At 35.5% G+C, this 57750-nt stretch overlaps 5 protein-coding genes across 6 annotated transcripts; all 5 read right to left on the bottom strand.

The window, feature by feature from the left end:
- Positions 1 to 3307: 3307 nt before the first annotated feature.
- On the bottom strand, positions 3308 to 8131 carry LOC138308509 (C3a anaphylatoxin chemotactic receptor-like). The gene is made up of 2 exons (XM_069249519.1): positions 7523 to 8131; positions 3308 to 4761 (listed from the first exon to the last, which is right to left on the bottom strand). The coding sequence occupies exons 1-2, from the start codon at positions 7639 to 7641 to the stop codon at positions 3558 to 3560; spliced, it is 1323 nt and encodes a 440-aa protein (XP_069105620.1). The 5' UTR covers positions 7642 to 8131; the 3' UTR covers positions 3308 to 3557.
- A 19480-nt stretch (positions 8132 to 27611) lies between these two features.
- Positions 27612 to 29107, bottom strand: LOC138309646 (uncharacterized). Its single transcript, XM_069250863.1, has 2 exons — positions 28193 to 29107; positions 27612 to 28007 (listed from the first exon to the last, which is right to left on the bottom strand). Exons 1-2 carry the CDS (start codon positions 29105 to 29107, stop codon positions 27612 to 27614), a joined length of 1311 nt encoding a protein of 436 aa, XP_069106964.1.
- Positions 29108 to 30008: 901 nt separating this feature from the next.
- LOC138309644 (uncharacterized) lies at positions 30009 to 31067 on the bottom strand. The gene has a single exon (XM_069250861.1). It carries the CDS (start codon positions 31065 to 31067, stop codon positions 30009 to 30011), a length of 1059 nt encoding a protein of 352 aa, XP_069106962.1.
- A 3369-nt stretch (positions 31068 to 34436) lies between these two features.
- On the bottom strand, positions 34437 to 37761 carry LOC138308402 (C3a anaphylatoxin chemotactic receptor-like). The gene is made up of 2 exons (XM_069249382.1): positions 37170 to 37761; positions 34437 to 35972 (listed from the first exon to the last, which is right to left on the bottom strand). Exon 2 carries the CDS (start codon positions 35958 to 35960, stop codon positions 34581 to 34583), a length of 1380 nt encoding a protein of 459 aa, XP_069105483.1. The 5' UTR covers positions 35961 to 35972; positions 37170 to 37761; the 3' UTR covers positions 34437 to 34580.
- A 6330-nt stretch (positions 37762 to 44091) lies between these two features.
- LOC138308401 (G-protein coupled receptor 84-like) lies at positions 44092 to 48328 on the bottom strand. Of its 2 annotated transcripts, XM_069249381.1 has the most exons (3): positions 48233 to 48328; positions 45294 to 46647; positions 44092 to 44517 (listed from the first exon to the last, which is right to left on the bottom strand). In XM_069249381.1, exons 2-3 carry the CDS (start codon positions 46627 to 46629, stop codon positions 44480 to 44482), a joined length of 1374 nt encoding a protein of 457 aa, XP_069105482.1. In that variant the 5' UTR covers positions 46630 to 46647; positions 48233 to 48328; the 3' UTR covers positions 44092 to 44479. The 2 variants fall into 2 exon arrangements, with proteins under 2 accessions (XP_069105482.1, XP_069105481.1); XM_069249380.1 differs by having other exon boundaries at positions 44092 to 46647.
- Positions 48329 to 57750: the final 9422 nt, after the last annotated feature.

Genomic DNA, 57750 nt, shown 5'->3' with positions numbered 1-57750 from the left:
AAAGGATTTAGCATCAGGCAATGACCATGGTTGTTGTCTTCCTACAGAACAACGCGGTGGAGCAAAAAACATATGTTACACAGCACGAATATACTGCAGTCTCCCAAAACACGCACCACGCACTTAACACAACACACCACATCATTGGGAGGCCATAAATGACCACGGCTACGTTAAAACACATTATGTTTTCAAAGTAAATTATCATGTAAAGTAAAATTGCCTAGTGAATTTGCAACCCGTATTTGGTTCTATTCTTACTATGCATAATGAAAAGATATTAACCAAACTTTGCAGCAAGAATAGGACCGAATACGGGTCGCAAATTCTCTCTTTTTACTTTTTACTTTTTACAGAAAACATGTAGGTGGCACAAAAATATTTAGATCGTATGAAGGGGAATAACTCTAATATAAATATTTCTTTTAATGTATGAATGCGACAGATTGTGTTTTGGAGTTTAAGATGCTCCACCGCTGACAAATGGTATTTTTTACTATTAAAAACAGGAGCAGACGATTTAGTATTTTTCTTTTGTTACAAAAGTTACTTACGTTACACCATTACCACCATTGAAAATTTTGAGCATCTTATTTTACTTCAAGTTAAAAATATGAAAAATAATTAATTGCATCCCGAAAAAATTCCGTACCACTATATCCTATATGGAATGAACTACTGAATGCGCATGCACCAAAGGCAAAATAAATTATTTTATATTATCTTTTGTGTTAATTATACTATTATATACACGATTAAACACCAATTATTGTTCAAATGATGAATATCATTTATGCTCTGTCGGCGGTGGAGCATCTTTAAAGTTCCAATTTAGTATTAGTTGGTTAGTTGATAAGGCTTAACGTATTATTAACCGGTAAGGTAATTTAAAGATGAAGTTACAACACTAAACAAATGTGAGATTCCCTAAATCTATAAGTCTAAAAAAGAAGGTCATTTGATAGGTAATTGCAATGTTACAACTCGCATTGCACAATCAATAAATGAGAAAGCTCCGCGTTATAGTCATCATTTTAATATTTTTCCTTTTGTTTTCAAACATCCTCGATATTCCAGGGGTTACCATCGCTGTCATTATAATATTCATTTAAGCAATAAACAGTTACCAAATTGTAGTATATAGTCAATATGAATACAATTTATGTGACAGATAAATTGAATGTCGCCTGTTAGTGTGACATGATTATTTACCTGTCACCCAAATTTTATTCATATTGACTATATACTACAATTTGGTAATTGTTTATTGCTTATATTTACATTAAACTATTTTTTGAAGAAACGTCGCTAATAATGCGTTTAAATTTGCCCCTCGTCACATCGCAGCAGGTACAAAAACCGGAACAGCGGATATTTTCCAGATATGATATAGTTCATCGTGGTATCATAAATAAAATAATCAAAAATACATTTTATACCACATTAAACTTTATTTTTAGCAATAATACGTAATTATCTACAAAATAACATAAACTTTTCAAAATATCTAAACATTTTATCTCTTGATTTGACAGTTAATATCGCGCAATGTAGATACCCTACCATAGTAGTGATGTGGTTCCGAATCAGCGCTTGGGGAAGGACGCTGCTGAGGTGATTTAGCTGATGATGGAATTCTATACGGCGAGAGACAAAGTGGACAAAGTGATTTATTTAAACAACATATTTTGACGTTGTATAATGGGATTTTTTTGTGCCACTAGAAAGGCAAGATGCAATCTAATTTAAATCTGACTTTTCTATAATAGTTTTGTAGGATTGAGTGTGCCTGGTTTCGCTTTTATGAACTCTGTATGTTTCTATCAGTCAGATATCTGTCGTTTTTAATCAAAGAGTTCTTGTGATAAAGTTGGTTCTCATAGCACTGTCGTCGTTTTTCTTCGGTCTAGCCTATAGCTAGCTTCGGCATAATACCATGCCAAGCGCCTTCCCCAAGTCGTTCGCAGTGATGTAGAGTCTACTGTAAGGTAATTTAATTTCTGTTCTCGGAAGATAGGTACATGTATTACACTCCGGAATCAGTATTGCTGAGTACATTTTTATGTTGTGTAAAGCTCAAACGATGTGTTTGTTCCTAAATTAATTTGAACATTCCATCAGTTTAAGCTGAGTTTATCTCGAAATTACACTGTGTAATTCAACTTCAAACAGTCTAAAGCTTTCCAGGTACCTTGAAAAGCTCTTACTAAAGCCCCATGCTGTATTTTTCCTTGTGTTGCCCGACTGTCTCCGATCAAAGTGGTTTTTAATTTACTCCGGTGTTCCGGACACAGTAGCAGACGACGTTCTAAGACGCTGGACGACGTTTTTATGACGTTTGTAGTTAATTTGGTATTTGGAAAGCGTCCAAATATTAATTACTACAATTTTAAATGTTTGTGTCTTGATTTTCATTTCATTTTCATTAATGCCAACATTTTTAATTTAAAGTTTAATTATTTAGAATACAAATCCTATGTGATGATAGGCTACTAGTTTTGTTTATTGTTTACTGACGGGCATGTTTGTTTACATTGTTTGTATTCCTACACAGAGACCTCATCACTGTAAATTGCAGACATACTCTCATATACTACAATTTGGTATACTAGTGGTATATAGGCGAATGCAACATGGAATGTACATATAGTACAATTGAATGTTATGTGTGCGACAACAGATGAGACAGGTAGTTGGCCCTCTGATGTGCAGTGGAAAAGATTTTATTATCTTTTTTAAAAGAAGCTTTTAAGAAGACATGTCTCATGATTTGCACGCATATTCATATATCATAACCACTAAGACATAACACACAGCATTTTGCACAGATTCGTATTTTTACTGAACTCCCATGCGTCATTTGGAGACTGCATCGATCATAATCACGTTCTTATATTAACTTTGTTGTTAAATGTATGAAAGTGCATCTCTTGCGACAATAACAACACCGTGAAAGTTTTATGCATGCAAATCGCGAAATTAAATACTTACTAATTAAATCTTTACTAATCAAATACGTGGATTAAAAAATATCCACGTTTACAGCATGCCAAACATTACGAATATGAACATTTTATCGGGCTCTTGTTTCCTTTATCATGTATGTAACTTGAAATATTTTTTTAAGTATCATACTAGAATTTTTAGATACACGTTGTATAAAAAAAATGCCACAAGACATTGCAGTTTAAAGACATATTATTTGTATCAAATATCGTAGTGGTAACAAACTACTGTTGTGGAAAGCATACTTACATATAGTCACAAAGAAATTATTGACGATTAGCAAAAAAACTTAACAAGAAAGAAAATTTACTTCGCATTTTATTTTATCATATAAAATTTCATATTTTTCAGAACAGTACACGTATCCCAATGCAAAGTTTATCACAGAATGTTGCTAGTCGATCTGTTAATTCCATGTATCTTTACCTAAAAACATCCGTACGATTTATAACATTGCATTTGATGCAATGTCAAAGTTCCCACATCATTGTCAAATTATTTGATATATACAGTATCAGGAAAATTCCATAATGACAAAAAGCATCAATATTTTAATAAGATTGTCTCGGGCTATATGACGTTTTGCTCCTGGAAAACAATAGACGTCGTACCCCTGTGATAGCTTCCTCGCGAAAAGGTTTGCTCACAAAACAATATAGAATGGGATTGATAGCACTGTTTAGAAAGTAACTCCGCAGGAATAGATGTTGTAATGCCCTTTCTAATGCTGTGGGTGTTGGTGCATTGATCTGAAATGTTCGCAGAAACGCCAATATTAGATAAGGCACGAATGATACTATGAAAACAAGAGTGACAAGAAAAAGCATAGTGTTGGTTCTAGTTGCATTATACTGAGCAGACGACGTGCTGTCCTGTCGGAAAGTGTTTCGTCTTCCAAGTTCATAGCTCTGCCTCTTTTCTGACTGTGTCTTCCCTGCTCTGTTTTCAGCATGACGAAAGGAATGGTGACTGATCACAACCGCTTTTCCAGCGCACGAATACAGTACCACTAAAATGACGTCACTCAGGACATGCCCGACCGATAGAACTATTAATATGATCTCTTGCGTAATAACATCCACCCCGTCCGCAGGTAAACACGTTTTCCCATGAATCACCTTTTTTTGCGTACCCGTCACAACGGCTTTGAGTGGCACTGTTTTTGTACCATAAAATACTCCAAACGGAATTCCAGTTATACACCCGAATATAACTGCGAAGCAAACAATTTTATATGCAGTTGTCAATGCCATTCCCTTATTCTTAAGCGGATATCGAATTTTCCTATATCTATCAATGGCTATGCTGAGCAATACGACCGTAGTGGAATGATTACAAAATGACGTCACAAAACGGCTAAGCTTGCATATTTCTGGATGGTCAAATCTCCAGAAATTCCTCAACAGGAATAGCTCTGTTGATATCGATAGGGAACAGTTTGCCAGATCGATCACGGCTAATGTGAGAATAAAAGTCTGGGCAACTGTACGTTTGCTTTTGAAGCCGTACACATAGACAACCAAACCGTTTCCTGGAATTCCAACAGAAAGTAGTACGCATGCGTAAATAAATGACGGAAGGAGATACAACGAAAAATACCCATCGTTGTATTTGTCCAATATTGGGCCAGATGATATAACGGTTTCTATCCCGGAGACATACTCAGATAAATTGTTTGTACTATTTGATGAGGATACCTCAGTTGTAGTACTGTACACGTTTGATAACGTTGTATTCTGCATCCCTTCAAATAACCTGCAAAACAAAAACAAAACAGACAAATAGAATGCTTTGAAATCGTTTTTTGGTTTATCAGGTTCAAATGTCCAGGGGTAATATAAATGTATCATATGAGCAATATGTAGCGGCGTGTGACTGCCCGTAGGTTTGGAGTGGCTGCGGTATATTCGCGTGTGTCTCCTTGCGAGAGTGGAACCCTTTCCATTTATATAGTTCTGTTTATATAACTTATACTGCAAACACAACTTTTTCGCGGGAAAATTATTTTAGTATATTTCGCGAATGGATTGGTCAATATTGAGTGAAAAAAATATCAAAACTGATATTTTCACTCGGGTGATAAATACTACATACATTTTTATCATGAAACCTTAAATTTCACTCTAAATAATGGAAGGAAGCATTTTACATGTAAAAAGCGAATTTTTTTCGCGGTAAAATTGTTGAAAATAATATTAGGTTGCCGTGAAAATTAGTTTACAGTAGAAGCTCCACCGATTACATATATTAATGAGACAGTATTGTATATGGTTGGTGTTGCACAAATGCCGTTCATAGTATGAAACAAAACTCCTATCCTATGGATATGGGTACATATAAACACAGGGACCTGGCACGAAAATTTTTAACCAATAGTATACATATATATATTATAGTATCAAGGGTATGAACTCGGCGGTCGAAAAAAACGGACCTATTTTTTTTTAAAACCGTGATTATTTTAATAAATTGGTTCTATACAACATTGACGGATATCTTACATTAAAGAGAAATAATTTATCTTTCCATTCTGGAAAATTATGAGATCCAAAAATATAAATATATAAAAGTTTATTTTAAACTTGTATACGATCCAAACGAAAGTCATAAGTTACCGCCTCCAACGCTTAGAATGACTATTTTCGCATGTCTGGAAATAAATGTTGTTTCCCGCAATGGAGCGAGCTTTTCAGTGAAAGCTCTCTGGCTAAGAATCAACTGCTTATGCGACGTGAATAAGGAGAACATTGAAATTTAAAAATGTTGTGAACTGCTGAGAATATGATATGGAGACGAATTCGAGCTATGACAACAAATATGATTGATGAATGATCTACCAAAACCACATAACCTCACTGATCTTCGTCTCTATAAGGTGATAAAAATGGCGCGGTATGCATATTCAAACACTGTGGATATTGAACTTATAATTATAAATTTCTGTTGAACTCAGAACCTTTTTGGTGTGTAGACGTCGAAGACGGAAAGTTAATAACTTTTTTTATTAAATATGTCTAATATCAAACTATTACATTTGTTTCTAATTCCAAGAAAGCGACGTATAAAATATCTTCTTGTTAATATGACCTGAAATGATGTCAATTTCATATGAATAAACTTTTTTTTTAAATGTTCATGTGAAATTCAGATCATTTTTAATTAATATCAGGTCAAAACATTGACCATGAATTGACGTTTTTCCAAAAGCAACTTGAACTCAAAAGAAACTGGCCTGAATATTTCATGCTGTGTTATATAATTGTAGGGGCTACTAAGCCTTACATTATACCAGCCCATAAAGGAACACAAACAACATACACATCTACTAAAAAGAGATGCACACAAAATATCAACTTGATAACATGTAAACACCGGAAAATCACACTTCAGTAAGCCTCTTACCAGACCGCTAATTGTACTTTAGGGGTATATAACTATTTGAGTCAGTGCATGGACACGATTGAATAAGGCCTTTATTTATAGAAATATTTCATATTTTTCGAAGATTTGCCTTTTTTAGGAATTTCATGACAACTTAACAAACACTCTAATAAGTGTTACAATGTGAGCAGGAAGTTTTCCTTGACAGTAGAAATAGACTGTACACTTCAAATTTATATTGATTTATTCATCGTTACCATTATAGGTCAGAACACTATAACTATACTATGTCCTATATGGGATCTAGAGATCATAAAATAAGATAGCCTTAAGTTTTTACCTGTAACCAGTTTTGTCCGAGACACGGCTGTTATAGCAGTACATTATTTTTAATAATCCCACCGACCATCTGACCTGGTACGGGTTAACATGATAGTTCACCTTAGCAATCCACCATGCGACCCCGAAATCCCAACCAGCGTACAATGTACCAGATCATATTTAGTATTTAGTGTAAAGAGAGTGGGACGACTGGTTTATCAATATAAAGTGAGTGGTGGGATATTTTCGCCGTATGCTGCAATGAATTACAATCTCTTAAACCTGGCCTAGTATAAACTTTACAATGGTAGACAACACCGATATACCGCTGACACCCATACTCAGTTTTTCGAGTGCTGTGGTCAAATGGTCAAGTTGTCGTACAGATATATGTATGCGTGCATATGAATACATCATTACATGAAACAAACTTGAAATAAATAACAAAAAAAGCAAGTTCTGACGCAGCACTAAAACTTTCAGAAAAAGTCATAATGATATTTAATAAGTCATAAATTTATCTCGTTATTTACGTACATGTAGCACAAACAATTCATTCGTATGTCACTCAACATCATGGCGAATTATTTGTATGACGTACAACTCATATAATCATATTATATGCAAATATTAACATCTTTGAATTATTTATGTCTTAACCTAGATTAGATTTGTATAAACCTACTTAAATGCATCTACTCTGCATCTACACAATTTCAAATAGCAAAACTTTGGGTGATTATCATTGTTCATCAAAAGTATATTCATCACGAGATATAAAATATTACGTTTCGTTGTGTTACAAAGTACTTGCCTGTTTATGAAGACCAAGTAAGTAATATCTGTTCCCGATGAAGTGGGTCCCTGCACGCTTACATTTCCTCTGCTGTTTACTGGTACATAACCCAGACTATCATATGGCCTTAGCGGCATACACTAAATAATGGTGTGGCGTAACCCATACCTACCGGGTCACAATCATAGTAGTTAGTCCCACAAACGTGATGACGCCATTATGATAATTATATTTCAATAATAACGCCAGCATTAGGAATGTCCATCCACGAACATATGTAATATAATGATGCTTACGGGACTAATATGTTAATCAATAGATCTCAATTTGACTAACGAAACCGTCCATATTGCCTTAACGTACATGTAACTCTGACTGTTGTGCCCGTTTATAGACACTAGGGGAAATGAGAATATCATGGAAATGTTTCTGTACAGAAGTTTACATCTGTCTTTACACGTTAGGTCTACTGTGGGTCATTGTTGTCCTTATTACGTCTCTGCCCGTAGGCGTTCGCAAGTCCGTGAAATAAAGTCTCTAGTGAAGAGTAATCCTTAATCTTTATTTAGACATCCAAACCAACCAACCAACAACGGCTACTGCATACTACAAACAAACCATAATTGGTATGTTTGCTGATTCGCATTGACTTTCTGTTATGAGCTAAGAACGACTTCCCCTATATGCATTGTGTTGAGTGTGGACAAAAAAAAACCTTTCAAATTTTTGAGGCGATCTGTCCCTTTATTAAGACATACAAAACGAACACGATTACATAATAGGATACGAATAGTAATAGTATATTATTCGTGTTTTGATCTCTGTTCGTTTTTTTTAAATTATTTTTTATAACAGACGGACACTTTCCCTTTTTATAGTGCGATATCACTGAAACATACCATCAAAAACACCAAACAACACATCCGACCTTGTCACTTTATACTGACTACTAGTGAACCAGTCGTCCCACTCTCTTTATATCGAGTGTTTATTACATCTATAAATATAATCAATAATAAAGTAAGATATGCAAATTAACATATATTGAACCTTTTAAAAATACCGACAGGTAGACCATCTTTTCTGTGCTGCCACTCATTCTCTGAATTGAAGATTTCTTGTTTCATCTAACCAATAGATAAATATGGATGTATCGTTATAACAGGCACTTTATCTAAGTATTACTAAATGTACAATCCACAGTTCAGGTCCATAAGTATTTTGAATTAATGTATATCATAAAAATGCGGTCATTCTTAAGATATTATTTACTATTCAGACTTGATTATGCATGAACATGAATTTAACTCTTAAAGTAGATCAAAGGTCCAGGCAGTACGGCAAGACAAAAAAATTTCCGGATGTGACCGTGCATATTCCGAGTCATTATATGTGACCGTCAAGATGACGTTAATAATTTTAAATAATATATTTTTTTCTGATTTTAAAAGTAACGATATAATACGATTGATCCGGAACATCATCTCAGTCTCAATACCCCAGCATTTTATTGATTTACAGTGATCTTCGTTGAATGAAAGTCCATACATGTTTTAGGAAACTGTCGTATACATGAAGTTGTGTTTTGTCTTCTTGTAATGTTGCCCATCTTTTATTTCTATTTCACTTACAACAAACCGTCGGACACAGAACAACGTCCAACGTAGATACATTATACCAAGTAAACGAGTCTTTTAGAGTATAGCATTCTCGGTCGGAGACGAAACCTAAAGTCGCTTTCTCAAAACTCAAAACTAAATCCGGGAAGCAGGAAACACTAGGGTTTTGACTTTGATTTTACGATCATTTAGGGTCGAACATTATCTTTAAATACTCAAGACTAAAATGCTCATGATCAAAACAATTAGTATTTGAGATGTAATGTAAAGCATTAAATTAAAAAAAACCATATGGTTCAAAAGATATATTTAAGACGTTGTTAGTGTGACTGTAAAACGAATTCTTTATTTCGGAACAAATAAATGGGCATGTTAATTAAACATATAACAGTGCGAAAATTGAATGCTGCGATAAAGTAATACCATAATATATATATATTTTTGAAATTATCACGAAATCGAACTTATCTGAAGAAATATATATTAAGTCATTTCAAATGTTCGTATTCGAGATCAATTTGATTAAAATACAGATATTTTAACAACTCTGTTCAATAGAGGATCTGACAACATCCCATAAGGTGTCATGGTCGGATGACATATTACGACGTGTACTTCAGATCAAATATATTTTCTACACATTGTTACGTCAATTGCTAACGCCATTTCGTCCCTGTATACATGTGCATATAGTTTTGATGTGCACTTTGTGCGAGATTACTACATACATGAAAATAATTTTGACAGCTTTTTTAAAACTATTTCATCCCCAGTCAAGATTGTTGCAGTGCCAATTATTGGCCATTTCCAAAGGTCATCTTGACGTGACCCCCTAATAGGATGTTGTCAGATCCTTTTATCAAACGTAGTGATAATAAGGATCTGTATTTTAATCAGAGTGGTCAAAAATATCTTGGATCGTTATTAGGTACAGTAGTTTATCTATAAATTTGAGATTCAAGATTGGAACCCATGTCTTGTCATGTATTTGTCTGCTCCTCTTATATTACACATGTATACAGTTCATGTCTATATATCCAACATGAAATTAGCTAACACAATACTGCATTATTGATTTAGTTATTTCATATGATATAATTTCACCTGATAACATACACCAGGTATATATGCATCTTTCACATTATGTGTATGACACATGTCCAAGAAAATTTTACACCGTTATGATAAATTAATTGTTAGAGTACCAAATCTGAAAATATTTTTGGTCACAGAATTTTCATTTCCTCTAATTGTACACACATGTTAAACAAAAATTTGCTCCTGGAGTGATTCCTAGTCCAAACCAAACCAAATACTGTGATGTGCCTGCAGCCATTCTGTAAAAGAAAAGAATATGAGAACATACATACATACGTACAGATGTATAACATGTAGGCCTTTCATGTGCCAAAGAAATATTATTTGTTACTTTCATAAATTTTTCAACAATATCAATTCAGAAAAAAACCAAGAGATGAACAATTTTTCATTCTTTTTTTAATACCCTAACCTAGTATCTTTTATAAATTATAGACCTAAATCTGATAAATGAATGTGTGCACATTGAACATGTACTCAAATGTACTCTAAGTTGAACTGTATGTGTGGAGGGGCTGATGGGAATATCACCTGTGTGCCATGTACAATATTTTAGCTATAGAATAAATAAGAGTTTTACACATTGTTAATATACTGCATTTGATAATTGCGTTTATAGATAATGTAATAAAAATGTAAATATACTTACATTTACAATGTACCTTATTTACTGCCGTCAGTTGGAAGATCTTGTCACTTTGAAAAACGTGTTAGCCTAAGATATTCTTAACAGTGTAAGTCAGTATTACGTACTAATACTTAGAGGCAGTTGCGTGATATCGATGTAAGACAGGGCTCATTTTCACAACTATCACCAAACACACTGTCATAAATTATCAGCATGATCACTCAGTCAACATTCCAGGGCAGCTGTCTAGTTGACAAGTTTATAATCATGAGCTCGACTGCCCGACTGCAAGTTGGTCTGTCCGGCTAGTCACAAGTCAGTTTGCTATTAATTAAAGTTCCACGATAAACTAAATCTTGGTGCTTCATGTTTGTCTTTCTTCTAGTGTCACATTATAAGTGCACTGACTCTATATTATTATCCTAATGACGATGGAAAGACGTCACTATCACCTCACACATGAAAACTCGACCGACATTGTTTACATTTCCGGTCATTGCGCCGATATATACGATATATCGTAAAATGATACTATTCTTCACTAAAACTAAAAATAAACACTTGTGACTTCATGGAAACATCTTATTTAGGTTTTTTTAACAGTAAACACCTTAATAACCAAAAAGTATTTAGAAAATGGTTCACGTCATAGTAATGTTGCTAAAGAGTTACGTCCCTTTACACGGATCAGTTCACGTCAAAATCAATGAAATGAAATTCTTTACGATCTGGTAAATAAGAATTCAATGAACTGTTTGAAATGCATACATAAATATAGCAAGGCTGTTGCTGGTAATATCAATTACGTAACGTTGTCCCATAACACCAACTTCTATGCACTGTCTCGGTTATTTACATATTAGTGATCATGCTAATTAAATTACACGATATATATTTATAGAACCACTTACCATAAGGAGTTGGGCTATTGTTAGGAAATGGAAACATCAGATCAGGCATCCGTCTAGTCAATGGAAAATATGCTGATATCAGATATTCTATATATGGTATTAAGTATTAACAATATTGGAATCATTATCAAGAACTGAAATGTGCAAGTCTCCGTAAGAATGAAATATTTTGTAACAAAGTATGATTAATGGTTTTCCCTATGAAATGAATGGTCAGCCTAACTATACTTTTACCAAGCTAAGTGGATCGATTTCGTTTTAGTTCTAAGAAACACTACCATATTTCCTCATAATAATTGAATTGAATTGAAAGTCTAAAACAGTAAAAACATAAACATTTCGGACTTGTATCAAATTTGATCAAAAATATAGAACAGTATGTTAATTTCAATGAATACGTTTGTATTATTTAAACAGGAAAATGAATCGATTACTAAAATTCGAATCAAACTTAATTTGGGATGTAGAATATCAATTAGCTTTGGGGCGAAACGTCTGGGACATGTCGACACAACGGCCAATTTTCTGGCGAAACGTCTGACATTCATGTCGTTTGCTACACCAAGTCTTGTGCTGTACGCTATTTAGCTTGTAATCAAGTTTGAGTACATTAGTAATGTTTTCCAAACACAAGTTTGTGATTAGAAATCAAGTTAATCTCCAAAACGTTCATCATTGCCCACTTGAAACTTTATTAACTCTGATCTGATTATTTTCCCCATTTTCTTAAATAGCTATTTGGCCCATTATAGGCCTAGTACAGTTTATCGTTACATTTACCCATCTGATCTTACAGTGTTTTTCCACTCTTAGTGTAGTATTGGTCAAAAATCCTTCGCTGAAGCGCTGAATACAAACAAATAAAATTTATCCACCATGCAGGTAGCCTAAGTAGGGCGTTAAAATAATTTACACGTGCTCCATTATTATAATACCCTCATAACCTCAACAAAATAAACATCTTTTCCTTAAATAAAAGTGGTAGGTTGAACTTTCTGCTCCTGTTTATAGCATTCAGCATAACGGGACTGGGACGACTGTTTCTCCCGTTGTCAGTATAATGCGACCGGATGGGTTGTGTTGCTTGGTGTTTTTGGCGGCATGCTTCAGTGACATAGCACTATAAAAAGGGCAACAGTTCCACTATACAAGAAGACACAAAAAATATAAACTTTATTTATTTTACATCGATTACGAAACAAGTTATACAACTTATGTAAATCACTCTTGATGACCCGGATGTAAGCGCGCGAGGGATCTTGGTGTGGGAGGAAACCGGAGTGCCCGGAGAAAATCCACGTGATCGGGCAGGTGACCCCTAACCTTTTCACGTCCGTGCCGGGGATCGAACCCCGGCCGGCTAGGCACACGAATATATCACAGTCTCCGAAAAACACGCACCTTGCACACATACACGCACAGTATTGCGCACTTTTCAGCACTTGGACCAAAGTGTCAAAAAGCTTACAAATAATTCGTCAGATAAAGCCATTAGCGCAATTTTAATTACATCTCAGGACTTTAGACTCATATCAGGCCCTTGTATAATGCAGGTAGCTATGTTTGTGTTTACACAAACTTTGAAAAATGTGTGAAATTGTAGCAATTAATCTATTCAGTCATACTTCACGATGTCCATGATCGTTTTTAGCCAGACCCAGCTAGCAAAATCAGACATGGCCAATTAATACCGTTCAAAATTAGAAATTATCTCTTCAAAATTCTTCAAAAGCACAAACACCTGTGATCTCAGACAAAAATTTACTCACATGAATGAATAAAACAGTCAACGTGAATGGTATCCTGTTTCTGTAGGCAGGCAAGCCAATCATAATGGCCGCCATTTTGTTTAGTCAAAGATAATAATGAAACCGGAAAACAAAAAATCCGGATTTTATTTAACATTGTTTTAAAGATTTTTTAATAAAATATTTTTTATCAATTATCATATTTAAATTATATTATAACATAAATATATCATAAAAATTATTGAATTACAATATGAAAAAAATAAAAATATATGCATATTTAAGGCTTTTAAAAAGTGTTAAAAAACACAAAATGTGGTTTCGCACATGACCCTTGTTTTGACCCTTTCACCCGTTTTTTCAAGGGTGATCACCCGATTTGACTTCATCAGAGGATGGCAATACTGCACGCAACACGCGGCATGGGAGGCCGTCCTTACATGAACCTGGCTGTTAATAGGAAGTCAATTAATCAAACAAATGATCCACCCATGCAGGAGAAAATGAACGTCAATCATGATTATGTTTATTCCAAAGTGGGTGATGTTATTCTGACAAATGTCAGCATGTCAACCACCTCATCACATAGTTGATAATGTATATTCCAAAAAGGTGATGTTAATCTGACGATTCACAAACCATATGTCAACCAACTCATCGCGTAGTTGATGTACCAGATGATGGGAATTGTTTCTTTTCGTGTATTAGTTATTAATGCAATCACTCAAATGACCTTAGGCTCTTTATTTGTGAACATATATACCACAACTGGGATTAATTTAAGAGGCCGTGCCAATAAGCATCAAGCTTTAGATGGAAAATGAAAAAAGAGAAATTATTATTAAACAAACTCCATAACAAATAAAGTTGTTTGGAAGGCCATTTTTACTGATTGGATATTTGCATGGAAAATTCAAGCATTTATAAAAGTGACATTAGTATGAAAACAATATATATTCATAATATGAAGTATATTTTGATTAAAATAAATCATCAATAAACAATTCAAAATTATAGGATGGTTGCTATGGTAACGGTAATCAGTCATATTCCTGATTTCCAAAAATTGCTGAAAAATGTGTACTTTTTATTAAAAGATTATGGAAAATCCGTGCATTTGCAATGCAATTTATATTATTGAGGATAACTAGTGGATGTTAAAGAAATGACAGGAAAAATAAAATTGGGTAGAAAAATTACTTCTTTTCAAAAGTAGATGCCAGAAATTAGGTCATTTTTACTAGAAAAATAGCGACAATTCTGTTCGCTATTCTTTCAATAATGTATTTGCTTCATTAAAAAAAATCACTGCTGGAAGCTTGTTAAGTATGCTCAAAATAAATAAATTATGTAAAAAGTGAAATTTTAGGGTTATTTTTCATTAAAAAGTCCCTAGCAACACTATTTTTTCCTTAGCAACAGCAACACTATTTTTTCCTTAGCAACAGCTAATTATTGCTTATATTTCTAGTGCCTGATCATATTATCTCTGTAATATGTGAATTGTAAAACTACTTGACACTTAAATACAGTTAACTCCTTTCACCAAACCATATATATATATATATAAATGGATTTGAGGGAAAAGGCACATATAGAGACAAAACTGCATCAATAGAAATTCTTTTGTCAACTTTAATTCAGCTTATATAAATCAAAAAGATATTAGATTAGTGAAGTGACTATGCCTTTGATGAAATACATGTATTTTTATACTTGTTTTTTGGTTTAGTTTACGTCCTATTAACAGCCAGGGTCATGTAAGGACGTGCCAGGTTTGTTGGTGGAGGAATGCCGGAGTACCCGGAGAAAAACCACCGGCCAGCGGTCAGTACCTGGTAACTGCCCCACATGGGATTCGAACCCGCATCCCAGAGGTGGAGGGCTTGTGGTAATGTTTTTTATACTTGTATCCATATAATATCCAATATGACAGAGAGACTCAAGACAGGGTAATTATCATTATTTCAGTAAATTCGTAATTGTATAATAAAGAGTTATACATGTTTATCTGCCCTTTTCGATCGGTACTGATTGTGATGTCATGTGTTTGGGAGTTTTAGGTCTATGTGATGCCATATTTTTCATAAAAAAATCTGCATGTTTGCTCACAAAATAATGATATCAAAACTGATTCTTACCTGCAACGGGGATAACTTCGTGATATACTAAGACAAAGTAGGGACGACATTTAAAAAAAAGTTTTATTTGATAATAGACATAATGCCTAATTTCACTTGACATTCCACACTATAACAGTATATCCTCACTCACAAAATCACAAAACATCAAATATACATTGCACTCTAAATAATTATAACCTCATCGGTCCTCGCACAATAAACTAATGCCCAAATCAGTCATCACACTGAAAATTATGCCCTCATCAGTCCTCACATTGTACAATTATGCCTCACATCGATATCAGTCATCACGCTGTACAGTTATGCCCTCATCAGTCTAGCTCCACTGCAAAAGTATGCCCACATCAGTCATCACGCTGTACAGTTATGCCCTCATTAGTCATCACACTATAAACTTATGCCCTAAGCAGTAACCACACTATAAACTTATGCCCTCATCAGTCAGTACACTGTAAACGTATGCCCTCATCAGTCATCACACTGTAAACTTATGCCCTCATCAGTCATCACACTGTAAACTTATGCCCTCATCAGTCATCACACTGTAAACGTATGCCCTCATCAATCATCACACTATAAACGTATGCCCTCATCAGTCATTACACTGTAAAATTATGACCTCATCAGTCATCACACTGTAAACGTATGCCCTCATCAGTCAATACACTGTAAAATTGTGCCCTCATCAATAATCATCCTGAAACTTATGCCCTAAGCAGTCATCACGCTATAATATTATGCCCTCATCACTACTGAGTCATCAGTCATCAGAGTGTAAATGTATGCCCTCATCACACTGTAGCTTTTGCTTCTCATCAGTCATTACTTGACTGTAAACATACACTTATCAAATCAGTCATCACACTATAAACTTGAATGTCATCATTCAACATACCCTCACTAGACTGAAATATCTTCATTAAACATCCTTTCACAACATTTGATGTCCTCATTAAAAAAATAAACTAAAATGTTATGTCCATATGGCTTGATAACAGATCTCTGTAGACTCATTTTGTGAATGTATCTGTTCCAAACTGAAATTACAACCAACACACTTTAAGCTGATTGATTTATCTAAATTAATAAGCATCAATAACTTTTATCTTTTGATATCATACACTTCACCAAACTGTGTTGGTCAGTTAACAACTAAACGTCTGCATAGTGGTTAAGATGTCGCGACATATTACCACAAGCCCTCCACCTCTTGGATGCGGGTTCGAATCCCACGTTGGGCAGTTGCCAGGTACTGACTGCTGGTTGGTGGTTTTTCTCCGGGTAGTCCGGCTTTCCTCCACAGTTCTTGCACGTCCTTATACGACCCTGGCTGTTAAAAGGACATTAAACTAATATCAAGAGTATCCCGCTTCATATCTATGGCTTGGTGAATGTACGAGTGATAAAATGTCTGCTAGACAGAACTCCGTGTATTTTAAGTATAGAACAAGCTCCTTCGATGGTATGTACAATTACTATGGGTCTTGCACTTGTATTTTATTGAACTATCTTAACTTGGTACACCTTGATAATTGGTCAATCAGCAATACCTGTCCTGATCCACTGAGTCTTTTAATGCAGATGTCATTCTAGAAGTTAAGATAGAAAAAAAAAATATTTAAAATTTACTACTAATTGATTTCTAAAACAGAATGTATGATAAAAATGAAACAGATAATATTGCCGTCGGCAGCACAAGTTTCAGAGTCAAAATTTTAAAAAAATTATGCCTAATAGATTCAGAATTAGAGACAGAAAAGTTTGTACAGATGGTCAGAGGGACACTACATTAAACACACACATTTGTGTATGTTTTATGATGGAACAATTAAATGATATGAATTACAGTAAAACAAGGATCAGTCGAAGTCAGCGCATCTCGCATTGATTACTTCAGTTCTGATAATATGTATATGATGAAAATTTAAAAAAGAAACCCCGAACACACTCAAGAAAGGGTTTTCGACAAACTTGTAGCTGACACGCGGATCACCAGGTGTGGCATATGTAAATGGATTACTTAAACACTATTAGAACGGTCAACCTAACCAAATAAAATGGGTCGATTGGTTCTAGTTCTGAGAAACATTTTTTTCTGATAATAGGGCAGACGAAATTCGTGTAACACTTTGGGGTTATAGCGCTTAAATGTGATACAAAATATAAACTATCAGTAAAGCTACATCACCGCGAGCGGCTGACTTCCAGGAAATACTTACGTAAACGTGCATCGATTTTATCATTTCTGAGAATGTATAATAAAGAAACTACAACATTTCCATGAAAAGGTCAAAGTTTTGATTCTCCGGCAATGTTATTACATTGTAACTAAAATGCGGACCCTTTTCTTACTGCAATACATCATACACTATGTCAATTCAAGATTATATAATATATATCAAATTTTCTTCACTTCTTAAAATCTACATGACACGACAAGGGACTACGTAGATGTCGGCCAAATTCTACTTGAGTTAAGAAATATAAGATCTTCGTTACCCTTGTTACGCAATACACTCTGTCTATAAATATCACGTCTGTTTTTCTATACACTTCGATAAGCTGTGTTTTGTATACAGAATCAACATGAGACCGTGAATGGTAAAGAGTTATCATTTTAAAGATATTTTACTTCGTACATCCCATCTAGTCAGCATCATCTTCTCTGTGAGAAATTAGCAAGATACAGCAAGTCTTATTATAATTAACAAAGATTTATTAACAGCAGCTTTCGTAATTTCTGTAGATGACAATACTGCATTAATAATATAAAGTATTGCATGATATATCTTGATACAGGAAAAGCATTCTACGTTCTTTTAAATAAAAAAAATAGAAGTAGATATTTCAAAAACGTTGTCAAACATTAACCGAATCCGACAACGGTAGACATACCAGATTGAGAAATGCTGGCAAAATAATATCATTTTAGTATATTCTCTTCATCTTAATTGCTATTTCCCTTTCCATAATTTTCTTCAGAAAAGACAGGAGGGGCATAGTAGAGAGTGTAACGTCAATCTTGACTATAAACAACCAACGAGTAAAGAAAGGGTTATGTTTAATAGATTTAGTTTTATATCTTCGACACTTCCCTACTGCTTCAGATGAAACTAAGCATCATACAAAGTAGAAATTACAGAATGAATTTGCATTTCACAACCAGACCGTGAATTAAGCTCCGTAAAATGGGTGGAAACATGGATATCATTTTCGAAATTACAGAATGAATTTGCATTTCTCAACCAGACCGTGAATTAAGCTCCGTAAAATGGGTGGAAACATGGATATCATTATCTAGGTTATTTTGTAATCATGTATTTTTATGGGATGACCTCGCAAGTAGCAATCATTATGTTTGATCGTTAATTCATCTCACGGCAATTAAAAACGGAAATGGGCGTCCCGTGGCGTGGAAACGAGATTTTGATAACATCAAATATGCTAACTTTATTACTGTATTACTTATCAGGTTACATAATTATTTAATGCATCTGAAAATTCCGCCCCTCGTTACAGCTTCAATGGGAATATGAGGTCTAACATTTTGGATTGAACGACAGATATAAATGTACAGAAACATGATGTAAGCATGAAGAAAGATAACAGTTAAACATGTACACCTTCATACACAACGATAAATACAAGGGGTAATATAATTCTTAACTCAATATATCGATCTAGAAATGTATTGAAAATACATTGATTAATATTTATGTCCCCAAAACGAAGTGGGGATCCTAATTTTTTCCTTTTCGCTGTTTTTCTTTCCTCTTTTCTACTTGTTTTTGTTGTTCTTCTTATTCTAATCCTTCATCCTTTTCTTCTTCTTCTTCCATAAATTTTTCAGACATATTTTTCATAAAAAACATTGCACTGAATTTATTGACATTTAGATATCTAGCAAGGTCTGGAAGTGTGCGATCATATACCTTATTGCACAGAATCATCAGTCAATATGGTTTCTATTACCTCTCTTATCTCAGTGAATATTGGTATATTAGGGGTTTTAAGGAATACTGAATGCAGTACAACTATGAAGATCTCAAATGTAAATGTATATGAACCCTGAATATTGCTGAAAGTGGGTCATGCTATTCAAAATTACCGGTTCTGAAATCAATTTTCAACCGTTGGTTTAATAAAGGATGAACATGGAAGATTGACAATAATTGGCATATAAATGTTTTGAGGAATGCCAAATGCAAAACTTTCAAAAACATCAATTGTGATGGTAACCAAATAGCGGCTTCTGGTCAAAATTTTTGTACCCGCAGATGTTAGTGCAAAATTGTTTATAAGGGAGGAATGGTGAATGCAATCCTATGACCGCGGGGCGTTTGGGGAATTTCTGTAATTAACCGATCGCTGGTCAGTATGTAGCCAAGGCTTGTGCTCGCAAACACTCGTGTATTTATTCCTAGTCAGAGCAAACGTCAAAGCATATGCACAATGCAAAATATTTACGTGCGATTTGATTGACAGCTCGCGATCCGTAAATAATCGCCCATTTCAGGAACTTCTTGGTTTTGCATTCAGTATACTAGACAAACTGCAAACTATTTTTATCATTTGTGTCATAAGGCTTCTGTAATTTGTAACATGGAAAGTCATCAACACAATGTTTCTAAATCGTGGCATCGCTGAGTAATTTTCAGCATGCTTCTGAAATGTATTAAGTTATATTTCCGAAGACTGCCTGATATTCATACGAGTTGGAACAACTGGAAATATCTTGTGTTCTGCTCCCTTGTCGAGACACAACACTAAAGCATTGTCAATGATGTAATATTTAGCAGCTCAGCTAAAGTGAGTACTTTAGCCTTTGTCAATACATTACCAGATGTGCTACACTATATATACCAATGATGTAATATTTAGCAGCTCAGCTAAAGTGAGTATTTTAGTCTTTGTCAATACATTACCAGATGTGCTACACTATATATACCAATGATGTAATAGGTTTACCTTTGTCAATACATTACCAGATGTGCTACACTATATGTACCAATGATGGGTTCGTTATTGGATTATATCTATTAACGGCTTGTCATACCGCAGATACCTGGACGATCGAGTTGTCCATAGTGTCTATCGAACGGTGTAAAGGATGAAATACAACATATCCATAGAGACATTAACATTTAGATTTCGTCCTCTGTGGCTTTCTTTCCCGCACTTTTCTTTATACTACCAAGATTTCGCATCGCTGGTCGATTGAATGGAGTTATTTCCATCTGAATGTATGATATCTGATTTAGCGGTAATTTGCGAATTGTTATGATGCTGTAATTTGATTTTGCCACAGAGACTTCCATTACTCTAATGATAATCGTGATATGCATTATGAGTCAATAAATGCAGCTTAGACTTGGTGTAGTAATACATATATACATGAATGAATCTTTTAAATGTCTGGATTATTACAAATGGATAACTGGGGGGCGCTACTCTATTTATCTGTCACTCAGATCGCATTTATATCGCCATTAATTGCATGCCGAATGTAAAATGTATTATTCATATTTTACAAATATTAAGCTTAAAAATAAGTCATAATGAGGTAAAAACGGTATAAAGCTAGTATATTAATAATCCGGAATAAAAGGCCAAAATAAATTCAAAGTAAAATCAAAAATCATTTCTAGTGCCACTATAGGGCCTTTTTCAGTCAAAAAAAACTAAAGGGGATACAAATATAAGGGATATGGAATATGAGATAATAGGCCAGAAACATTCATATGTCCTATTTAAACATATTTCAGTTTGGTATTTGCTTATAGTTTGCCTTCAAATAGTAATTTAATGAGAGCAATCTTCACATCTTTTACCAATGCTGTGCTTATGATTAACAGCCTGTAAGATGGAATGTACATCTAACGAAGTAATGCACATCAGGACATCATTACTCGCTGACACAATCATCCATCAACTCGTTCGTCAGTCTCTGGACAGAAATATATTTTTTTATTAATGGAAACATCTTGAAACGAGGACGTTGTGACAGTAATACATAGTGTATAACTGGAAAAACATGCTGATGTAAAAAAAATGTATCGTCTGTTTGTTACTTGAGATTTTATGCGTAAATCATTTAAAATTGCTCCACCGCCGACTGAGCATAAACGATACTCATTATTTTAACAATAATTGGTGTTTAATCGTGGTTAATATTGGTTGAACAAAAAACGAGGAAGCATCGATTCTCGCTTTAGTAATGAATTCATACTTAAAGCTTTAGAAATTGTTTTGAAACGTAATGCTTTTTCTTTTGATGAAAGCTAGGCACTGCAATGGGTACTAAAGTAGCACCCACGTATGCAACTTTGGTTTTGGGATACTTAGAGGAAACTCTTTATTCTAAAATTGAAGTTAAAGCTGACAATGCAAGTTAAAAACATGCAGTTGAAATTTAAAAAAAAAAATATTAACGAAATTTTTTTTCTCAAAAATTGTTTCTGAGACATCCCCTAGTTATGACAGTGTGGTATCTAAGGAAGTGGCAGCCATTTTTCTTTTGCTCTGCTTAGTAACCTTCACTGGCCAACCCCTTATATAAAGCACGGGACACTTGACACGTGTATCATTCTAAACATATCTTGTCTCAGATACACATGCCCCGATATTGCAAATAACAATGTCAAATTGAAAATAAACACTGCACTCACCTGACAATATTTCATTGAAGTAATAGATGAATGTGTTGTCAGCTGCTATATCCCAACATATGTCCAATACGAACTAATAAAACACTTCAATATACACTAAGTTTTACACGTACATGTACAACGACACGTGTGTGTCCTTGATAGTTGTCGCTCGTTCGGGTCAGGTACGTAATCACGTGTATATGGTCAGTTGAGTGCGTCGGGTACGACGATATACGTGGAGATATGTGGACGGATTATTTTTGGATTTCTATTCACTTGCGTTGGAATTTTATTTTGAGAAACATCTAAATGCCAACTTAGAGGAGTTGACATGTTTTCTTGCTAAAAATAGTTCCATATAGTTTTACAGGTGAGGGTTTTGTTTACCTATTTGTAGGTGATATAACCTGTGGACTGCTAGGTGTATAGGTACATAAATGAGCGCGCGTGTGTCGATTCACGCGCTTTATAAGGGGTCGGTGAGTCGTCGGAATGTAAAACAAAAATGGCTGTCCTCAATCGGGGAATGTCTCATAAACGATTCTTGGAAAAACGAGTATACTTATTTAAAAAAAAAATCATGTTAATAATTTTAACTTGCATTGTCAGCTTTAAGTTCGGAAGTACTTTTAGTGAATTTGTTAAACATAATTTTAAGGTTCCTTGATGATTGTTTTATCATATGGCCACCAGACAAGGATATAGATATTTTATTTCATATGTTGAATGATCTCCATCCATCAATTTGTTATACAATGGAGTGTAGCGAAATTTCTATGCCATATTTAGATGTTTTAGCTCAAACAAAAGAAGCTGGTATAAATACTACGGACTTATATTGTAAAGCAACAGATGCACACAATTACCTGAATTTTTATTCTAATCGCAGTAAACATACTAAAATAAATATTCCGTTTAATCTCGCCACAAGGATTATTACAATTGTTAGTGAGAAGAAAGTACAAGATATTAGACTTGGTCAGTTACAACAATATCTTAAGGCTCAATTTTATCCTGTTGAGGTAATAGAGCATGGTATTAGAAAGGCAATTGAAAAGGGACCTTTTACATCCCGTATACATGAACATAAAGTTAATACGGCTTTGATTCCTTTTGTTTCTACTTTCAACCCAAGAAATTTCAATATTTTTCCTGTGATTAAAAATAAATGTAATGAGTTAATGCAAAGTAGTGATCGTATGAGAAAGATTTTGAAAACCATACAATTGTGCAAAGTAGAAGACAACCTAAAAATTTAAAACAAATGTTTACAAGTTCCAGGTTCAATAAATCTATTGCTGACCCCGTGGTGTCGAAATGTAAGACACCTAGATGCGGTACATGTCCAATTATTATTGAATGTAGTACATTTGTTTTTTAAAAATGTCTCGCATTTTACTGTAAAAGCAAACATGAATTGCAAATCGAAGTGTGTGATATATGCTATAATTTGTTCTCGTTGTGGTGATTTTTACATCGGCCAAACTAGTAATGAACTTAAACACGTATGACTGTTCATAGGCAACAAACAAGAACGGATTCTCTACGTAATTTGAATGTCAATAAGCATGTTCATGATTGTGCAGGTGATCAATTTAATGTTATACCTTTATATCAATTACATTCTTCAGACTCTGTTTTGTTGGAAAACAAAGAAAATCAGCTTATAAAAATATTAAAACCAACTCTCAATAGGCCATAATAGAAAATTGCGCAACTTCATATTATTGTTATGTAAACGTGTGTACCTTGTGACGTCACGCTATTTATGACGTCATTAATTTGTTCTTTGAAAAATAAACATTTCTTCTCCTGAAGAGCCATCATGAAATGGTGAATGTACAAGAGGAAAGTCGTTGACTTTTATTATATATATATATATGTATGTCTAATTAACAAAAGAAAATGATAGAGAATAATAATATTTTGCTTTAGGTGACGCGCAATTAGTACTTTATTGCATAAAGGTCAGGGATTTTTTTCGGGATGCAATTAATTATTCTTAATATTTTCATTTTGAAGTAAAATAAGATGCTCAAATTTGTCAATAGTGATAATGGTGTAAAGTTAGTAACGTTTGTAACGAAAGAAAAAATACCAAATCGTCTGCTCCTGTTTTTTGATAGAGAAAAAATACCATTTTTCAGCAGTGGAGCATCTTTATTTGATTTTATTCCTATATTTAAGGAAGTGCCCCATTTACAAATGTGATTTTAGGCATTTAGTGTACAGCAAGTTTTGTTTCGGTTCGAGATTGTTACAGTATGAATACACGCCTCGAAGCACTTATAAAATTCACAAAAACAATTTAGTATGTCCTAAAAACATCCGGATTTTAATGGCTAAAATAGCGGATGAGACGCTGGGACTAAAGTGCCATTCTGATGTAGCAGAAAAAAATCACAATAGTTCTGTACGAGTTCTTTCCCTTCAATTATATATGTTGCATTGGAAATAGGCCTCCATTGAAAATTAACCCAATGTCAGTGTTCAACAGTGAATATGAAACACGAATGCATTTAAAAATTGATCAAGCAGTTAAGAAATTATCTTAGAATCAATTGAAATATGAACGTTGCAAATTCTCAATGGATAATCTGTTGAGGAAATGATTTTAAATTACAGAGACTTTCCTACGAATTTTCTACCTACAATCAGTATATGTATCATAATATCAACTTTGTGTTACTGAGTTTTTAATTTTTCTTGGCCAAATTTTATCCATCGATATGCTATTGCAATATTTGAGCAATTTATTTTTGGAAGGCACGTGCAAGTATTGAATTTCTACAATTCGTTTTTTATATATTTTACAACGAAGCGATATCGAATCCAAAAATTATTGAAAATCTATTCCTGGCTCTGAAATTCTGGACATTTTTAGTACTAAGTACATCCAGGAAAAAAAAACGTTTCTTAGCATAATCTGTATAGAAAGAAAAGAAGATAGAAATTGTCATTGAACAATTTGAAGGGCTTTTCACTAACATGGAATATTGGTAAAGATCATTCATATTAGCAAACGTGGTAGCTCTTTATCTCAGCATGCAACAGGCCCAACATCAGTTTTCTAGACCTTTCAGAACTTTAAAGATTTTAAAAGGTTATTTGGCCCATGTGCCCTTGAATGAAGGCCAAGTTCATTCGTATTAACAAACATGGTAGTCCTTTATATTAGCATGCTACATACCCAATAACAGGTATATATGCCTTCCAGAGGTTGAGAAGAAGATTCTTAAGGATTTTTTTTCGAAAAATCGCACTATTGAAAGTTGACCCTTATTTCCAACCGTAAGATGATGTTTGACTAAAATGTTACATTAGTTGTTTAGCGGCTATATTGGATTTTTGACGGGGTCCATTCTCTACCGTTTTTGACTTCCTACAAACGTTCTTATACCTGAAATTAGAAAGTTTTCAAAATCACAACATTTAATTTGAACTATTGGCAATGTTTATCAACGTTAAAATATCGCCAAACACAACAAGAAATTGTATCTGTCGGCATTGAGTGTATACAACGGAAAGAACCGAATGCTTCTTTGAGTTCAAAATCGGGGTCGCTGAAAATCTTATCCGGCTAATGGATATAGATATAATAACACCACTAAGAGGCAACTTATATTTTATCGGTTACATTGGCCCCATTAAGCGTAATAGCCGATTCACATTTACAGCTCAGTGGCGTAGGAAGATGAAACGTAATTTGCGGGAGGGGGGGAGGCAAAGGTCCTCAATATTTGGAACACCCCCTCCTCGCCCCGCACCCACAGGAGGAGATTAATTCTTTAATTCAACACACAACCATATATACTTTATAAACTTTTTCATAAATCGTTCAATAGAATCCTTGTACACATTTATAGACAGTGGCGAGGAAACTAATGAATACACAAATTACCATGCGAGCGCCGAAGGTGCGATATTTTGGTGTTTGGAGGGCTGAGATTTTCCTACGAGAAAAAATATTACGATTTAGAATGGCTAAGATGAGTTTAACGATGAATTTTGATGAATTTGCGAGCGCCGAAGACGCGAGAATTTGGTGTTTGAGGGGTCGGGGGTCTCCCCCGGGAATAATATTACGATTTAGAATTTAACGATGCCTTTTGATGAATGTGGGAGCGCCTGAAGGCGCGAGATTTGGGTGTTTGAAGGGGTCCGAGGGTCTCCCCCGGGTAAAAATATTACGATTTAGAATGGCTGTGATGAGTTTTACGATATATTATAATGATTTTAAAGCGTTCTTAACATGATACTTTTTATTTAAAGTTACCTGCATTTAGAAATGATAATTGTGAATGCCGTCATATCATTATGCAACTCTGCTCGATCTGAACATACCGGCTTCACACCATCTTGAATCTTTTAAGAGACTTTTTTTTTAAATAGTACGTAGAATCCCTTGATTGATATTTTTAGTCTAGTTCACGAAAATGTGCAGGAGGACCCTTTTTTCTTTCAAATGTAAATGAAGAGGCGGTCTTAACTTTTACGATTCTTACTGTGTCTTTGTTGTCCATGATAACCTCGAGCACTCGTCCCATGTTCCAAGCGTTTCTAGGAGAACTGTCCATCACTAGCACAAGATCACCGACTTTCAAGTTTTTCTCAGTCTTAGTCCATTTTTGTCTGCTCTGAAGCAAGGCCAGATACTCCTTGATCCATCTGGTCCAGAATATGTCAGCCAGATACTGAACTTGGCGCCATCTCCTCTTAACGTAATTGTCCGTTTTCTTGAAAGTTCCAGGAGGTAACCATTCACCTGGTCGAAGTAGAAGGATGTGATTCGGTGTGAGTGCGCGCACGTCATTCGCATCGTTCCATAACTCGGAAATTGGTCGACCATTGAGGATGGACTCGACCTCACAAAACAGAGTCTGGAGATTTTCATCGTCTAGCCGGACGGGTTGTTCGCGCATGACTGAATGTAGCAACTTTCGAACAGATCTGATTAGCCTTTCCCATACACCACCGAAGTGTGAAGCCGAAATGTCCAACAGACCGATGAGCGTCTTCGATTAGAAGTTGAGACATTTTCGATTCCTTGGGTAGAATTATGGGGTGTTTCGCGTCAAACGACATATCTGCGCGTTCTTCCTCCTACACGCAAAAGGCCATTGTCTATGTAAGGGTCAAGATCGCGAAGCTTCGACGACCTATTCACTTTACCACAACGTTGAAGTGATTCCTCTTGAAAGTCTGTTCGCTGTACATACCGCGCGAGTGCCATCTCAGATCGGTTCAAAGCATCACTCGTCAGAAACAAAGATTTCACTCGTTTTGGCGCTTCTGCCAACCTACTTTGTCTATCGGCAAGTATCGCTGTTTCCATCATTTTTTTCACGGATCTGCGTGTTGGATTCACATGACTTTATACGGTCAGTTATGTCTTTTGTCCGTTGAACAGCTGCTTTCAGATTTCCGACTGCCGTTAACATCCATGCGGTGATTCTTTTCAATTTCGTGTAATCCGAGAATCGCGTTAACAGTCTGTCCATTCCCTCACATGAATTGGTCGTGTCCAAGGATGCAGTGTTCACCACACGTTTTACTTCCGTGTCATCGTTTTCAATTGTTTTGTCCAGGTGGTACTCTGGCCATTCCGATTCCGATTTCCATAGAAAGTCTGGTCCGTTGATCCATTGCGGATTCTGCCGAAACTTGCCGATACTCAGACCACGAGAAGCACAGTCAGCAGGGCTCTTTTTCGTATTGACGTACCTCCACTGATTTTCCTAAATAGCTTCGCGAATGACCGATACACGATTGGCGACGAAAGTGTGGAAACGCGCGTTCTTATTGGCTATGTATCGCAACACTGATGTACTGTCTGCCCAGTAGAACGTTTCATTGATTGGGTATCCGAGTTGTTCCTTTATCATTTTACACAGCTTGACGGCCGATGAAGCCGCTGTAAGCTCCATTCTTGGTACTGTACAGTTTTCAATGGCGCGACTCGTGATTTCCCTAGTAGGAAAGAACAATGAATGCGACCGGTTTCGTCGATAAACCGAAGGTAAAACACCATTTCCAGGCCTGTATCACTCGCGTCCGAGAAGCTATGAAGCTGAACTGACGTCACGTTTCCGAAGTCACTGGGTTTGTAACACCTTTCAACTTCAACGTTTTCTAGTTCGTGTAGTTGCGAGATCCATGTGTTCCACTTGCGAAGATCTGCGTCGGTGATGTTGTCATCCAAACGTAGTCCTTGCTTACACAAATTCTGTAGGATCGACTTGGCGGTCAAGATGAATGGCGACGCGATACCAAGAGGGTCATAGTCCGAGCTGACCATCGAAAGGATTCCTCGTCGTGTAGGGGGTTGGTCTTTCAAGTTTATCTGAAACCCCAGCGTATCTTTTTCTGTGAACCAATGTACACCCAAAGCACGTTCGACTGGTGAATTAGATTCAAGGTTTCGCTGTTTTGATGTCGAGCGGTTTTCCTCTGGGATTGCCTCTAGCACAGCCGCACTATTACTCCATTTTGTGAGACGGAAGCCGCCTTCCTGACACTGAGCCGGTAGATCGTTGATCAAAGCCTTTCCCTTTTCGTCGGATACGGTAGAAGTCAAGCAGTCGTCGACGTACATGTTACGCTTGATGGTTTCCGTGATAATCGGTTCGAACTGATGACCCTTTTCTTCTGCCGTACATTTTAGCGCGAAGTTACAACAGCTCGGAGACGAGGTTGCTCCAAAGAGATAACTAACCTTTCTGTACATTTTGGGTTCTTTGTGGAGATTTCCATCAGGCCACCAGAAGAACCTCAAACAGTCTTTTTCACTTGGTGGAACGATCATCTAATGAAACAAAGCCTCCACGTCACCTACGACGGCCACCTTTTCTTCGCGAAACCGGATTAGAACACCTAGCAGTTTATTCGCGAGACCCGGACCTTGGAGGAGCTGACTGTTCAGAGATACGCCCATGTACGATGCAGAGCTGTCAAATACGACACAGATTTTTTCAGGCTTTTTGGGGTGGTATACACCGTGATGAAGCAAATACCAAACGCGACCGTCGTTTCTCTCAAGCTGATCATCAGGAACTGGCTCTGCATAACCTTTGCTTAAAAGATTGTCCATAAAGTTCACGTAGTCCGATCTGAATTTATGGTTTTTGAACAACTTATTTTTCAGGCTTTTGAGTCTCTGCGTGCCTTGCACATTGTTGTTTGGAAGTTTGACGTTGCGATCACGAAACGGAAGAGCTATACAGTAGTGACCGTTCTCAAAATGTACATATTCCTCTACCTGTCTGAGGAAATGTTCGTCTTCTACAGAGTTATCACGTTTGTCGTCGATAACACGCTCCGGGAAATCATGGTTGAATGATTTTCTGACAAGTTCATTTAACGTGATATCGCTATATACTTCTGCCCGATTCACGTCCAGTTGTAATGCATCATCTCGTATGATATTCCACACGATCCAGCCCAAGCGCGTTCTTGTGGCGTGAGGCGAGCCACTCGGACCGATAAGCACCTCAAATGGGGTGTAAGCGTCTGGGGCGTTATTTCCCAACATGATTCCAATGTTCGCATCAATGTTCGGTATCGATATTTCTTCATATTTCGGTATATGGTACCGCGAGACTGGCATCTCCTCTTTAGTGTACACTTTTGGCAGACTGACTACGTTTTCCATGTCTAAGTCACAAACTTGAAGCCCATTCAAGGCGTAGGTGTTCATTTTGTAAGGATTACCCATAGTGTTCAGAGTAACCACTTCCACCAAGTTGTTTCATTACGTGCTCCGTACAGAACGATACGCTGCTTCCGGAGTCAAAGAAAGCGTAGGTTTCTACGGTATGAGGTCGATTCTTAAGTTTAACTTTAACGGGGATAACCGCCATAGCACACGAAACGTCTCCGGCCCCTACTCGACCGTCTTCGGCAGAATAATTCATGTTTACGACGCCTTTTACATTGGTTTCGTCGCTTTGAGATTCCGATTTCAAGTTCACTTTTGATTCGTCATGCAAAATCATAGGATGTTGTCTGTTGCATGTTGCGCACTTAAGTCGATTTCTACATGTTCGCGATAAGTTTCCTTTCTTCAAACATCCAAAATATAGGCCTTTCTCACGTAAGTGTTTATATTTGTCTTCAAGGCCAAGTGCCTTGATACCAGAACAGTCACCGACTGAATGTGAGCTAGAATCACAGTACATGCACTTGAGTTCTTGATTAGGTCCAGTAGATTTGGGCGTTGCTTCAACGTTAGCTGCGTTAGAGACTGCTGTACTTCTGGATGGTTGGAAATTAGAAGTGCGTTTCGCTTGAACTATGCTATTTTGTGACCCGTTAACAGCTGCGGTTCCGTACGTGGGATCGTTCGCCTTCTTTGCTTCTGTTTTTACGAATGTAACAAAGTCTTTAAATCTCACACGACCTTTCATCTCTTTGGTACGGAAAACAATATTGCACCACTTATCATGCATGTGGAAAGGTAATTTACACATAAGACGCTTAATGTTCACCGCGTATTCCACAACATTCCCAGAATTCAAGCTTTCCACCGCGTTGTCGCATTTAACAAGAAATAATGCGAACTCGTCCAGCGATTTGAAGTCACCAGCACGTATCGTAGGCCAATCGAGAGCTCGTTTAATGAACGCAGTCGCTGTGATCTCATTGTCGCCATATCTCTCCTCTAACTGTCTCATAGCTGCGTTATAAGCGCGATCTCCACTCAGATGTCCGAATCCTGAAACCACTTTGTATGCTTCCCCAGAAGTTAATTGTTCTAAATAATTCATTCGCTCATCATCATTATCAGTTTTCTCGACAATCTTTGCCTGAAACTGTCAAAGGAACCTCCTATATTCGAGCGGTTCACCGGTGAACTTTTTAATCTCTGGCATCGGTTTCCTCAGATGTTGAACAACAGAGTTTATAGCATCTTTTGTTGAATTAACGAGCGTTGCGTTATCTGTAATAGGCGTTTCGACGTGAATAGCATCATTCCGTTCGGTAGTAGGCGCGATTGGTCCCACAGAGTTCGAAAAGAGAGCGCAGTGAGGATTTGTTTTGTTTTGTCCGAACGAAGGCGCACTGCTTCTAATTGAGCTTGACAAGAGCTGTACGTCATAACTAGTCGTGTTCTGTCCGAGCAAAGACGCACTGGTTCCAATTGAGCTTGACATGAACGGTACGTCATAATTAGTCGTGTTCTGTCCGAGCAAAGGCGCACTGGTTCCAATTGAGCTTGACATGAACGGTACGTCATAATTAGTCATGTTCTGTCCGAGCAAAGACGCACTGGTTCTAATAGGGCTCGACAAGAATGGTACGCTAGGATTTGTCGTATTCTGTCCGGACGAAGGCGCACTGGTTCTAATAGAGTTCAACGAGAATGGTCTATTATCACTCGCGACATAACGTTCGGGGGTAGGAACGCTGGGTGTGGCGTAGTAAGTTTGGGGAACAAATGCCTGGGTCCTATTGGCTATTTCAATCGCACGCTTTTTCTGCAGTGCCAGCTTTCTGGCTGATAATTCAATTTTTAATTGCTCTTCTTTCAGTCTTTTTGCTGATATTTTGCTCGATGATCTTGACCTGCTACTACCAGTACGAGAACCTTCATCATTCATCATCTTGTTCATGCTGACTTTTGCTGACATATACTTTAACGAAATACTCCTCTATCTTAGCTTTGAAGTCTCGGATAAACTCATCGCGGACAATAAACGATCCGGTATAGAGGTCCCTTTGATCATTATCTGTCTCTCTTTGTAAATAATGTTCATGCATTTGGAGAAAGAGTTCATAGTTTTGCATCCATGACGTGTACTTTTTGCTTATTACTTTTACTGAAACATTGTCCGAAACCATTTCACTAATATAATCAGAAAGTCTCTTTAAAACTTGATAATGGTTGTTTAATTGATCAAGACTATAGTCTCTTCCTGTTTGTGTAAAAGTTCTGACACGTTGATCATGACGTTCAAGAGACGAACTTTCATCATTTAGGCCTATTTGGGCATCGGACGTTTCGGCCATCATATTTCTTTGTTTTTGACCGTCAGTTTGCCTTTTGTCTGCATCGACCTTTGAGAGGTCTTCAACATTACCGTCTACATTTTGACTCATATTGTTTATTTCGGTAATGTTGACTCACAATTTTGGTTAATGTTGTCGGATCCGTTTTATCAGCGTAAATTAAAATCAGTCAATTCGACCACCCAACACTTTGTAAACAGTTCAAATTCACGTTTATTCATCAGTATCATCAAATATATGCATTTCTTACCGAATACTAATGTCTCCTATCTTGATTTGCTGAGTTACACAGTAGTTGTTAACGATAGTGGTGATAGATTAACCGAAATGTGTTTGCTGATATCCAAAATTATCCCGACAGATTTTCCATTTCCTGTGACAACCCAAGGGGCGCAACTCTAAATGCTTGTAAAAAATAGGAGACGTCTGCCGGAAAATATATCCGGAAAAAATATTATTCACCCAAAATCGGCATTTACAAGGAATGTCCATTAGACGGATAAAGACTATAACTAGAGATATATAGGGGATGCCCATTAGACGGATAGACATTATAACTAAGGATATAATGTATCGGGAATGTCAAATATTGATATAATGATAAAAGAAATACACGTACTTACTTAGTCCACTAAACATGCCTGTATTATTAGTGTTTTCCCCCATTTTTTCCTTATTATAAAGTCTATATATTAGGCCATTTTTTTATAAGCCTAATAATATTAGCAGTTTTAGCGGAATAGTACCTATTAGTAATAGCATGACAAATGAAAATAAAATAATGGTAGAAGCAAGTATAAAATCATATCATATAGTGAAAACTCTTCTTTATGGCAGCAAAAACCTGTACAGTATAGGATTATTTACACTTAGAAACTCTTGACAAAACTTCTGCATACTTTTCAACGTTTATTAGATTAACACAGTAATCAGGAACCTATAGTCGATAAGTTTGTGTTTTCAGTCGATAGCAGATATGTCCATTAGACAGGCGAGTGTTCACGCGTCGCGCATGCACATAGGGGTTGTTTAAACTCACCGAAAGATAATAATATAAAATAGTGACTAGGTCGTTTCTATTTATTTTCAGTTTTTCTCCATTTTGAACAAAATTGTTATACAAACTTTTAAATTTTGTTATTAACACAAAGTACACAACTTTTACAATTATTTTTAGTTCTATAATTCTTTTTATCTTTTATTACATGATTTTTTAACGATTTAGTCCCTTTAAGATTTGCGAGTCATTTCACTTTTCTTAATGTGCACTGGTAGCGCTAGTATGTATGGTGTTTTTAGATATGCCAGACTAGTAATGTCATCCTCGATACTCCAGGTGTTTGACTTTGAAGTTGAGCGTCACTCTCTCTGTAGTCTTCACATGAAATCTTTGCTGGCCTGTGATTGGGTCAGACTTTTTACTCTCAGCTGCCTTCAGTTTTACTATGAGATAGTGCAGGGGTGTAGAAATGGTAAGTGATCGGAACCTTTGGAGTATCGAGGATGTAGTAATTAATGTAGGACTTCACACAAGTGACGGAATTTTTTCATACAGGTAAATTTACAATGAAATAAAGGTTTCCCAACAAGTGACTACTGTTTATTATGTTTATCAACCTCGATGAAGAAGGTTCTGAATTATGTCATATGGCCAGGACACACAATAGTATTTGAAAGTGATAGTTTCTGCTCCCGCTTTGCCCTCAGCATAATGGGAATGGGACGACTGGTTTGCAAGGTTGTAGTATAATGTGAGCGAATGATTAACATTAGTGTGTGTCTGTTGCACAGATGGGTGGTCTGTTCGTGTAATAATTAAACCTTTCGTCTTGCTGGCCGGAGTTTTCTCAAGGCCCTCGAGCCCTTACTTCCTCAGGGCACTCCAGTTTCCTCCCTCCAACTTTAAGACCCCTCGAGCCTTTACTTCATTGCCTTCGAAACTGATTTTCTTAATTTATATAACTAATCGATGTAAAACAAAGTTGATTGTTACAGTGGCAGGTGTTCAACCATATAATTGATTGTAGTGTGTAGCAGAATGTGAAGATTTTGTCATATTTTAGGAAACATCCTTGTTTTTTATGACAACCGTGTAATATTGTAAGAATAAATAAATAACAATTCAATAGAGACCATAGATTTATTTTATCACATCAAATGCATATTCTTTTCGATCTCAAGCAATACCGGCATATTGTTTCAATGTTTCTAAGAAAATCCCAGACGTAACAAACAAGAAAAAATATTTGAAATTACCCGTATCATTTCTCCTACCGTGACCTTGACCCTGCGTTACACCTCACCTGGGAGTTCGACCTTGGTAAATTACCATTTGAGCACTTAAAAGCTGTTATCACTTGATTTCGGAACTGTTGACTTACAAAACAGTAAACAACAGGATTGAATACACTATTCATGAAGTACGACCGAAGAAGAAGGTTGTATATTGACTTTCCAATGTTGGAAAGATTTGCTATCTCTTCCCTGTGTGTCGCTCGTAATATCACCACTACACAGTAAGGTAAAAACGACACGGCGAACACGACCGTTACAAGAAATAACATCATTGTAGTTTTTCCAGCGTGAAGGGCCCCAGACGAATTTGAATTCCCACTTGCTTTTGATAGCTGTCTACGCACAATCTCAGAATGAAGAGTTTTAGGTTTTCCCTGAGGACTTGCTTTTGCGATGGTCAATTGTGACCGACTTGCATTTCTTGCAATTTTATTCCAGACTACAAATGAAAAGTTCCTAGCCCTCATTTCTTCTGGTTTTCCATCTAGTTCGTCCATGGTACAGCTAGCAGCTGATATTTCCGGCGCTGTGTACCTACTTCCGGATTTTAGTGATTTCCGGTTCCGTCTCTGTCGAATTATTGCTTTGCCAACTTGTACATAAAGCACAATGAAAAGAATATCTCCTGCAAAATGGCAGGTGAAGAGAAATCCAACAAGAAGTAATGGATATATAGTTTTAATCCAGCGTTCTTCGATTTCACACGTCTTTCCAATGAGAACAAAATTTTGGAATTTCTTTAGTTTAAGATCGTGAGTACCATAAAGTACAAAAAGAGGCCAAGATGTTCCTACAGCAATGAATACTGCTAAAACGACGATCCGCTTCGCAGTTTTAATATCTATGAGTTCTTCTAATGGTAGACATATTCGTTTAAACCTGTCAACTGCGATAGCCGATAACACGATTGTTGTAGAGTTGTTGCAAAATGACGTCACAAACCTAGTAACCTTACACACGTATGGATGATCAAATTTTAAGAAATGCGTAAGAAGATATAGTTCTGTAGCCATGGAAGATGTACAGTTTAACAAATCAATACCAGCCAGAGCCAATATGAAGATTCTAGATGTGGTTCGGTTCCATTTGCATCCGTAAACATACAACACCAAGATGTTGCCTGGCAACCCAATGGCCAGCAGGATGCACACATAAACCAATGACGACAACAACACATTGTTAAAATATTTTTCATTGGCTAGGTCAAGGTAGGGCCCGGATGTGATATAGATTAAGCCTGTTTCATTTCCTGCCATTGTGCCGTTGGAATTCGAAATATTAAATGTGGATAGCGTTGTTGATATATATGATGATGTGAATGTTTCTTGTGTAGTGGAGACGCTGTCTTCCGTCATTTTGATAAATATCTGAAATAAATAAAAATGTATAATTATTATTTCTCAAAACTGTTACCATTACAGTGTTAACGATACTTGAATCCATTACTTAAAGATGTTACACCGCTGACAAATGATATTTTGTCTATCAAAAACAGGAGCAGACGAATTAGTCATTTTCTTCAATTACAAAAGTTACTTTCTTTACACTATTACGACCATTGAAAAGTTTGAGCTTTTAATTTTACTTCAAAGATAAAAATACTTAAAATAAGTAATTGAATCTCGAAAAAAATCCTAGGCACTATGTCCTATATGGAACGAAGTACTGATTGCACATGCACCAAAAGCGAAATAAATTATTTTATATGTATTTTGTGTGTAATCAGACATATATATATAAACACAAACTATTGTTCAAATGATGAGTATCGTTGATGCTCTGTCGGCGATGGAGCATCTTAAAATTTTGTGCCCATTCAGTAGTCCTTTCAGTGATGCCAAGGACTCATCAGGTATTGATAAATACGATAGCTCATACACACGTAGTGCTTTTCACCGAAACCAGTCACCAGACCCTAATGTGTTGATAAGACGTTTGCAGAAGAGTTCTATACTAGATTAATTCCATCTAGTTTTAAACTAAGGCTAGACCCAGACATGTAGTAGAGACAAAAATATTCAGCCAACTATCTGAATTATGTTTTTAATATTCTAGAGACTGGTGGTCAGTCTACATTTCATCTAGCAGGAAAATTTTCTAGTTCCAACCATGAACTGATTATAAAATAAATAACACGCATAAAAGGTATTCCTTAATTAGCAAAGATTTTGAAATAATGATTAATTTAAACGATTTTCAATCAAATCAAAACATCAATTTTAGCATGTGTTGATTTCCCGATGTCTCAAATATTGACCTAAATCGTTATTAGAACAATAAATAATATAAAAACCAATCAAATATGATAATTTTTGGATGCATAAATTCGCGATCAAAGGATGTTACTAAAATACTGAATTAACACAATACACACTTATTCGTGTTAAATTTGATTTCGCCTTCCTGGTCTCGCGAAATAACGAGAAATGTTTTATCTCGCAAAAACGACGTGGTTTAAGATGAACAAAGCATAAGGGATATGTCATCACTAAGTTGGAAAAACGTTTGTCAAGAATTTATGATAATAAAATATGTTAAAAATCAAAACATAACAGTATACTTACTAAACGTAATGTTACACCATCAATGGTTGCAATCCGTTTTCAGCATTCCAATCGTTTGTTAGCAAACACACAGAGTACCTTGTTGTTCTTCAGGACGTCGGTAAGCACACAGAGTACCTTGTTGTTCTTCAGGACGTCGGTAAACGACCACGTCGTTGATGTTTATAAATAATAATACACTTTAATATAGCAGTGTATTCCACACATACCGTGTATAAGACTTCCTAAGCTTGAAAGCTTGATAGCTCACTTGGTCAGGAAGCAGCCTGTTGTGTATGCGGTTTTAGTCGTGAAAATTTCCTCCTACAAATAGAGCTAGTGGTACAAGATGTCAGTTTCATAGTTTGTAAGAAACAATCTATTGGGTCAACAGGATATACTGAATAATTGTTAAATTACGCAGGTGTACAAATTCACGATTCACTGCTTGGAACTCATTTGTGGAGGCGTTTTTTTTCGCGAATCAGTCTGTATCATTCGACAGTCTGATTTATGAGACAGCGTGTGCAGTGTTATTCCTTAACTTGTGAAAAAATTGCCGAGGTACATATAAATTTCGCGAATATGGAGGAATCCGCAAAAATAGTATCCCGCGGATATTACCAATATGCAGTGTAAATTCAATAGAAATGGGTTATATATTACCAAATATAGGAAAAGGAATACGATTTATCTAAACGAAAAAAAAAGTCAGGGGATTGTTATTCTGTTGAAGATTAATTTAGCAGAATAACACTATAATTAAAAAAAAAGTTTGCGCTGTTACAAAAACGACACAACACGAACATACCGTAAGCTCCCAAATATATCTGAACTCTTTACAATCAATATATTGTTTACAGCTAGGATGCTAGGATGCCGTTCTAAATCACACTTATTGCCTGGCTGTTAAAAGAACGTCATTAGATATCTGAAAACGTTTAAATTTGTGACCGTTGTCTTACTTTAGTAAGTTAGATTCAAACCCTTATCCACCCTTCCTCCCGGCAAATCTGGATGTTATAATATAACGGAGAACTACATCAAAATGCTGTTTTTTTAAATCAACGTTCCATTAACTGACAGGGTCATTTAAGGACGGCTTTCCGTGTATGCTGTGTGTTATGTATGTGAAGTATAAACGCTATATCACTTAGGCACACATCCCAAGTCATGTTCCATTACGACAACGGTCAAGCCAGTCGTTCCACTCCCTTTATGGTGGGTAGAAACTACCACTTTCTATCGCTACTTTACCTTTAGTATTTTATTTTCCTTCGTTTTAGAAAAAAAAATTCATTTCACCTACGGTTTTCAAAGATCAGATACATAATATATGTAACACTTTTTAGTTATCAGAAACAAATTGGAAGCTTCATAATTAAAAACACTATAACAAACATAACATATCTGAATAAAGTCTGCATGCATTTTACGGGAGAAGACGGATTATAAGTTTACAACTTGTGTCTAATCCCATTTGTATATAACGTGCAAAAAAATATGTTTAAATCAATGCATTTATACGGGATATTTAAACCAAATTGGGATTAGGTGCTGAAATCAACGGGTTTCAGGTCCTTTTAAAGCCCTTATTTCCCTGACAGTACAAACTGAGACAATGTATAGGTGGATCAACAGTTTGCTGAACTACTTGAAAAGTGTCGGTTGAGCTTACACGAACATTATATACAACGTGATCTATAAGTAGAATCACCGTAGGAATGTACGGTTTACAACAACTGTGCGAATGTACTAAATATATAAAGATATCACATTTGCACGTGTTCCGTCGAGAACGATTTGTGGGGGAGAAGGATTCATCATCTCCTTTTGCGTCTTCGTCATTGCCTGGTGGTCGCTTTAAAATTGCCTTTTTGACAAAGCAGCAAATTAATTTATCTATTTAGCGATAAAATTCTAAAATCCATTAGATTAAAGGCTCCATGTTGTCCAAGCCGTGTCCATTTCTTTCAGTTGTGTCTCATCTTCAGCCTAGTTTTATGAACATTCCTTAACTTTAGGGAATTCCTTAACTTAAAATTCTCCGCACAAAAGCTTAAAGAAGTAAAGGGGAAAATCTAAAGTTAAGGTGCCCTCCTTAAAACTTGTTATGGTTTCCTGTGGAGAATTTTTAGTTGAGGGATTCCTTAAAGTTAACGAATGTTCATGAAACTGGACCCTGCTTTCATTTGGGATGCATGGAAATTTGGATGAATTAAGACAAACTAAGGTCCTCATTGCTTCCATCAGATCAAACAAAAACAAAACAGACAAACAAAACACTGTGAAGTTCACCATCCCTACGGCTGTCAGCTACTGAGATTTCAAACATATTCATTGGAGACATCCTATCTTAATATGAAAAGCACAACTTACAAGAAAATAACTTGCAACTTAAAAAATAGCTTTCAATTAAACTGAAATCCTTAAAAGCATTAGAAAAGCCTACTACCTGATATCCAAACCAATGATAAGTATTTAAACGTGAAATAATTGATGCATTCCTGTGTAACGTTGAAAATGGACCTCCGTTGAAAATTGACCTCGGGTCAATTTTCAACGTTGAAAACGGACCCCGAATGACCGTTGAAAAATGACCTTGGCAAACTATCAACGGATGGTCTGTTGAAATATGACCCTAGTACATTCACATATATAACTGTTGCACAAACCAGAAACATATATACATATGTATATATGTTTCTGCACAAACATAATTCTCGAATTCTGTTATCGCCATTCCTAATATAAGCGACCCTTCTGTGGTGGTATTTAAATTACGTAATCACCTCGATTTGAATTGAAATTTGGTATTGTTATCATCGTATCAAATACCTCATTTAAATATTTTGTATGTTTATTATGGAGAATACAAAACTTTCATTTTTTCTATAGTTATTTTGTTCGCCCGTGTAGATAATGTTAATTTAATTGTTCTTAGACTGAGGAATTGCTATATGACACTGAGGTAACGTAGTAAATAAAAAGGAATTGTTATGTGGTGTTCACTTCCGAGTACCAGTGGATAGTGTCACAAAACTATAATTATGGGATATTATTAATTTGTTTCTTAATGATTTTTTATGATTGTATTTTCGACGATTTTACGTTTGTCAGATATTCAGTAATTTTTAATACATATTTATTCCCTTATCTGCGTATGGATCACTTATGTTGTGTTCTGCGTATGGTTGTGTTTTGTTGTTTTGTGGTTGTGTGTTTTTGTGTTGTGTGTTGTTTGTTTGTGGTGTTGTTGTGTGTTGTTTTGTTGTTGTGTGATGTTGTGTTGTTATGTGGTGTTGTGTTGTTATGTTGTTGTGTGTTGTGTTGTGTTATTATGTGTGGTTGTGTCATGTTATTGTGTTGTGTGGCATTGGTTTGTTGCTGTGTGCTGTGTGGCTGTGTTTTGTTTTGTGTTGTTGTGTGTTGTGTTGTTGTTCCGCGTTTGTGTAAAGCGTTGTTACGTGGTGTTTTTGTGATGTGTTGTTGCGTTAAGTTGTGTACTGTTGTGTTGTTGTCGGGTTTTGTGTTGTTGTGTATTGTTGTGTTGTTAGGTGTTGTTGTATTGTTGTTGTATGTTGTATTGTGGTTGTGTTGTGTGTTGTTGTGTTGTGTTGTTGTATGATGTTTTGTTGTGTGATTTTGTGTTGTGTGTTGTCGTGTTGTGTTGTGTGATGTTGTTGTGTGTTATTGTTTTGTTTATGGGTGGTGTTGTATTGTTGTTGCGTGGTTGTGTGTTGTGGTTGTGTTGTGTGTTGTGTTATGTGTTGTTGTTTGATGTTTTGTTGTTATGTTGTGATGTGTTGTGATGTGTGTTGTGTTTTTTGTGGTGTTGTGTGTTGTTGTTGGGTGGTGTGGTGTTGTGCTGTTGTGTGATGTTGTGTTGTGTGATGTTGTGTTGTGTAGTATTGTTGTTGTGTGATGTTTTATTGTGTCGTATTGTTGTGTAATGCTGTCTTGTGTTGTGTGTTTTGTGATGCTGTGTTTAGTGTGATGCGTTGTTGTGTTGTGTGATGTTATGTTGTGTGATGTTATGTTGTTTGATGTTTTGTTGTGTGATGTTGTGTTATTTTGTTGTGTTTTGTTGTGTGATGTGATGTGTTGTTGTGTGGTGTTGTGTTGTGTAGTGTTGTTGTGTTGTTGGTGTGTTGCTGTGCTGTGTGATGCTGTGTGGTTTCGTGGTGTTGTGGTGTCGTGTTGTGTTGTTGTGTAAAAACGAGTTCTTATGGGGTCACTTTTCAACGGGGTCTATTTTCAACGGGTCGGTGTAAAAAGTGCGCCCAAAGTTCAGTTTTCAACGGTTTTCGGGGTCATTTTTCAACGTTGAAAAATGACCCGAGGTCAGTTTTCAACGGGGGTCCATTATCAACGTTACACCGGCGTTACAGACTTACTTTATCAAATGAAGATTTAGCGCACACATTATGTTGGAAATTCAAGTTTACAAAATTGCAAAAGGGTGTGACGAAGGTGGCGTCATTTTAGTTTTACATGTTCCTTAAATGATTAAGCAAATGTATTATTTTTATTTCAAGAATCGTTTAGGTTATTAACCATTAAAACAGGGCCTGGCACCATAAACTATTCTCAGACAGATTTTGTACTTAAGTGTATATTTTTTATATAGACTTAAGTTAAAAAGTCTCTGGGAAAGTTTTATGGTGCCGGGCCCAGAAGGACCGGAAGTCCATACTTCTGTAAAAGTCATCGTTAATGCGATTCGTAAAACATACTGATGTTAAAAATGCAGCATATTGATTGGACAAGAACACACAGAGCTAATAAGGTTGGTTACAACAAACAATATCTGTCTTATGCAAATGAGCCTGTTTTCTAGTATAATGATATATTGTGCATGGTCGGCTAACACACATTTCTCTTTACAACGGAAGGAACAGGCTATATGAAAGTAGCAGATGGCTAAGGGGATACTTAAGATAGACACTCCGCTTGTAACCACGTATATAACTTACATGGTGTATATACCAAGTGACAAAAGTAAATAATGAAATAATCCATAGTCAGAAAAAAAACTATTCTAGTTTTTATGCAGAATTATCTCTTGTTGAGTGGTGGTACCTTTCGAGTCTTTTATATAAAATACAGTAAAATGGAATTATTAGCGGCATAGCGCATTCATAAAAAAACGCAAAACTTAGTATTTGAATAACCCTTCTTATGATATAAATGCACAGCGGGAAAATTATCTTGTTATAAAAAATGAAATAAATAAGTAGCAAAAATCACATTTTCAGTAAATACAAAATGAATTAAATTTGCCGAAAACTGCGCTCTTTTGTATTTAAGACAAAATGTATGATAAAGATGCAAAAACAAGTCAAATTGTCTTAATTCATGCGTATTTTGGATTGTTACCATGCCAAATGAGTTGGGAATTTAGAACACTTTAAGCACAATTGAATCAGCACTGTACTAAACATATCAAATACACTAACGTTTTTTCCTTCACACTTTGAAAAATCGATCGATTTAGGGACCGCACCATACGTAGTCATTAGTATAAACGTAGCGGAGAGCAATAATCGCATTTTTCCCGTTTTGTTAAAACTAAAAAGGAAAATTGATAAAAGAAAATTGCTTACACATTTCGTTTGAATTGTTTTGATATCAGTGATGCTATCGCGTGGAACATTTCCTATTGACGTGGTATGCACGTACATAACACGTACATCAAATAGATGTATATGTACACTGTAGCCAGTGACGCGTGTCCATTTCCACTTTCATGCTAGTTGATAAGGATGGTCCACACTAACACGTTGATCCTGTTTCCGTATTAATCCATGACTGTGTTCTATATTATATTATATTTCCATTTGCGCGGAACTGACACTTTTATGAGATCATAATTCTCCCATATCTCCCGTTTGTGCAGTGATATGCAGAACATGATTCGTGACGTCGTTTAAACTAATTTGCAAATTTTTTGTGCGTACCTGCCGCAAAACCCCAATTGTTCTATGTTATTAGCAAAAATATTTGTAGTTATGATTTTGAAATGTTGAACATCCTAAAGATGGAACATATTGATTAAAATGTTGGAAGTGTACTGATGATTTTGTATTATTTCCATGAACTAATTTTTACCGCGAATGACTTAGGAGCTATTTACTACTTAAGACTAGAATATCTGTGCTTATCTCTTTGAAATACTGAAACTCTTTCCCAGTTTTTTTTAAATTTTATCACATAATTACTATAATTTTATACAGTAAATTGCATATTTTCTTTTTTAAAATAAGCAGCAAATGTGTAAACATTTTAATCCTCAGTTGTTGTGAGCTAAATCTATTTTTTCTCGATCAAACACGTTTTAATCAAACAAGACGAATTCAATATTGTGTATATTCTTTCTTTGTTATAATTTCTCGCATGAATAACTTTTCCAAGAAAATTAATACCATAAATGAAATCACCACGTGGTGTGACTGCGATGTAATGTTGCATTGTAATACATAATACCACTGTGTACTGATTTGCCATTTCCGGCTGGTGTGTATTTTCTAGTTCGGCGACCCGTCTTAGTATTGTATTTTTAAAAGCGCTCGGTTCAGATGTGCAATAATTTCGTGAGGCCCTATTTGATACAAAATATTATTAAAACAAAACAACATTTTTCAATCACGTGTGACAAGTTATTAAATGAAATAGTTTATATAAAATTACATTTGATAGGCTACATGTTAATGTTGCCTGGATGGTCTTATATTTGGAGGAAACCGGAGAACTCGTAGAATAGTCACTTGATGACAAGAGTATCTCTTCATTTAATCTATCAACCACTAATACAAGAATACATTTTCTGATAACGTCCTCACGGGAAACTACATGTAGATATGCTTTCATTTCAATGATGTGCATTTTATCCTAAATACCTCAGTTGTCGATGAATCGTAAAATTAAAGAAAGAAACAAAGTATTGTTTTATTAATTTACTCATAACGGCATTATTGTTAATTACTTTTTTTTTTGCTTACCTGAAATGTGAATGGCATTTGTAAATCAGGTGAAAAAGAAATAATAATCAGTAAACAAAATAACACAACATCACATTGCTTTACAACAAGCATATACAGCTCTTTATCTATATTACATGGTATCTTAAAAATACATTAATGTGAATAGTCGGACAAAGAAAATCCGTCTAAATGCATTCATTGGCCTTCCAAAGTCATTACATATCAAAATGATGGTCGAATTTTCCTTACGTTGTCCAGTTTTGACCATTGAAATCACGAAAAAAACGTGTAAATTTAGCAGAGTTCTAGAATTAAATTCTTTGAAAGCGAGGCTACGCGGAAATGTCATCACGAATATAGCCAGCCGGGGAGACGTTTCAGGATTCCTGTAATATAAATTAATTTTATCACATGAAGAGCGATTTTGATGGGAAATTTTATTTTTTTCTATTTCATAAGAAATTATGCTGAAGATCTTAACACCATTTTTACCGACTTAAGCGTTCCTTTGTCAGACTATTCACTTCAATGTTAGGATTAATAGTTAATCATCATCTTCATTGTCCTGAATCATATCAATAATTACAATATGTCTTTATTACTTAATGTACATTAGTAAAATATATACATTTACCTAGTAATAAACTATGGGGGGGGGGGGGGGGGAAGCATGGAAAATGAGATTCCGATTAAATCGTCCTCTCATCTCTTTACACCAATAATCTTGATATTCAATGCAGAATTCCGTTCCTGATAAGATTCGTTTATTTGGTTCTATGAAAATACATATTTCTTAAAAGTCGTCTGAGCAGTCATTTTTTTATGTTGTTTTTTTTTTTTTTTTTTTTTTTTTTGGGGGGGGGGGGAGTTTTTACTCATTCACTCTGAATAATTCTAAAGTTCCATAATGTGAAATTCACAATTTTATATCCGCTTTTGAACGGATGTAGTAATTAATTATCCTGATTTTTTTTTAAATTTCAGTTCTTGAATGAGTATATATCAACTCAACGAGTAAATGTGTATTTCTTCTTGCATAGTCCGCCTTTGAACAATTTCACACATTCACTCCTGAACTGTTCACTCATAAAGCTGTAGATGACTGGGTTCAGTGCGCTGCTGAACAAATAGGTCCTGAGGAAGAACTGGAAGATGGCCTTACCTGAATTGCTAAGGACATCGTAGTAATTGGGCTGGATGTATCGTATGATGACAATCACACAGTATGGAATAAAGGAAACCATGAAGAGCAATGTAACCAGGAAAAGCATCAGTGTCGTCTTGTACATCTGTGCTCGTCGGCTCTCAATACTCTGAGTTGACATCGAACGCTGTTTTTTGAACTGAGATCTCTTGAATGAGGCAGAAGGTTTCGAGTTTATGCTCCCCCCTCCGACAGAGCGTGACGTACTTCCGTTGATATTTCTAGTAGGTTTACCTCCCTCCGTAGTTTTGGGTTCGTTTGTAGCATCGCTGCCGTTAGCCTCAGAAGACGCAAGAGACGCCTGTCTTGTTAAGACAATTGGCGTGGGTTTGTAAACAGAATCTGGCTCTAACACATCATTGTCGGTCGCGGTGGACGAAATACTCGGTTGTCGCCCTTTTGATAAACATCCGTCATTGAACTGTCCTCGCTGGATGACTTGATAAGCTATGCAGATGTAACAAATGATGAGGACAACGTCAATAGCCAGGTTCCCGGCCAGTAAGACGCCCGTGAAGACAAGTGGTAGTCTTGAGGTAGTGTAGGCGTCTTCGATCAGGCATAGATGCAACTTAATACAGATATTTGGGAAGTGCGTTGGCATGATACGCGTCTCAGTACCATACAGAACTGCCGCGGGGAAGGCAAAGACAATCGCCATGACTACCGCAACCGCGATTGCTATTTTGGCTTGTATGTTAATCATTGCCGGTTTTAAAGGGCGACAAATCCTCATGAATCTGTCTATTGCGATTACCAGCAAAGTGAACGAAGAAGCATTGTTCATCATGAAAGTGAACATTCGTGCGAATTTACAGCGTGACGGATGATCGTACTGCACGACGTTTAGTATAATGTCCATTTCAAACGCCATGGAGACACAGTTACATAGATCAAACGCAGCCAGCGCCATGATAAACAGTCGAGATGTTGTCTTCCGCCATCGTCTCCAGTATACATAGAAAACTATCAAATTTCCAGGAACGCCAATCACGAACATCAGAATAGTCAAGACTAGTGACGGTGTAAGAGTCTCGCGAAAAATCTTGTCATTAATACTGTTTCGCACGGCATCAGGCACAAACACCAGACAGAGACTAGGATCCGGTATGGGCCTGGCAGTGGTACCATTGTTGTCCATGGTGATGTTCCACGTGGTGTAGTCCATGGTGGTGTTCCACGTGGTGTAGTCCATTGTAGGCGTTACGTTACCGTCTGTAGTGAGGGGATCCCTTGTTGAGTTAAAGAGAGAACTTGTTTGGTATGTGACGTTATCCATCATAGAAGTAGCCATGTTAGATGCGATTTCCTTCTGTAAAACAAAAACAGAGTTGTCTTACCATCAAATTGACATATGTCATATCCACCATAATAATTACATAAAAACATAAATAATTGAAACAAATATTAAATCATAACAATTTTATACACATTAATCATGTTTCGAACTAAATACAATAGGGTAATCTACAAATGTGTACAGATATTAACGAAAAAAGTGAAAGACAAAAACCAGGCGATCCAGGACAGTAAGCGTCGTCATTTTCATCAACGTTAACAAAGTTCAAAATGTTATTTTAGATACAACACAATGAAGACTTAAAAGTGTCTAAGTGTCAATTATTATCACAATATACATTTTGTTGTTGCTTTAAAACGTCATCTAACACCTTTGCTGCCTGTTTTTTGATCGACGATAGCCAGCGTTATTCTTATCATATATGCCTGTATATCAACATCAATGTATTTTTCTACATTTTACTCTCATTCTATCCTTCAACCAGTATTTGTATTATCGGAATACACCAGCAACATATATTTCTGCTGTGTTAGGCACTGACGGAAAACAGCTGTATTTAGGAATTCCAGCACATGTGCCGATTGGACTAACTTTCTTCCGATGTGAAATGTTGACAAACATTATTGCAAAAGTGTTTGCATCTTTCAGCTAAAAAAGGTAACAATGTTTTTGACTGATGTAGCACGATAAAAAGTATACATGGTCAATGTCTTAAATATAACCAGTATTTTCTGCTCGGGTCAGAACGAAAAACTGACTCGCCACTTATGTCTCTCTTAATCATTTCCAAACTACAGCTTATGTTTTAAGACACTGGCCATATATAGCTTCTTATATAACTCTGTATCAACTTGTATATTTATCGGTGACGGGTCAGTGAGACAACACTAGAAAATAAACAAAAGTTTCGCTCTATCTCAAAAACACAGCATTATAACCCACCAAAATGTAGCTGCTTTTCTATTCGAGGGCGATTACCTTTCGCTTCATTCGCGGTCGGATTTTCCACAATCTTAAATGTCCACGAAAAGAATGGAACGAATGACGAGAGTAATAAGCTGTATGACTTATTACTGTTGGAAATTAATAACGCGCGAACAATTTTCCGTTAATATGTATGACAGAGTTAAAAAACGCACTACTGAACGACTAAACAGTCCGTATCCATGTCCTTCATAAATAAGTCAACAAAAATACAACAAAACTAATAATGCGTATATATGTCTAATCAGTGCAGAAAAATGATAGCGAGATTACGGTAGACTAAATTATGAAATTGATCCAAAATGAATCATTGATGGTATAAAACTTTTGATTGAATATATATATTTGTAGTATAATATTCGGGAATTTAATATATATGCATTGCAATGGATTGTATAATTATATGCAACTGCAACTCTTTTTAATATTTTTTACAATATTCTGAATATGGTATTGATATGAATTATATACTGATATGCAGTTGTAATAAAATTATAAATCTTAACATTATTAACAAACGATTAATCATTTCCAATATATTCCTTTAATAAATGAAACAAAACTTACCCTATCCTGTATATCCCCTATATCTAATAAATCAAACAAAACTTACCTTATCCTGTATATAAAGCGTCAATGTGACAGGGCGAAAACACACTTTCGTCTAAAGACAAGGGGGTTATATGTGTGGGGATGGGGATATACTTACGGTCTGTCGCGTACGTACGCTGTGATTGTCTATTTCCTTTGTAGAAGTGGTTAAAACAAGGGAATTGTGACAGTGTATTAGGTAGACTTGTTTTGTTGGCAGTGTCAGAACGCAATCATTAGACTTTATTTATTTATTTACTCATTTCTTCATTTTGATTTATTTATTCATTTGTTCACTTTTATTTATTTATTCATTTACTAATTTTATTTTCTTATTTAATTTATTTATTTACTAATTCTATTTATCTATTTACTAATTTTATTTATTTATTTACTTATTTTATTTCATTATATTCATTCTTTTTTATTCATTTATTTATTTGTTCATTTTTTTTTCTTATTCTTTTAGTTACTCTCTTCGGCATTTTAACCAGCTTTCTTTCGCGGCTACTAAATTTCTCAATTTCTATTTTCACTACAAGTTGGCGAAGATTAAGGATTAGCAAATTTAAAACATTTAATGGAAATAAATATTTTATAACTGATGTTTAGGTATAATATATAGCAGATCAAAGATATCGACTATACAAAAAAAATCAGGGATCATTACTATTTTTAGATTTTGCAAAAGTATGCGATACTGGTGAATTGGAAATTTCTTTATCAGACACCCGCTAAATTTGGCTTTAATAATCACTTTTTAAGATGGATTAAAATACCCTTAAATAACATGATATATTAACATAAACAGAAAAATCAGCAACTATGGATGGATCCCAGAACCTAGGCTGCCCAGCATCATCATACTATTTGTAATGGTGACTGAAAACATGGCAACAAGAACATGGAAAAACAGAACCATATTGGGCATAACAGTTAAAAATAATCAAACACGACCATTCAAAATATCCCAACTGGCAGACAACACCACACAGTTTTAAAACTAAAACAAGACCTACAAAAATCACTAAACACAAAAGAAACTTTTGGCGCCTATTCAGGACTGATGCTCAACAGAGAAAAAAACAAAAGGAATAAGACTGGGAATTCATACTGATATTGAAGATAACTTTAAGAACATCACTTGGACTGAAGAAATGATTAAAACACTCGGAATCCTGTCTCAATCACAACAAAATGCTGGACATAAATTGGAAGGAAAAATAGACAAATCAACAAAATACTGGAAATTATAATAGAAAGAATACAAAAAGTGAAATCCTAACTATTACAACAACAAACATACCTTATTTCAACATTATATATTAACCAAAACACAGAAAGAAGAACAATGATAATTGAAGGCGGTTTTAACACCATATACCTACAATCGCATATCGATACAGTGAGGGTAAGCTGGGTAAAAAACCGAAAACCGAAAACAATACACTATGGAAATTATTCCTCAGCTTGAGCTAAATGAATTTGGTCCAAACCATCTTATATGTAAAATCGATAATAATAATTTTCAAAAACATTCCAAAAAGTGAAAATCTTTCACCATTCTACTTTGAAATGATATCGGCATTGATAAAATTAAAAAAAAAAATCAGTACAACCAAAACATTGCAATACAATACTTTCACAAATAATAATGGGTAACAAGAATAAAAAACGTTACTTTTCAAAAACTGGATAGAATCAAGAATAATTACAACAATAACCGCAAAATAGATGATAATGGTTTATTAAAAAAATAATTTTAAAAAGTAACTGGTTATCAGAAATATCATATGGCGCCCACCAAAGAATGATCTATGTCTGACAAATGACACAGAGATCTCCTCTCTGCTTTTTAAACTTTAACTATTAAAAATCCGAGATGGCGGCCTGTTTGTCATCTTGTTCACCGATCGGTCCCAAAATGCAATATGCACAACTAGGACACAAGAGGAACCTATATATGAATTCAAGACAGATCCCGTCACTACTTTCTGAGAAATAGCAGTAACAATCTTCAACTACCAATATCTAAGATGGCGGCCAGTCGGCCATCTTATTGACCGATCGGTCCCAAAATGCAATATGCACAACTAAAGCCCTAGAGAACCTACAGATGAAATTTAAGTAAGATCCCTTCAGTACTTTCGGAGACAGAGCGGTAACAATCTTCAACTACCAAAATCTATAATGGCGGCCAGTCGGCCATCTTGTTGACCGATTGGTCCCAAAATGCAACATGCACAACAAAGGGAATCTACATATCAAAGGAGTAGGTGCAATAAAGGCCATTTTTGGCACCAACACAGATTCCTTTTATTTTCATTACATATTTTCACCAATATATGAGATTTATTAAAAAAAACACGATTTCAAAGCCTTCTGACATGGTGTTGTCTAGCAACAGACCTGGAAACCAGTATATTTTTTCATGTTAAAATAGACAGTTTTGTCACTTTAAGGGTTTTCCAACTTGTGTATTTAGTGGAAGAGAATGCATTATGTATCGTGAATATGAAATCGTCAAAGCATGTTACATTTCAGAAAACTTATTCCTTTCACAGCTCATAGTAACACCATAGCAACCAATTTTTCTCCATAACAACAATTTTCTAGGCGCTCAAAACACAACATAACAAGTTTTTTTAGATGTTAAAATTTTAGTTTTGGTTATTCCCTTTCTGTATTTCAGCTGTCAGAGTTATTGTAATCTTGTTATTTTAGGATAATGTCAAATACAAACAAGACATTTTGTACATTTCTGAAAGTTTATATCAATCAAATTCTTGAGAACATAGCAACAACATTTTTCAAACATTTAGACACAATATGAAATAATGATATAAAGATGATTGGAATAACTTATAGCTGCAATAATTATTTTACGCTCACAATTTAAAAAAGAAAAATGCCAGTACTATTATTTTATTGAAATTCCCAAGTGCAATAATGAAAGATGACAGACCAGGCCAAGTTTACGAGCATTTTCAGCCGCGCCAGTGACTCACGAACTTACAACTTTTCACGGTATGCCAGAGGTTCACATCCTGTTCTGTAAATCACGTTATGTCATCTACCCCTCTTTATCCCTTTAGAATCCATTCCTATTTTATTCATTCAGTACAAAATAACCGAATAAATTAGATAACTGGCAATGGTAGTTTTAACAACAACAATCAACATGCATACATGTACAATCAACAATAATTTAAAAGTAGTTATCAATATTCTGAGAATATCATTACTATCGATAATACTGACATATCAATTAATCTGCAATTATCACAGCAACAAATACAAGTGTATAGTTGTATCATAAAATATTTTCAAACATCAGACATCAACATCTGCCACCGACACCACAACCACATTCACAATCATCATCGTCACTATAAAATTTTTATCATCAACAATCATAGAATGAATTTATTATATCACTATGAATATTAATAAGAAGCAGAGCATCACTAAATTACAAATAAATGCTTCTTAAGTTGGAAAAAATGATACTTAAACGTCATGTTATATATGTACCAGATTATACTCATTTGCACTTCAAATCAGCAAGTCAGTGGAACCAGAATGTGCATATGTTTAGTTATAAAACTGGCATACATTGCGTACATATATATATATAATCATTGGAAATCATCTCATCTTTGTTTACCATTTCTTCTCTGAATGGACCGACTAGCATAAGTAGCACTTGAAGAAAAATATATATTGCATGAAAAATCTGATCAAGGTGTAAGCAAAAAACATGAAAAATTCCCACACTATATATGCAGTTTAAACACTTCAACCAATGACATACTAATGTTTGAATGATGAATGATATGATGATTATGTCTAACATCAATATTTTTAAAAATGAGTCTAAACCAATCAAATTATTTAATCATTTTTACAAAGCATCTGCATGCATAACTGCTGTCAATGTTAAACATTTATCAAGTTAAAATTGGTAATATTTCAAATACCCTTTCACAACATATCTTTCAAAGTTTGATAAACAAAGTGACCGAAAGCATCAATTAGCATTAGTACCCTAGCAGATTTTACATTCAAATCTTGGAAAGGAAAACATTTATTGGTGCTTTAGAATTCAAATGACATACCAATATATATTAGTCTGGTCATGATATACTGATATCTAAATCACAGATTTAAACAAGAAAACTTTAAAGCCATTCTTACACAATCTCATTCTCCTCACTCACATCACTGTCATCCATTAAATTGGAAATTCTGATGCATCTTGTAGATATTTCGACCAATTCTGGACACTGGGTAAGATGTCAACAGAATGTCTGGCATACCCCAGATACCATAGAACTGTTGCAATATGGCAACACGTTCCAACCACTCTCGCACCAGCCTGACATTGATAATACCGGCTCTTCACAACTGCAGGACTATATTCCACCCACAGCCAGTACCTTTTAGATGAGGCTTGGCGGCTCTGAACTTGTGCCCTGAGAATTCCTGGAAAATCTTCATTTAACACGATCAGGAATCTACCATCCTCTGTAAGGTGTTCCTGGGTATAGTGCTTGGCCATCTGTAGCTGTTATAAACCAATAGTGATATCCCGCAGTTCTTCTTCACTCATGGAAGGGAAATCTGGCACTGCATCTGCTGAATCCAGCTTATTCCATGCATGTATTTTCCTATCAAGACTTTCCCCAGTTACTCGCTCTTGCAGCATATTCTTCTTTTTTTTCAGGACATGTTTGAGTAAGTAAGAAAACAAACAGCTGTGTGAATTCGTTGTTAAAACAATCATTGCATCAACAATATTTGAAGAAGGAAGCAATATAATGGCATAAAGAATAAAATACCCCTTGAGGCTTGAGGAAATAACAAATAATTAACTTACACAATTTCACATTAAAAACCCAAACATATATATGTAAATTATGATACTTACTAGGCCATGGGCTAGGGGGGTCCCACATGCACCACCCCCCCCCCCAAACCTCCGAACCAATATTTTTCTTAACCCTTATGACCCACTGATCACAAATCAAAATGTTAACATTGCATAAATTGGGATGAACTTCCGGTTATGACGTCATCAAGATGGCCGCCATCTCAAATTTCACTAAAAAATGAAAAATAGTCATAACATTGACATTTTTCATCCGAAGTAGACAAATGAGGTATCAAAATGACCACAATAGAACACGAAAAACATATCAGGACCAAATAACCAAATATATGTAGTGATTTTTACGCAGGAAGTGAAAAAATAGGATTTTAAGCTCAAAAATGGTAATTTCTTAGTAAATTTTCATATTTTACTTGATTCAGCAAAAATGTTTTCCAACAGCAAACTATTATTTTTAATTGGTTTTTTGTCCACTTATTAATCAGTTTAAACAAAAACAACAACAAAAACCAATGTTAACATTGTATAAGTTCCGGTTACGACGTCATCAAGATGGCCGCCACCACGAATTTCACTAAAAATGAAAAATATTGAAAAATATATATTGACATTTTTCAACTGAAGTAGACAAATGAGGTATCAAAATGACCACAATAGAACAACAAGTACATGTCAGATCCAAATAATCCAATATATGTAGCAATTTGTACGTAGGAAATGAAAAAATAAGATTTTAAGCTCAAAATGATAATTTTTCAGCAATTTTTTTCATATTTGTCTTCACGCAGCAAAAATATTTCCCAACAACAAATTATTATTCGTAATCAGTTATTTGATCTCTTATCAATCAATAAATCAATGAAAATACTGACAAAAACAAAACTATATAGAAATGCAAAAGATAAGTATTGTTATACCCTCATTAGGTTTACAAAACATCACCAGGTTCGTACAATGGGCATATGCTATTTTTTAGAACTCAAAACCGCTGACGCTGACCAGCGTCTCAAAAATAATTATTACAGCACAACACCTACTGACAGAGTAACAAATGTAACCTAAGCCTGTGTATCTGTTAATATCATTTTCCAGAACGTTTGTGTCTTTGAAAATGAGAACATTCACTGTTTATTTCCTATGCATAGCATAGGCAAAATGTTAGATGGTTACTACAGTGTCACATATTTCTTTCACTTGTTTGTTTGTTTGTTTGATTAATTAACGTCCTATTAACAGCTATGGTCATGTAAGGACGGCCTCCCATGTATGCGGTGTGTTGCGTGTATGTTGTGCGAGGTGCGTGTTTTGGGAGACTGCGGTAAATTCATGTTATGTCTTCTTGTATAGTGGAACTATTGCCCTTTTTATAGTGCTATATCATTGAAGCATGCCGCCGAAGACACCAAGCAACACACCCCACCCGGTCACATTATACTGACAACGGGCGAACCAGTCGTCCCACTCCCCGTTTGCTGAGTGCTAAGCAGGAGCAGAAACTACCACTTTTATAGACTTTGGTGTGTCTCGGCCAGGGGACAGAACCCAGAGCCTTCCTCACAGGGGCGAACGCTCAACGCAAGGCCAAGTGTGAGGCGGTGCCAAGGAAGGCATTAGGAAAGTTAAAGTCAGTTAGAAAAAAAAAAAGATAAGATCCTTAATTTAGTCGCCTTTTACGATCATGCAATAGGGGCAGCAGGTATAATTCTAACGCCCTTCCTGCAGGGCTCATTTTCCTTCCTGGTTCTTAATGACAACCATTATATATTATCATTGTGCGTGCTTTCTCGCCTCACTGCTCCATCCACTGAAGAGGCTTGGCATGTCTGGTAGCTGGTAGACCAAATTATCAGAATAATCGAGATATCAGTATCAAATTCGTCGAAAGCCATAGCGTTGTCTTCAATGTCGGTGAGCTGATGTGACAGTACATTACCAGTGTTGTTCTATCCTGTCATCTTTCATAACCCATCCTTGGCCAGAGTTCATATCAGGAACAATAGGTTCAGAGATGTAGGATCTCCCTCAGATTCTCACATATCGTATATGCTGTTCCAGACTTCTTCGGCATAATGGAAACTACACCAGATCAACATTATTCGAATGGTGGAATTGGTTCTCCTTAGCACATAGCTCCATAATTTGTATGAAGTACCATTCATTAAATTCGTGGACCCTCGTGCGCCCATAAATGGCACAGGTGATATCATCGAGGTCATTAATGTTAAATGTTTTTCATTGGTCTGACCTTTCCCACTCCCTTGAAGGTGCTGGTTGTGTCACATCTGGTGTATGCGTAAAGAGACCATTGCAGACTCTCCAGAAATAAAGTTTTCCACAGTGCTTTTCAGACTTGGCAAATATTGGAACTTCACTGCAGACCTCATTTATGACCTCAAAGAATCCACCTGTGTCATCTACGGTCACTGAAGGTTCACAAGAATGAGGAATCGTGCTTCATACGAAATAAGGAGAACCAGCTCAAATCTTCGCAGAATGTGGATCTGATAGTCGGGAACATCATATACGATATTTGAATCACTAGGTTGGAAACAGGAAGAGCTCCTACATCCCTGAAACTGATGTTTCTTATGTTAACTCTGGCCATAGACGGCTGACAAGCTACAACCACGATAGCAACCCGGTAATGTAATGTCACATCAGCTCATCAGCTCATCAGCTCATCGCTATCGAAGACAAAGAACTAGTGAAAGAAATATGTGACACTGTTAAGTAACCATCTGACATTTCCTGACGTTATACATAGGGAATAACACTAGATGTGCTCATTCTAAAAGGCACAAAACGTTTCGGAAAGTGTCATGGTATTTACGGTATGACAGAATTACCTCACGTTTAATTTGAGACCATATAGCTATTAGTTGGCATTTAGCTGTAATAATTCAGTTTGAGACGCTACTAGTGTACAACATTTCGAACATGAAAGTGAATTATTTTGAAGTCCCACTTAGATATTCAGCCAACTTAAAATTCTTTGTTAAGATTTAAATTTTCAATAGCCACTGTTATATTCAGGAAATTCTAAGACACCAGGAAACTGTAGTGTCGGCGGTTTGGGAAAAATACACTATTATATGACCTGTATACGCAAACGGTGATGCTTTGTAAACCAAATGATGGTATAACAATAATTCTCTTTTACATTTCTATATATTTTGTTGTTGTTTTAACTAATTGATAAGAGATCCAATAACTGATTATGATCAATAATAATTTTTGGGAAACATTTTTGCTGCATGAAGACAAATATGAAAAATTTGCTGAAAATTTACCATTTTTAAAGCTTAAAATCTTTTTTTTTTTCATTTCCTACGTACAAATCGCTACATATATTGGATGATTTGGTCCTGATATGTATTTGTTTTTCTATTGTGGTCATTTTGATAGCTCATTTGTCTACTTCAGTTGAAAAATGTCAATGTTATGAATATTTTTCATTTTTTAGTGAAATTTGAGATGGCGGCCATCTTGATGACGTCATAACCGGAACTTACACAATGTTAACATTGTTTTTTTTTGTTATTTTTGTTTAAACTGATTTATAAGCGGACAAAAAAACTAATAAATAATAGTTTGCGGTTGGAAAACGTTTTTGCTGCGTCAAGCAAAATATGAAAAAAATACTAAAAAAAATACCATTTTTGAGCTTAAAATCCTATTTTTTCACTTCCTGCGTAAAAATCACTACATATATTTGATTATTTGGTCCTGATATGTTTTTCGTGTTCTATTGTGGTCATTTTGATAGCTCATTTGTCTACTTCAGTTGAAAAATGTCAATGTTATGAATATTTTTCATTTTTTAGTGAAATTTGAGATGGCGGCCATCTTGATGACGTCATAACCGGAACTTACACAATGTTAACATTGTTTTTTTTTGTTATTTTTGTTTAAACTGATTTATAAGCGGACAAAAAAACTAATAAATAATAGTTTGCGGTTGGAAAACGTTTTTGCTGCGTCAAGCAAAATATGAAAAAAATACTAAAAAAAATACCATTTTTGAGCTTAAAATCCTATTTTTTCACTTCCTGCGTAAAAATCACTACATATATTTGATTATTTGGTCCTGATATGTTTTTCGTGTTCTATTGTGGTCATTTTGATAGCTCATTTGTCTACTTCAGTTGAAAAATGTCAATGTTATGAATATTTTTCATTTTTTAGTGAAATTTGAGATGGCGGCCATCTTGATGACGTCATAACCGGAAGTTCATACCAACTTATGCAATGTTAAGTGGTGAATTGATGGTGAGATTTCGTTTTTGGAATCGTAGTGTCCTGTTTGCATAGTATTTGTCCCATTGAAGGTTGTTTTGTAATGTGAGGCCTGAGTATTTACTGGATTTGACGTGTTCTAGTAAGTGGTTATGGATGGTGTAGTTGTGGTGGATTTTGTTGCGTTTGGTGGTAGTGGAGATGACGTTGAACTTGTTGGGGTGAAATTGCATGCGCCAGTCGTGTTCCCATTATCTGCGTTGTCAAGGTCATGTTGTAGTTTTTGTGTATCTTCTTGTTTGTATAAGGTCTTGCAAATAATGCTATCGTTTGCGAAAAGTCTAATGGTGCTGTGTTTCATGTATTTATATAGGTCGTTGATATATATTAAGATAAATATTGGCCTAAACAGA

This window comes from Argopecten irradians, chromosome 15 (genome assembly GCF_041381155.1).
Source record: "Argopecten irradians isolate NY chromosome 15, Ai_NY, whole genome shotgun sequence".
Classification (NCBI taxonomy): Eukaryota; Metazoa; Mollusca; class Bivalvia; order Pectinida; family Pectinidae; genus Argopecten; species Argopecten irradians.
The sequence above is the reverse complement of the archived record's forward strand: the minus strand, read 5'-3'. Positions and strand labels throughout refer to the sequence as shown.

Bases quoted from the DNA above. Each gene is read 5' to 3' on its own strand.
- LOC138308509 (XM_069249519.1), bottom strand. From the start codon at position 7,641: ATGCCGCTAAGGCCATATGATAGTCTGGGTTATGTACCAGTAAACAGC. The intron at 4,762-7,522 runs GCAAGTACTTTG...TTTGTTTTGCAG, and splicing joins TACTTGGTCTTCATAAACAG to GTTATTTGAAGGGATGCAGA.
- LOC138309646 (XM_069250863.1), bottom strand. From the start codon at position 29,107: ATGATCGTTCCACCAAGTGAAAAAGACTGTTTGAGGTTCTTCTGGTGG. The intron at 28,008-28,192 runs GTAAAATGATAA...AATACGAAAAAG, and splicing joins TTCATCGGCCGTCAAGCTGT to AGCCCTGCTGACTGTGCTTC.
- LOC138309644 (XM_069250861.1), bottom strand. From the start codon at position 31,067: ATGAATTATTTAGAACAATTAACTTCTGGGGAAGCATACAAAGTGGTT.
- LOC138308402 (XM_069249382.1), bottom strand. From the start codon at position 35,960: ATGACGGAAGACAGCGTCTCCACTACACAAGAAACATTCACATCATCA.
- LOC138308401 (XM_069249380.1), bottom strand. From the start codon at position 46,629: ATGGCTACTTCTATGATGGATAACGTCACATACCAAACAAGTTCTCTC.